At 34.4% G+C, this 72,089-nt stretch overlaps 1 protein-coding gene across 1 annotated transcript; it reads left to right on the top strand.

Moving 5' to 3' along the window:
* Nucleotides 1–17,896: 17,896 nt before the first annotated feature.
* CAND1 (cullin associated and neddylation dissociated 1) lies at nucleotides 17,897–61,766 on the top strand. Its single transcript, XM_074269699.1, has 15 exons — nucleotides 17,897–18,028; nucleotides 31,680–31,823; nucleotides 37,335–37,489; nucleotides 39,337–39,460; nucleotides 42,340–42,596; nucleotides 42,679–42,784; nucleotides 43,168–43,313; nucleotides 50,833–51,125; nucleotides 52,680–52,821; nucleotides 53,248–54,741; nucleotides 55,705–55,800; nucleotides 57,188–57,357; nucleotides 57,449–57,613; nucleotides 60,274–60,381; nucleotides 60,897–61,766. Exons 1-15 carry the CDS (start codon nucleotides 17,961–17,963, stop codon nucleotides 61,119–61,121), a joined length of 3,693 nt encoding a protein of 1,230 aa, XP_074125800.1. The 5' UTR covers nucleotides 17,897–17,960; the 3' UTR covers nucleotides 61,122–61,766.
* Nucleotides 61,767–72,089: the final 10,323 nt, after the last annotated feature.

The raw sequence follows: 72,089 nt of genomic DNA, 5'->3' as shown, positions 1-72,089 counted from the left end.
GGGGTAAAGCAATTGTCCTCCTAATACAATTTCGAGAAGACCCCGGGGAAAGACCTGACCTCCAGGGGAAGAGGTTTGACCTATTTCTCATTTTATATTTAAGCTTAAAATTTAAAAAAAAGCATTTACACATACAAAAAAAAGATAAATACATACAAAATAATTTGGTCAAAGAAATACCAATATGACATAGAGGATTCAGGAAATCTGCATTTAGGAGTAGCCCCTAAGCTGAGCCTTGAACTATATTCCAAGAGATGGAGATGAAAAGGGATAGCAATCAAGTGTGGGGCATAGCTTGGGCAAAGGCACAGAGACAGGAGCCGAGGAATAATAAGATCGGTTTGAATAGAATAAGGATAATAATGTGAAATCAGAGTGAAAATATTAGTTGGGGCCAGATTATGAAGACTTTCAAGGCCGAAACAGAGGTATATATATATATATATATATATATATATATATATATATATATATATATATATATATATATATATATGAATTTTATCCAAGAGGCAACATATAGGAATCAAAGATTTATAAGTAAGAGAATGACATGGTCAGACTTGTGCTTTAGGAATATCATCTTGGAGGATGAATAGATTAGAGAAAAAAAAGAGACTAAATGTATGGAGGCCATTTAGGAAGCTCTTCCAATAATCCAGGCAAGAAGTGCTTCAGATGGTGGCCATGTCTCTAGAAAGAGAGGGAAGTGAGTCTGTCAATAAATATTCACTAAGCACTCATGTGTCACACATTTGGCTAAGCATTAGGGATACAAATAAGAAAAAAGTTGCTGCCCTCAAAGAGTTTACAATCTAATGGGGGAAGATAACAAAACAAAGTTGAAAAGAAAAGGGGGAAAGGATATTCAGCAAAGGACCATAATGGGGAACAGTCCAAGGAAGGCAGCTGGTGGGAAATAGGAAATTGGGAAGGGATGCAGACACACAAAAAAAGATAGCAAAGTTATGAAGAGGGCTTAGTGTAGAAGAGAAATAATGACCTCTGTTATAGACATGTTGAATGCATAGTGAATAGAAAGCTGCTCTCAGAACCAAATTAACACAGCTGGTTGCATGACACTTGGACAGTCCCTTAATACTTTAGTGCTCTAGAAAATTTTGTAAGACAAAGTTTCAGAGAAGATGCAGACTTGCATTGTTAGATTGAGTTTACTTTATTGGAGAGTTCCCTATACTAAAGTAATCATAAGTTAAGTCCCTATCCCTATCTCTGTTCTTGGGATAAACAGATGGTGTTGTCTATCAGATAATTGGAGCTATAAGATTGAAATTCAAGAATGAGATACAGACTGGATATGTAGTTTTAGGAGTCATATTATAGAGAGATTATGAGAGATGGTGTGATCATCTAGATAATTTAGAAAGATTCAAGAAGAGGAACCAGGGCAAAGTCCTGGAATATACTTGCAGATGGGAGCAGGACTTGAATTATGATCCACCAAAGGAGACTGAGAAAAAAAATGGTCAAACAGTTAAGAATAAAATATATATAAAATATTGCCACAAACAAAGAAATGAGTATTGAAGATAAGAAGTGGTGTCAAAAGCATTAATTGTGTCAAAAGCTATGGAGAGAGCAAGAATAATGAGCACTGAGAAAAGAAAAATTGGAGTTAGTAATTAATTGATAATTAGTAAACTTGGAGAGATCATTTGCAATTGAGTGGGAAGTGAGAAAGTTAAGATAATATAGATAGCTTTTCTTAAGAGTTTGTGAAATGGAGAGGAGTTACATCTTAATAGCTTGAGGGGATGTTATAGTTATGTGAAGTTTTTAAGAATTGGTGAGATTAGGACTTATTTATAAATTACAGGAAAGGAGCCAGAGGATAAAGAGAAAATTAAAATTAAAAAAGAAAAGAAAAGGCAGTATGGGGTGGTATGAAAGGAATAACCTTATGTAACAGATAGGAGGAGGAGAATAGAATCAAGGACAGGAGTAAAGTTTGACCTTGGTAAAGAAAGGGACCCTCATCCATCCAGAGGAACATGTCCAAAAAAGTAGTTGAGACTGAGGCTTAAAAGAGATTAGAATTGTATTAGCACTCATTTCTTATAGGATGATGGTAACATACTGCTAAGGTACTGGGTTGTTGTGGAGACAGTAATTTTTTTGGTAGTATTTCTTTTTTTTTCTCAACAATATTCTATCTTTTCAAATACATCCCAAGATAGCCTCCTAACATCCATTCTTGCAAGATTTTGTGCTTCAAACGCTTTCTTCCTCCTTTCCCTCCCTCCCTTCCAAAATAAAGATAGCAAGCAGTCTGATATAGGCTATATATGATGTTGTTGTTTATCCTTCATACTTGAAGAGGACCAAAACATCAGGCAGGCAGGTGATGCCATGACATGCAAGTGAATTGGAGTGAGGGAGGGCTGTGCAAGGTCCTCTGCCTCACTTTCCCCTCTAGAGTCATCTGGGTCCAGCGGCCAGATGTAGATCAGGACAACGGAAATGTCCTTGGTTGCAATGGGAGACCTTGGCTTTTTTAAACTAAGGTCTTCAACGTCTTAGTTTGATTTTGGCCACACCATTCAGTGATTAAAGTTAAATAGAAATTGAGGCAAAGAATGACTTCTTTCATCTAGTCGAAAAATAAAATAAAATAAGGAAAAAATAAATAATCCTTCCAAACACATCTCCACCACATCCACCATGATGGGCAAGAAAAATCAGAACAAAAGGGAAAAATATGAGAAAGAAAAAGCAAACAAAAAATTAAAAAAGGTAAAAATACCATATTTTGATTCATATCCAGTCTATTTTTCTCTCTGATTGTGGATGGCATTTTCTGTCTGAAGTCTATTAGAATTGTAAGACAGTAATTTATAATTATAATTGTTATTATTGATATTTTAGAAAATTTGTTCACAACTTATTTTTTGGAGTTCAAATATAAATGCTCCTATGACAATTAGATATCCTGCCATTATTCTTTTATATTTAATTTTCTGCATACTATTGCACCGGTAAATAAAAGAACCATTCTTTATAATTGAATAAAAATATTTAGATACAAGTTTATGTTTTGTAGGCTCAATGAAAGCACCTTTTGGACATTTCCAGTTATAGGCTGGATGATGGGAAGGATATGAACCATATCTTATTCCTTCCTGATGTTATTTCTTCTGATAGGCATCTGTATTTTGAAAACTTTTCATTCCATGAAACTTGCAGATTATAAGTACTTGGTATTGTGACATCTACTAAATACCATTTAAAATTTTTAACAGATCAATATTATGTCCAGTCAATTGTAGGCAACAGTTTGGTCTGTGAGAGTTCTGTTTCTCTTAATATTTATTAGTTAAGTTCTCAAGGGCATCTTGAGGTCTGTATTTGTAGTTTAAGAATTTTTTTTTTGTTTGTTTATCAGTTCATGAAAAGTGGTCTGATTTCTCTTATACCACATGGCATATGTGGTGATGTATTTGGAAGCATTATTTATTTAATTTTTTTTCTTTTCTTTCTTTCTCTCTCTCTTTTTCTCTCCTTCCCTCTTTCCCTCTATCTCTTCCTCCCTCCTTTCCCCCTTCTTTCCTTCCTTCTCTCTTCCTCCTTCTTCTCTCTGTCTCTCTCTCTCAACCTCTCTCTTGGTCCCTCTCTGTGTCTCTTTGTCTCCTTCTCTCTCTCTCTCTCTCTCTCTCTCTCTCTCTCTCTCTCTCTCTCTCTCTCTCTCTCTCTCTCTCTCTCTCTCTCTCTCTCTCTCTCTCTCTCTCTCTCTCAGTGAAAAAGGCCATTCATATCTAGCCTTAATCACTGAATGGGTGTGGTTCACGCAAACTAAGACCTGTAGAAGACCTTAGTTTACAAAAGACCAAGGTTTTCCCCCTGCATCCAAGGACATCTCCATTTGTCCTGATCTATATCTGGCCACTGGACCCCCTATGGCTTTGGAGGAGAAAGTGAGACAGGTGATCTTGCCCAGCTCCCCCCTACTTAAATCCAACTCACCTGCAAACCATGGCATTCCCTGTCTGATGCCATGGTCCTCTTCCAGACCAAGGGACAAACAGCAATAACAACAACAGCAGGCTATCATAATCCTTCTATGGCAGGAGAAGCATCTGCTTTACCTAGACTGCACAAGATTTAATTGATTTGAGGAACTGAGTTGAAGCTCCTCAGGTTTGGCAGAATTTCTATTGCCTTTGGGGTCTGTATGTCTTTCTGATTTTGTGTTGCCGGCATGGAAGACAGACAAGAAAAGGAGAACTTTATTCACCTGAATTATATATCATATCTTTATTGTCAATCAGTAGTTTTTCAGCTGTGTCCGACACTTCATGACCCCATTTGGGATTTTCTTGGCAAAGAAACTGAAATGGTTTGCCATTTCCTCTCCAGCTCATTTTACAGTTGAACAAACAGAGGCAAAAGGATTAAATGAGTCGCCTGGGTTCCCACAGTTAGTGTCCATGGACAGATTTGAACTCAGGAAGACCCATTCCCCCTTCCTCCAAGCTGACTCTTCTATCTACTGGCCCCACCTAGCTGTCCTATTATCCTTAGTCAGGACTTAGGCCTAACCCAGCAAACCTTTAATTTCTGATTGTGATGATATGGTTTGAATTGGACCTCATCAATTTCTATTTCCATGAACAAGTTCATGTGATTAAGCCATTTATTTGGCATGTTTTTGTGAGCAATTGATGACTGAGTTCATGTGGATGATACTAATGGAAAGCCTTTTGATTCCCCTCTTGGACTTTAGCCATTCCATAGATTCTATCTGGAGATAAACTGCTTCTAAAACTTTTCTGTGATCTAAGTGAGGGTGAATAAATGTAAGAAATTCTGGATAATGCAGTAGAAGGACTAAGGGAATTGAAATTGGATAGCCTCAATACAAATTATGCCAGACACTAGATAATCTGCTTTAGGGTAGGTATTGGGGTAGGATTAGGAGGAGAAAAGAGAAGTAAAAATTTGGAATAAATTCAAAGTCCTAGAATCTCAGAGAAGGAAAGGATCTTGGAGGCCAGCTAGTTCAAAGAATCCTTTCCTACATACTTGAAAAGTGGTTATCTGGCTTGACAGTTTCCAAGAAGGAAGAATTATGGGTGTGTTGGAGCCAGTTTGTACCAGCTTGCTAGAACTCAACTATTATATTTTTAGTGTGATGTGATTTTCCCCCCGAGGCAATTGGAGTTAAGTGACTTGCCCAGGGTCACACAGCTAGGAAATATTAAGTGTCTGAGGTCACGTTTGAACTCAAGTCCTCCTGACTTTAGGGCCAGTCCTCTATTCACTAGGCCACCTAGCAGCCCCAAGATGTGATTTCTTGATGGGGGTTGGGGTGGGGATAAGAAAGAGAATCTGGAACTAAAAAGTTTTAAAAACAAATGTTAAAAAAGTTGTTTTAAGAGTAACTGGGGGGAAATATTAAGTAAATTAAATTTAAAAAAAATTTAGTGTGAGCATTTATGCTTAAGAAATTGACCTACTACAAATCAGGGCTTGATTTAATTGTTTTGTGGATTGTTTAGGCTTAATAGAATGATGGAGAATATGATCACAATGCAGATTAAACTTAGAAGTATGTCAAGCATTTTTCTCCTCTGAGAAGCAGTTGTTAAACATTTATGAGCATAGCACTGGGGAAAACGTATTATTGACAGTGATAGACAACACTTAAATTAAAAATAATTGCAATGACATATTTTGTTTTTATCTTACCTATATTTCCTAAAATATCTTCCTCCCCTCTAGAAAGCCATCCCTTATGACAAAGAATAAAAAATGAAGAAAAAATAGTTCAATAACACTAATCAACATGTTGAAAAGGTCTAATATTAAATGCAGCGTTATATTCTTATGGCACGTCATTGTGAAATTTATATATAATTAGTACATATATATATGTATATATATATGTGTGTGTATACACACACACACACATACACACACACACACACACACACACACACACACACACACACACACACACACACATATATATATATATGCACACACACATAAGCCTTTCTGGGCAATCAAATTTTGACATAATTTCCATAAACCTTCACAATGGACAGTAGCAAAGGTGTTGGTCAGGTCTACAGATGTTTTATTCAGACTTCTGTTTGCTCCCAGCATTTCTCTTGAAGTTGTCAGACAGCAAACACCTTATCAACTGTTCCTCAGTCCCTTCTGAAATCACACTGGCTCTCAGGTAGATGACTGTTTTCCAGGTGAAGATAAACCTATTAAGGAGGACTCTGGCAAGAGTCTTGCCAGCAATGACTAAGAGAGAGAGAGAGAGAGAGAGAGACCCTTGTGATTGTTACAGTTTAGTCTATTCCCTTTACCTTCATAGAGATGGACAAGGGAGGCAATTTTGAACTTTTGGGACATAACCTCCTCTTGCCATATAATCCTGAAAATTTCAATCAGCTTTTATATGAGCAATGAACCCCTCACCTTGTAAATCTCAGCTGGAATGGAATTAATATCAGGTCCTTGGCCATATGAAAGGAATCTAACAGCATTCAAAACTTCTTCAGAATTGACATGTTTAACATATATTGAATTACTTGCCATTTAGGGGAATGGGTGGGAGGAAGGGAGGGAAAAATTTGGAATACAAGGTTTTTCAAGGGTGAGTGTTGAAAATTATCCATACATATATTTTGAAAATAAGAAAAGCTTTAATTTAAAAAAGGAAAAACTGCTGTAAAAAATAAATTTAGTTTTATGCTAACATGCCAAAAAAAAAACAAAAAACCCAAAAACCCAAACCTTTGGTTGGGATTTCAGCTAGGGAAGAATTGACTTCAACCCAGTCACTGATGGAAAGAAACAAGGTTCTGTCCTAGCTTCCATGATGTTTTCAGCCATGTTATCAAAAGCCTCCAATAAGAACGGACGTGGCATCAAGGTTAGCTGCTGCCCCACGGTAAATTCTTCACCTTGCAAAGACTACAAGTTAGAATCAAAGCTGAGAGAGTGTTGGTGCATGATTTTTTGTTTGCAGATGATCGTGCACTCAATGCAGCCTCTGAAGCTGAAATGCAACAAAGTATGGATCGATGCTCCTAAATGCGCTGGTGCTAATTTTGGCCAAACTATCCAAACTATCTAAACTGCCAAGCCCTCAGCTCTACTGCAGGGAGTGTAATTCCATTGGTCTAGCCATGTTGTTCAAATGCCAAATGTGCACTTACCAAAAAAAAACTATTTTCTGGAGAACTGATAGAGGACAAGGTGGTCAGAAAACATGATACAAGGACGCTCTTCAAGGCTCTCGTAAGAACTTTGGAATTGATTAGAGGATGGGAAACAATGGTATGGCGTGCCCTCATTAAAGAGAAGATGTTGTGTTCTATGAGCAAAGCAGAATTGAATTAGCTCAGAAGAAATTAGAGGGAGCACCCCAGATGTTCACATGGACTATTTGTGTCTGATCTGTGGCACACTCATATTGGTTTGATCAGTCACAGTAGGATGCAATTGATTCTAACATAATGATGTCATTTTGGATCTCCTTGAGAATGAAGAATGGCAGAAATCTCTAAAAGTGACTTGGAAATAAAGAGGCACAGGTCTCTTTGTATGGAGAATGAAGTCTAGACTAAAATGTTCAATAAAAGATACTTCAGTGACCAGATGATTATATGAGACATCTGGGACTCAAGACAAAATGTGATGATAAATGGATATTGGGAGTTGATATTATTTGATATTATTTAATATTAGTGATCATCATTATATTGCTTTGACCTTTTGTTTTCTGGTGTTTGCTGAGTTTTCTTGGTTACCTGGTGCTGTGTAAATCTCTTCTTTTAAAATGAGTCCATTGTGAGCTCTCTAAGTAGTACTTAATTTACCTCTAGAATGTAACCAAGATTTAGTTATCATCATGATTAGTCTGAGTCTCTGTATTAGCTATTATGCTAAGCTATTTGAAAAGATACTCCCCAGTGGTCTTTTCTTGGTATGTAATGTTGATGGTGAGCATGAGCACATTAAAATTTTATAAATTTGGCTTATAGAGAAGTGATCCATGGGGGAATGAGCTGTTTCCTTAAGGCCCTATGAATCAAAGGATGAAACCAGGAATTGTGAGAATTGAGTGAACCATACTGACTCCATCTTGCTACTCAATTCTGGTTCTGCCTCAGTTCTCTTTCTAATTATGGGTGTAGTCCAATTTCTGTCTTGTGAGAAAACTTTCTTCATTTATGGAAATTAGGAGAAAACTTTATTGCATTGTTTGATTCTAGGCTTGTGTGACTGGGAATCTAGACCACCTACCTCTACTTGTTACTTTGAGACTCCTAACTAAGTATCTAGTTTATGCTTATCAGAAACTCGGTCAGATCTGAAGACCTGATGCAAGGAGTTTTCTCACAGTTATATATCTCAAGCAACTTATATATCTTATCTGAAAACTGGCTCTGTTTTAAAGTTATTGTTTACATGTTCCCTTGATTGAGTACAAATACGCAGGAATAATAAAACATTTCTTTTTCAAATTTCAGGGAATTACAGCTATTCACTCTCTCCCTTGCAACTTGGAAAGTCCATAATCTTTTCTCTAATTAGAAATTAGATTAGTTGATTTTATATCCTGGTTTATATTTTGTTGTCTTCTTTTGATACATAAAAATCTGTCTCCTTCTATTCAGAGTCCAGTGCAAGCCGAGGAGACCTAGTCCTGATTTGTTAAGGATTTGGCATGCATTGCTTAATAAATTGATAATGCTTGGAAGCTTGGACTTTGTTTCTTCAGTTATTTCAGATTTCACCCATTTCAGAAATTTGATCTTCCCATGATTCTAGTGTAATTGTCATGATCATTATTTTTTTTTTACAACAGAGTAGTATTCCATCAGTTTCATATATCACAATTTATTTAGCTACTCCTCTTCAATGGACTTATTCAACTGTAACTATAACTGTATGCATATGTATATGTTACTAAATATTGCTATTTATGTCTCTAAAATAGTTCTTATATACCAAATCTTATTCTGATACACATAGTGGCCATTTAGTTCATAATCTCTTCTCTACTTGTCCGGATAATTTCAGTGGTCTCTTAAGTACCCTTCCTGTCTTTGGCCTCTCTGTTCTCCATGCAAGTGATTTTCCTAAAGTGCAAATTCCAACATGTTATTTCTCTGCTTAATATACTCCATATACTTTGCATTGCTTTTAGGATCAAATAAAAACTTCTTTGTTTAATTTTTAAAGTCCTTTACAACCTGCCATTAACCTATCTTTCCAGATTCATTGTAGATTATTTTCCTTTCTTTACTTTGCAGTCAATCCAAGTGACCTTCATTCTGACTCCAAACATAATACTCATTTTATGTAACGTATATATGTAATATGGGGATAATAATAACAAATATTTTTCAGTATTATTGTAAGGATCAAATAAGCTGAAAATTTGCAGTGTTTAGCATAGTGTCTGGCACCTAATAAGCACTATTGTTATTATTATTTTGTTTTTCCATTATGGATAATCCCTGAATCGATAACATATGGTGCTTTTTTTAGATATATTGCTATGCTTTTACTGACCAGATTAATTTTTTTAAAAATAATTATTATCCGTTATATTATTAGCTCATGATATTGGTCTACAGTTCTCTATCTTTAGTTTAATCTTCCCTGGTTTAAGCATTAGAACTTTATCTCATAAAAGCAGTTTGGTAGAGTGCTTTATTTCTCGGATATTTAGAATAATTTGTGTAATACAGATATTGTTTTTTGAAAGTTTGATAGAATTGTTCTATAAACTTATTTGGACCTTTTTTAAAAGTTCCTTTATAGCTAGTTCAATTTCTTTTTCTTAAAGTGGACTGTTTACGTTCTATATTTGGTGTTCTGTTCAATTAAATCTTTTATATTTTTATAAATAATTGTCTATTAGTTTTGAGTATCTTGGTATAGTAAGCCAATCCTCATTTTAAAAACTCTAATTGCCAGGATGATTTTCCTTACAGAAAACTTAAATGTGCCTCTTTGTAATTTCCACACAGTTCTCCTCATTTTGGCCCTTGAGGCAAAATAGAACAAGTTTAATCCCTCCTATATATAATAAACCTTCAATTACTTAAAGATTGCTATACTATCATTGCTATTATTGCTTTTCCAATTTAAATATCCTTACTTCCTGCTGTTTAGATTACTACTTACTTACTTTCCTAAAATATTAATATTCAGAATTGAATGCAGTGCTTCATATATGATATAATAACCAGGGAACAGGACAATAGAACTATCATGCCCTTAGTCTCATCACTATGTACTTCTTCATTCAGGCTTAGATCAGATTAAAAATATTATTTTGAGGGAGCTTCTATATTAAATTTTGGACTCATATTTTAATGCAGTTGAGTAAAACTCTGAAATTGTTTTTCCTTTGTATATGCTGTTTGGTCATGCCTTTCCCATCTTGTACTTGTGACAACTTTTTAAACCAAGTAGAACACTACATTTATCCCTCTTAAATTTCAGATATTCAAATTTGGTCCTTGATTGAGCCCATCCAACTCTTTATGGGTCCTGATCATCATATGTATTATCTATCTCTTATGCAAATTGGATAAAGTAATCATCTATGCCTTTCTCCAATGTAAATAATTAATTAAATAGCAGAGGGTGAAGTACAGATTGCTTAGAAGAGATCATCCTCAAGTTGACTCAAACCATTAAGGACTACTTTTTAAGTCTAACCAGTTAGCAAATTCCTGAGTCTAAATATGTTAGAATTCTTACAAGGTGCTAAGTCAGTGGAATTGATATGGAATGGTTGTTTAGCAGGATGCTTAACAGTTCTCTAGAGGTACTTAGTACTTATTAGAATTTACACCTTTAAGAGAACATATATAAGCTGGGAGCCTCAACCAAGATGCACTTCAGGAGATTCAGAGCCAGGATTCAGTGGAGGAGATTCACTAGTCAGGCAGAACAAAGGAAGACAGAGAAGTGGTGGCAGGCTGTCCTGTGGAGAACACTGAAAGTAAGATCTGGAAGGCCTCCAGAAAAGCTAGCCGAGTCCCAAGTGAAGAAGATAAGATTTTGGAAGAGATAATAAAGGATTTGGACTTTTAATTCCTGGCTGCATTCGGGGTGATTATTACAGTGAACTGAAAGGAAGTCTGCTCCCAGAAGCCCTCCCAAGAAACCTGCTCTAAGAGAACATTATATTTTAGAGAAGAACATTACATAAATACATTTAGGTCATTCCCTTTTATTTCCAGTCTAGTAGTATTTTCCAATCTAGTATGCTCGGCAGAAAAGTGAAGTGAGTTTAACAAAGACATGATTGCTCTTTGTGATCTCCAACTCATTTCCCAAATGTCTACTAACTATGTATTCAGGTTTTTGAAAGACATCAATAAATTGGAGAGTGTCCAGTGGAGGGCAACAAGAATGATAAAAGGCCTTGAGTCATAAGAATACCGGTAGAAGGAACTGAAGATGTTTAGCTTGGGGAAAAGAAAGACGCAGGAGATTCATGATAACTGTATTCAAGTGTTTAGAGGGCTGGTATTTGAAGAAGGAATTAGTTTTGACCTGTTTGCCTTAAGAGATCAAAAACAGGAACAATAATGAAAGTTAAGGGAAATTTAGGCTTTATATCAGGAAAAGCTTTCTAATCATTACAGCTATTTAAAACTGGAATGGACTTCCTGATGAAGTGGTGACTTTCCCATTCTTGGTTCTCTTCGAGCAGAGACAGGACAATTACCTGTCAATTATGTTATAGTGAGGGTTTGTTTCATGTGTGGATTGATTAGATAATCTCTGAGGTCTCTTATATTCTGTGATTTTTAAATTCTGGAATTTAAGTCCCACTATTCCCATGGAATTTAAGAGTCCCAGCATGTAGTTCTCTCAGGCAATGAATTAAAGTATTTTCTCAAGAATTATCTTAAAGTTTCTTTACAAGATAAAGATTAATTTCAGTCATCTTGGGAAACAAGTTATCTTATTCTAGTCTTTATAGGGCAGGCTATTGATGTATTAGAAAATCATACAGTATGAGATAAGGGACCCAAAAACACAGAGGATGATTGTGGAGTAACAATAAGGTCATTTAATACTTTTCGATTATACTTTTCTTTTAAATAAAGTATTTGTAAGTAATTTGTAAAGTAATATTTGTAAGTAATTTGTGAGTAATATGTAAAATATCTTCAATCTGTATTTATATTTTTCAAAGTTATGAAATTCTATGCTTAAGAACCCCCATGAAAATAATAAATAAATATTTTCAAAGGCTTTCTGTAAAATGCCTCAAGTAAAGTCAAATTATTAGATCTCTTCATGGCTTGGAGATGACCCTAGTTTTTTGAATGCTATGCCAGAGCAAGGCAAGCTGTGGCAGGTACCAGTAAATTGAAAGCCTTCAGCTTAACTGTTAGTGATCTTTAGTGCAGGAGCTGAGAAACAGGTCATGGCAGTTGAAGTTTTATGAATTCAGATCAATGGAACGTCACTGGGGACAAGAGATTTAACAGTAGTACATATGTAGTTAAAGCTTCTACATGTTTAATTAAGGACTTGACAAATTTATTTTGAATCGAGAAACCAGTCTCAAAAGTTTGAAGCCAGATGAATTTTATAGCTTTTAAGAAAAACATAAAGAAAGGAAGCAAGCCACTATAGAAAATTATTTCCCACATCAGGTAGACATTCAAATTAGTTTGCCAAATATTTACTATAGTAAGCTCTGAAAGTATCTTTGGAAAGATTCAGAAGAGAGTTAAGGATAATATGGTACTTCCTGAGCCATATATGAAGTAGACAGAGTATTGTTCATTAGTGACCATCTTTCCTACCTATCTGTTCTCATCAGGACTTGCGGCAAAGGGTTAAAAAGTTATATTTTACTTCATGTAAGAAACATTGCTTCAGGAACTAGGTGGTTCCCCTTCCTAGAGGTCTTTAAGCAAAATTTGGATGCTTATCTGTCAGGTGTATTATAGAGAATTCTTCATCAGATAGGACCTTTCTAAGCCTCTGATTTTGGGATTATAGCTTGAGCCTGAGCCATTTTTTTTTTAAGTAGTGGAAGATCAGAAACTCAATGGTCCACCAGATATATATATTCACCAGTGCCTATGAATATTTGGTTTTGTGGATTCCTATTCAAATTATTGTGATATTAAATGAGCAAGAAGAACAAAGTGTACTTTTATAATGCAGTATTGCGTTACACTTTGTTGACAATGTTAGGGGCCATGATGAAATTGTTACCATGGTGATCTGATTCCTGAAATTTGTCAACTATCCATCAACTAAAATGTATTTATTGTGTACCTGCTAATGATTAACAGTGTAGTAACTGTTTGGAATATAAGTATAGGATCTGGTTCCTCCCTACAATCAACTTAAGAAACAGTTGAAGAGACAAGGCTAACACATGTAACATTATAGTAAATGGCATGACATCAATCAACAAATATGTATTTGGTGCCTATCTGTGTAATCATAATGAAAGAGTACAGAGGCATTTCAAAATAGTTGATAATCTGTAATGTTCTAATAGGGACCTGTCTTTGAAAATACTCTTTTTTAATAATTAAATAAAGTATTGGTTGTAAATAATAAGTAAAATATTTTTAGATTGGATTTATATTTTCCAAAGTCATATGTTTTTATGGTTAAGAACTCCCCAAAATAATCAATAAATATTTTCAAAGGCATTTTGTAAAATGCCTCCAGTGTAGTCATATTATTAGATGTGTACTCAATGCAGACTCTGAGGTGAGATGCGGCAAAGGATGGATTGATTCTCTGCTGCTTGTGTTAGTTTTGGCCTAACAATGAATACTAAGAAAACAGAGGTTCTTTTCCACAGGGCATCTTAAATTTTTCTACTTATAATCTCCTTTCTCCTGAAAAATTTTTATGTGACCCCGGGTATATAAAATAGGTATGCAAATCAAACATTTACTGATAATAAATCATAAATTTGTACCCCCACATTCAGTTACGTGACCCCCACAAGGGGTTGCCAGTTTAAGAAGCTTTGCTCTACCTGCTGGCCCCATATCATCCATATAAACCATTGGTTACAGAAAATGGAGGAATTTTGAATACTGTGTTTAAGTTCACTTACTTTGGCAGTATACTTTCCAGGTATGTACATATAGATAATGAAGTTGATACACACATTTTGAATCAATTCAATGGTTGTGAGGCTCTGAAAGAAAGTATAGGAGACAAGAGGCAGTCTACCAAACTGAAGCTCTACAACTTGTACTGATCTCATTGTTATATACCAGTAAAACCTGGACAGTCAACTGGTGCCATGTTACGATTGTTCCCATTTGAGTTGTCTTGGGGTTAGATTATTTCAGGAAGATTCTGAAAGATCAGACTCTGAGGGCAAGTATAAAAGCTTTACCCCAGAGAGTGCAGCTTCCAAGGGTCAGCCACATTGTTTGAATACCAAATATCTGCCTATAAGACTATTTTATGGAAAACTCACCCAAAATAAGCACTCATAAGGAGGTCCAAAGAAGCCATACAAGGGCACTTTAATTCAAGGTCTCTCTGAACAACTTTGGAATTGATTTTGAAAAAACAAGCACAAAGAGTAACCAGCATGGAGTGCCCTAATCAAAAATGGTGTGCCCTATGCAGGAGCTCAAAAAAAATATGAAATGCTAAACTTTAAAGATATCCACTACTGCTGTCTATAGGGACTACATGTGCCTGAATTGTAGTCCAGGCTTTTGAGTTCATATTCCTCAGCTATAGTCAGGCAACTGTATTTTGACCCCAACACAGTGAAGTCATTTTGGTTCTCTTTGAAACACGAAGAACAATAAGCAATGATTCTTAGATCTCATCATAGCATAGAGATGATCCTGGTTTTTTGAAGGCAATGGCAATGTACAGCAAGCTGTGGCAGGTACCAGCATGTTGGAAAGCCTTTACTTACTGGCCTGGTGATAGACTATATTACTATTGCTTAACAACCAGTTTCTCTAAATTTGAAGAGATTCAACATCAGTTACTTCATAAGGCTCATATGAGGTTTTTGGCCATAAGAATTTTCAAAAGCTATATAATGAACTTTGACAGTGGTGGAATCACCTACACTGTTAAAACCACAAATGTTTGAAATCTTAAAGTTAGTAGTGTAAATTAAATTTAACTAGATGAATTATCTAGTCCTTTCAAACTCTTATGTGATATGATTATATACTCTTGTGCAATCTCTTCCCAAGAACACTTCAGTCTCCTGGGAAGATTAATTCATATATTGATAATGACACAGAGATCATATCAATTGCACATACTAAATGAATGCTACAACAAATAATACTGAAGTTTCAATGGAGAGTTTATTGTGACTTTGGTCTAGTTGTTGATAGAAAAATCTTCCCAGCAAAAGCCACATTGAGCTAAGCCTGGAAGGATGCTAGGATTTAGATAAATGGAAAGGAAAGAGAGCATAGTATGGTAGATAGGATTCTGTACTTGAAGTCAGGAAAACTTTTGTTCAAGTTCTGCCTCCATACTTTTGTGACCACAATTCTCTTTCTCTCATTTATAAAATGAGAAGATCAAATGAGATGGTCTTTAAAGTCCTTTCTGGCTTTAAACTTATGATACTATATCATCAGGAGGTTTTCAAGAAAGAGGAACATTATGTAAAAAGGCCCAGAGGAGAAAATGCTTAGGCAAGTTCATAGTAAAAGCTAGCTAAAACAATGAATTTAAGTAAGGAGAAAAAAAATGAAAAGGGAAATCCTTTGTTTGGCATTTAAAGCTTTCCATATTGTAATTACAGGAAAAATATGGTTTTAATTCTTGAACAATGGGAGAATCACTAAAAGTTCTGAATAACAGTAATATAATGAAAGTTTTATTTTAGATAACAGAATGGTACAAGGGAGAGACTGAAAATGGACAATCCAGTTTGTAGGTTTCCGTTCAGGCATGAAGTAAAAATAGGGGCTGAACTTGAGTGGTGGTAGAAAAGGTCATATACAAAAATAAGCATCTGTCCCTTATCCTCATTTCCTTGAGAACAGGGATTTCTAGAATTCTAGAATTTAGAGCTGGAAGGGACCTACGGATTATCTGTTCTGCCGGGATGGGAAAACTGAGGTCCAGGAGAATTAACTGATTTTTCCAAGGTCATTCAGGCAGTCTTTTCAAACCCAGCTCTTGTAAACTTTAGCATCCAACCCTTTTTCCTCAGTTTATCATATCACACTACCTTCCTTTTCATAAGGATGTTTATAAGATGTTTATCATCTTTCCATCCCCAGCTACAAGCACGATGCCTCTCGCTTAGTAAGCCTAAAAATAATCATCCTACAGTTGAAAAATAGATATTAAATAGAATTTTTTAAAATCTAGCATTCATTAAATTACTGGTTTATTTGACAAGCACAAGAGCCAGGAAAGGCAGGAACAGCAAAAAGAACAGGGCTCAAAATGTGAGCACTTATTTCATTGAGCTCCTTTTCCTACAGTTTAGTTAACACCTCTGTAGTATTCTCTGCAGGGTCAACTCAGTATTCCTCCGATGTTGGTACAGGAAAGTTGATGGTGCTTTTAATTTAGAAATACGGGGCAGGATGGGGTTTGCAGGAGGGGGGAGGGGGGCGGGAATCAACCAAATAACATGGGATGTTCCTAGAGTCCATAAAATACTGGACAGGAAAAGGTTTTATTTTATTTTTCAGCACATATCATCTCCAGTAGATATGTAAGCTCTTCGAGGCCAGGAATATTATACCGATGTATGTAGGTTTGAGTTGGACAGTACAAAAGTCCAGTCTCTACAAGAGGGGAAAAAGCATGGCTGCCCTGCCTGGGCACGTGTACAGAAGGCTGAGGGCGACCCTGGCAGAATCAATATTCGTGCACGACCAAAAGTGATTCGTCAGAACTTCACCAGCTCCAAGACCCAGAGATCCCCGCGGCCGCTGTCCGCTTTATCCAACCTACGAATCCCAGCATTCATTTCTCTCTCTCCGAGAAGGAAAGGGACGATTTGGGGGTTGGGGAGATGAGTAGAGATAGAAGCTGACAGTGACAGCAGCCAATCAGATTGTGTCTGCATATGACGTCTACGGTGCATGATGGGATTCGTAGTCTTCGTGCGGCTATACTTAAGGTGCCGCAGGCCACGCGTCTCATACGAAAGACAGGCAAGCTCTTACTCTCAACTTCGGCTAGATTTCTTCATTAACACAGCGCTGGGGCTTTATCTTTTTCTTCCCGCCCAAATCTCGTACTTTTACACCCCAAATTATGCGCATGACGCTCAAGCCCATCCATTACCGTTTCCTAACTCATTCCTCCCTAACCTGCATCCCCGCGCCCTTTAACCGTCGCTTGGAAGTCTCGAGAGAACACCCCTCTCTCCGTCCCAGTCACGCCTTACGCACGGTCGTCCCCACGCAGACTGACACGCCCCTGGGCCAATTGGATAGCCACCCATCCGGGCCGCTGCGGGGGCGCGCTCGCCGGAGCCTCCGTGACCCTTGACCCCGGGTTTCCGTACTCCTTTGGTACTTAAGTACGCAGCGGGAGCCGCGGTTGCCGTCGCCCCCGGAGTGCAGGAGGCGGGATTTGGCCGCTTGCCTCAGGGAGGAAGGGAGCGAGCGAGAGGCCAGAGCAGGACCGTCTGGCTCCCGAGAAAGGCCCTCTCCGGACTTCCCGCCCCCCCTACCCCCTCCCCGCCGCCCATGAGACCGGCCCCTCGCGAGCCGCGCTGTCGTTAGGCGGGCCGCGCCGCTTTCTCTGCTCCTCCCGGGACAGGCCCGCGCTCCGCCGGGGAGGGGGCAGCCCTTGGAGGCGCCTCCCTCGTCACCGCCGCCGCAGCCCCGGGAGCGGGAGCGGGCCGGGCCGCGAGCCCCGGAGCTAGGGGGGGGAGGAGGAAGAGGAGGAGGAGGAAGGAGTCTCGGCATCGGCGGGCCGCGCGGACCGAGGCCGTCAACATGGCGAGCGCCTCGTACCACATCTCCAATCTGCTGGAGAAGATGACATCCAGCGACAAGGACTTCAGGTGAGGCCTCGAGAGCCGTGCGGTGCCCCACCCCTGCAGCGCCGCCGCCCTCCCGCCGCGAGGGCCCGGGCGCACCCCGGAACCCCGATCGATCTCCGGGGCCGGCGTGAGGGGGGGGCGGGGTGGGGGAAGGTCTAGCCGCTCTCCCGCTCGGGGCAGTCACTGGAGGCCCGGTCTCTTCCGAGGCTCTAGGCCGCCCCTCGAGGGAGGCGCTGTGCTCCCAAACTGGCTTTCCTTGGGAAGGGGGGAAGGAGCGAGGTGGGGCACGGGGAACGGTTGGATTCATTGGAGGGTTAGGGGCGCCGGGGGCGGGGGTGCGGGGGTGCGGGAAACTTGGCCAGGAAGAAGCCTGTTGGTGCCTATTTTCTTTCCCGCCAGCATCCTTTCCCCCTCCCCCTCTCTTGTTAAATTAAATAGGTGGTTGAGATTTGGATTCCTCAATTGCTCTAGAGCTTGGTCCTAATCTCGAGCCGGTGCCCTCCTGAGTCTGAGGCCCGGCGAGAAAGGGGGAGCACTTGGGAGGCCGATCTCTTTGGCCCTGCGCGAGTTTGTTCTGCAAGGGCCTATCTGCATGTGCTCTCGGCCACTCCATGAGGAGGGATCGCGCTTTCCATTTTAAAAACACTTTGCTCCTTGTCCTAGCTCAAGCTGGAATAACCTAGCCTTATAAAATGCTTGTGGAACGAGGCGACACTATTAAAATGAGGGTCACCGACTTAACCTCTGTCCACCAAGGTGCTGGGAGGGTTATTTCGTGCTTCTCTTGACACCTTGTTCTGCCTTGTAGCATTTGTCTGGCCTTCGGTCCTAGTAGCAGACCCTAGAATAAAATGAAGGCAAGGAACAGTTTATTCATGGGAAAGAGATGATTCGAAAAAAAATCCCTGTGGTGCTCAAGTTTTATGATATAAAGCTTTTTGGGATGAATCGTGTGTGCGTCTGGATAGCTTGAGTTGAGTTAACGTTGTGGGTGAAGAAGCTCTTGCTCTTTGTGTATTATTTCTTCTCTCCCGCCACCTCCCATCTTCTTCCCCCTTCTCCCCCCATTAAAATATCCAAGTCCTGCCATACGCTGGAGCAGTGTTTTTTATTTCGTGAAACAAGAAGTTCCTGAGAAAAAGAAGTTTTTGTGATTCTAATTTAATTAAGCGGTTACATATAGGATCTTCAGTGATTAGAACTCTGATTCTGGGACTTTCTGACCAGATAGATTTTTGGTTTTTTAAAGTAATTTTGCTCCACCAGGAATTTTGTTACATATGCAAGATTTAACTATTGAATAATCCTGAGAGTTCGTTCTTGGATTGATCATTGTTTTCTGAAAACGTTATTTGCTTTATAATTATAGGTCAAAATAAAAACGATTTGGCTTTTAAAACTAAAATGTTATATATATTTTTTGGACTTTTTGTTTTGGTTCCCAACTTGACACTGAAACTTAAGTATTTTAATTTGGAAACTTTTTACATATTGAGCAAGTAAATGTGTGTGTGGTGTGATTAAAAACTTAACTTTCTATTGTAGCTTGCTTCTTAAAATTACCCAAAATGCACTTCTGTTGGTGTTGAGTTTCAGATTTAATATTTCTCAAGGTGGTGGTGGGGATATCTATCTTTAAACCTGAAGCATATGGTAAAACACAGTGAAAGTAATGGTTTTTACAAGTATCTTTCTATATGAAAAATAATATAAGTTATTTGCCGATTTTAAAAATGTTTTCCCTTTTAAAAGTAAGCAATGAAGACTTATAGAGGAAAGTAAACAGAAGATACTTGTTATGGTATTCCCTAGTCCCTTATACCTAATATGTGCTTAGTAATCATTTGTTGAAATTCCAGTGTCTTGAAATCAATTGGAGAAAGCTATTTTTGGGTAATAAGTATCTCCATGTTGCCTAAAATTTTCCAGAACATTGTTTAGAGGATTAAGTTATTCTTTAAATTAAGATTAGTGAGCATGGTCAACATATGGAAAAAGATGTTGATGAATTTCCAAGCATATTTTAGCAAATATTTTGATAATTTGGCTTAATTTAAGATTTTTACTTTTCTTCCATTTGAAATATTTTGATCTGAGTATCCAGTTATCTGATGAAACTTTTAATCTAAAATATTTTAAATGGAACATGTAATGTCTCCAGTTTTAGTATGGATAAGAGTAGTAGAATTGGATGGGATTGAAGAGGCCATTCCATCCAATATTCCCTCAGTTTACTAGAGATTTGTTAAGGTCATAGCAGGGATAAGCATCAGAAGTAGGGTTTGAATCTAGGTTCAGAACTCTGAGTCAGATTATACCTTTCTATCATTCCATGAAATGAGTTTATTGAATTTGATATTATTTTCTGACTCAAATTCTGTGAATTTTCATTCTAAATTCATGCTAGACTATAGACATCAAGCGTATAATGTGGAACCAGTTCTAAATAGCATAAACTGTTAAATTTTTAATGTGACCATTTTTACCTCAGAATTTGACAAGTGACACAAATTAAAGCTTAGTTTATTAGGAATTTGGTTTTGATTGTCTAGACTTTTTTTTTTTTTTTTTTAAGACTTTAAAAAATGGTGAAGAAAAATGTTAATAGTGGTCTCCATTTAAAAAGGTGGCCTGTAATTTTAGAACTAGATAATAAGACATTTGCCTGCACACCCCCTACTAGTAGACAAAAAATTTTCCAACAAGTACTGCAAGGTGTGCAGCCTATTATTATAAATACGGAAAAAAAGAAAAACAAGTAAGTGGGGTGCATATAGTTTTTAAAACAATATTTTTAAAGAAAAAATCTGACATGAAAATTTAGTCCAGGTTGCCTTTTTTTTTTTTTTTTTAAGCTAGGCAATTTAATTTGATGTTACTTTTTCATTTCTAAAGAAGATAAAGATACTGTGTGTTTTTTATATATTTTATTGTCTTAATGAAATCTATCCTTTTAAAGTTCTTAAAAGTGGTTTAAAAATAAATTTCATATAGATATGTCTGTGTATGGAAATGAACAAGTTTGTCCCTGGTTTTTGCCTATCATAATCTTGCATATTGGAATGCTCCGGAACTTTCTAAATGAGTGAGGCAATGAATATGTTGTATGTAAATTAGTCTTTTTTCCCCCCTTGTCTCCTTTGTAAATTGAGGAAATATTTAGTTCACTAATTAATGTATCAGAGAACACCACTGGGTGAAGACAGTTGAGACCTGTTTGGTGACTGTGTTTCTCAGACTTCTTTGTATTTAGACTTTTGCTAAGGGGATAGGAGAAGGGACTTTTGATGGGGTAATTGAAGTAAGCAAGTAAACTAGAGCTGCTTGTTCATGTGTGGTCTAAGTGGTCCAAGAAATATATTAATAATCAATGTGCTTTGCTTCCCTAAGATTTTTTTCAGGACAGATTGATACCTTTCTATAGCTTCTTGGTGACTTGATCTGGAATTGCTTTATGGCAACACTGGACTTTGTCTTCCCCATCTCCTTTGTTTATATTTTCGGCTAAAAAATTTAACTAACTTTATAAAACTTTTGTGCTGCATTTATGATCCACAGTAAATATTACTGCAAACTACCTGCATCAAAGAGCACAGGAGCGAGTCCAACAGCAGTCATTTATACTTGGTGGTGGCATATGACTATGAAGTACTCTAAGAATGTAATTCTTAAAAGTGTGATTTTAGTATGCTTTCTTCACAAATTAATTTAAGAAAGAGTTGAAAAGTCGTCCAATTTACTTCTTTGACACCTCCTTTTCATCACCATATAGTTCTTCAGTTTAACAAATTTTGAAGTAACTACTGTTTTTAATGCACTAGAAATAACAAGATGGAAAAAACTCCAACCTTCATGAAATTTAAAATCTGAAAGGAAATATAAGATAAGTAGTCTTGGTTTTTATCTTTTTCCTCTCATATTTCTCCAGTTATCCCATGCTGGCCTTATAATGTTGAATGCATAATAAGTGCTAAATAAATTTTACCTATAGAACATCACTTGAAGGCATTGTCTTTTATAGCATCTTTGGACTCTGCTGCTAGACTGAATATTCCTTACAAAAATAAGATTAAACAGAAATAGTGACAGTGTTCACAAATTCTGGGTAATTTTTTTTTTTTTTTTTTTAGTAAGATTAAAACAAAATTTATTTTGAAAAAGCTACATTATGGATAATCTACAGGATGAAGGATTTTTTTTTTTTTTTTCCCCTTAAGGCAAATGAAGAAGGTGTGCATAGTGTTTAGCCACGCTGAAATTTTAATTTACTAAAGAAATTCTGGACTTGAATAAATTTCATAGTATTTTAAATAAGATTGGTTTTTAGGCACACAATTCCCCACCCCCCCTTCCCTGCCTAGTTAGTTACTGGTAGCATTTTGACTTTGTTGAATTCTCATTTTAAGTAAAGGAATTAAATTTCAAATTATTCCCCAACATTTTCCTGCTGTATGTAAAGCTGTCCTAGGTACTGAGGGGCATATTCATCAATAACATCTAGGTATAGACTTTTTAGAGAAAAATCAGTTATTGTTATATGTTTTATCTATTACTGCATGCTTGGCATGAGTGAAACAAACAAAAAAAAAAGATTCTGCCCTCAAGGACCATTGTTTTTTAAATCAAAGATGCATGTAATCTAGTTTAGGGAAATAAAGCATATCTGAAAATTTAAATAACGAGGTAATATAAATTAAGTGCCAAATGAGTTAGTAAAAAAAAAAAAAATGAGTTCTCTATAGGTTGATAAGAAGAGATCATTCTGGGCTCAGGAAGTCAGGAAAGACAGATGAGACTTAACTCAGACCAGAAGATAGATTGGTCAATTTGTAAAAGAGCAAAGAATTCCAGGTGGAAGAAATATATAGTAAATAAATTGGAGATTGAGAAATAGAACTTTCAAGGAATAATAAAAGGAAATGACTGACATTAGTATAGAACTTTGTATCTCGTAGACATTCTACAGAGAGGGAAACTGAAATGTGGAGAAAGTGATTTATTTGTCCAAGAGCAGATATCAGCTTAGCTTGTATGATATCTAGTCCATTGTAATTATATATTAGATATTTGTAAGAGCAGCTATTCTTAATTTTTTTTTTTTATGGTAATGACCCCTACAAAGGAAGCCAGTTATATTGAAAGAGTTCTCAAAACATTAACACCCCCCCCCCAAAAAAAAAAGAAAAAAACAACAGCAACAACAAAAAACAACCTGTTTCTGGATCTTATGTTAATACCTGATGGGGAAGAATAGTAGTAAAAAAGAAAAGAAAAAAAGAAAAGTTATAGTCATATATAATAGTTCTTTAAATTCTAGGCGTAGTTTTAGACTTTATTCTTTAATCAGTAGGGAACCACTGAATGCTTTTTTTTGGTTTGTTTTTAAACATAATAGTGGCATGATGAAACCTGTTTTAGAAAGATTAATTTAGGAGCATTGTACAGGATGGTTCACAGTGGGGTAAAGGATTGTGTTAGGCCATTTGAATCTACTTCAGTTCAGGTCAAGGTTTCTGTCTATTTTAAATTTTACATTTGTGCACAAATAACCATTCTTAGGAGCATACAGTCATATATTAAATAAACAACAAAGCTTAGCATATAAGTCTTGATAACATCAAAATAATATTTAAATTCATCCAATCATTTTTTATTTGTTTGTTACCAAATTGTGGTAATTTGGCATAAATATAAGTAGTTAATATAAAAAGCAATTTTTAGTTTCATAATTAATTTTTCCCCTTTTTTGATCAGTGGATGTGTAATCACCTTAAATTTTAAGAGTTTTCTTTGATTCCATGAATAATTTAGTCATTATCCTTTCTCTGACTTTGTAATAGTTTTGGATTTTCTTTGAGAGGTTAAAATGCTTTTCCCATTTGCCTTCTGTCTTTGTCTTTGTCTTAATTATTCCCATAAAAATGCTTTTTATCATTTGTGAATACCTTTGGAGTCCAGACATTGAACTGAAAAATTATTCCAATTTTTCTGCTTTTTTTCTTGTGTGGTCTCTTTGAAGAACAACCTTTGGGGTTTGGTGGCAGAAAGCTACTCCAGTCTTCCAAAGATATTTTTCATCATGCTATCCCTTTCACCATCTTTAAAAATCTCTTTTCCTGCCCTCTGTCCTTAAATAGCCTATTTTAGAATTTTCCTTTTTTCTATCTGAAATTCATGATTTTTCAAGGTGCTGAAAGGCTCCAAAGCAAGAGAACTTCCTAGATTTTTGGATTCTTTTGTTGGTTAGGAGGATGTGAATAGCTTTTGAATGCACAAGATTCTTAGGGTGTGTAAGACTAGGAAGATTGATGTTAGAGTTAAGTGAATGGGAAAATGGACAGTATAGAGAAGTTGTGTTCAGGTGGTATCCTGCCCACTCATCTCCTATAAGGCTGGGTTGGGGAGGGAGGTAGGTAGGTAATGTAGATAAGAGGAAATTGATTGTAGCACTTTTGGCCTAGCTACTTGTAGTCACCCTAAAATGATTGTTGTGTTCTTGAATAAGTCACTTAACCATTCTGCGCCTTGGTTTAGTTATCTATAAAATTTTATTTAATTAATTGATTGGTTTAGTTATTTATAAAATGAGAGTATTGGATTAGATGTTGAGTCAACTATATTTTAACTCTAATTCATATCACCTAAGCACTTTAACAGTTAGGGGGTTAGCCTAAGGTAATGAATAATTTCATTGACTAAGGAAACCCTACTGTACAACCTGTCAAAGCCAATAGCAAACTCTTTCCTACTTGCTCTTGATGCTCCCTTTCCTTTCAAAGCAATTACAACTTTTTCATTCCAAAATTGGTTTAAAAATACAAATTTTCCAGATATAGCTAATGCTTTAGTATAAATAAATTTGTTAAAATCAAACCAAATTTCATGCTAAAGGTATGTGACTTCAAGTTCCTTCTGCTTTATGCCATAAAAAATTTCATCTTTTACTGGCCAGCTTTATGATGATGAGACTATCCAAATTTTACTGGACTAATCCTTGGAAGACAGATACAGCAGTTCGTTGCTAGACCTGTACTTTTAAAAAGCCTTTTCTATCTTGCTATAAGCTCCACCAGAGATTGAAATCCATTTGTTTAGCCTTAACAAGCTATGGAGAGATTTCTATGCTATGAGTCAGTTTAATGAGGGTTAAAATCTAAATAAATAATAGTTCATTTATATTTTGTATAACACATGTTAGAGAAGGGCTGATTTGAGTTGGTAGAGTTGGATTGAATAATATTAATAGAAACAAGAAGCAGAAGTATTCAGTGAGGTACCTAGGGATAGGGTGAAAGTGATAGACTGGGGAAACTGAGCTTTTGAGCATATGGGTATATTAAGCAATTGCCTACTAAATCTGAACCAAACCATTTCAACTTGGGCTGCATCTATATAGAGGAGAAGACGGACTTTTATACATCATAAATAATCAAGTAAATTAATTAAAAGGAAATAATATAACATTGAATAATGTGGATGAAAGATTGGGGACCTTCCAAGTCAGTAGGGGAAGTGTGAGCAGGCACAATGTTCCTGCAATCAGAAAAACAGGTCTCATTTCCTCCAAGTGTCTGTAAATAATGAAAAGAACATGAATCAATAACTGATTAATCAGTTTGGGGGCTAGTATAAAACATGTGTGTTCCCTTGAGATCACTAATAGTGAGAAAACTTGCATCAATCTGAGTTTCTGTGGTCAGTGTAACCTAGGTCCTTGTTTAAGAATCTCTAAGCAGCAGAAGTGGTTGGGTTTCCTAACCACACAAGGCTAGTACAAACAATGAATATGCTTTCTCCCAATTACCATAATTGAATAAAGTTTTCTTACAGGGCAGAAATTAGACTTAGACCCTTAATTGAATAGAAGGGAACTGAGCTAGCTCCAGAATTGAGTCACAAGTGGGGTCTATATGGTTTACTCAATTAAAACCAGCACTTGTTGCTCCAATTCGATAGTTGTAGGCTAGGCATGATTGATGATTGACCACTGGTTGCAACGAAGCTGACATTTGGTAGATGGCTGAACAGTTAATTTAGGAATTTTACTTAGCTATAGCATGAAAAGGATTTTTTATAGAGGATACAATATTGATTCAGTTGGGCTTGATTTTCTAGTCTCTGTTGGTTGGCTACTATCATCAGAATCCTAAATGTAGGTAGCTTGAGGAAGACACTCCCAATTCTTTATGGCCTGCTTTTTGTCCATAGAACAGTAAGCAGGCGCCCTCAGTAGTTTGAGCCTTAAGTCCCTGGACTATCTAAGTCCTCAGGATTGTTTTGGTATGTTTTTAAGAAGTAGATATAGGGGCAACTAGGTGGTGCAGTTGATAGAGCACCAACCTTGAAGTCAGAAGGACCTGAGTTCAAATCTAGCCTCAGACGCTTAACACTGCCTAGCTTGTGTAATTCTGGGCAAGTCGCTTAACCCCAATTTCTTCAGCCAAAAAAAGAAAGAAAAAAGAAATAGCTATAGTCTAGCCTGATGGTGTTAGCTGTTGCTTGTGCAGCAGTTAAATCAATTTGGAATAAATTTCAAATGTTATCTATTTCAATGGGTATCTGGGGGGGGGTGATCCTACTTAACATAACCAGCAAATAATCATCCAGTTTTTGCTTAAAGATTTTTGCTGAGGTGGAAGCTGGTATTGCTTTGAAGGCTTTTTATATAACTAAATGTAAAATCTTTGTTTAATAAATACTTAAATAAACTAAAGAGTAACTAGGAAGGGACAAGGATGAAAAATAGAAATGATGATTTTAGGAAATTTCTTGGTATAATACATGTTAACATTTGTTATATAATTGGTGATATATCTGTATTTGAATAGCAAATATCAAATGAGGTAATAACTCTGCTTTGCAAACCTTAAAGCAATAACTGCTAACTTACTGTTACTAAAATAGTATGAACAGTCCTTAATTTCTTTGTAAGAATATTGTAAGGTATTAAGTGAACTATGATATTAAGTGTATATTATATTGCCTATATTGCTAGATGCTGGAAATATAAATTCAGAAATGAGAATAGTACCTGGGATCAAGGTGTGTAAAGGGATTGGAAAGGCAGATGGGGGCTAACAACATTGGGAATCATGAAGAGCTTCTTGACTGATACAGCACTTGGTCTAAGTGTTGAAAATATGCTAGAGGTTCCAAGAGAGGCCAAGGAGAAATACAAACTTGGGCAATAGTCTGTGCAAAGGCCAGAGGGATAGGTAATAATAGGATGATATCTGATTAAAAAATGATTTAGGTTCCTGGAGAGATCCTTTCATGAACAGCAAGAAGGGAGAAGTATTCATGAGAGCTTTCTTTGCAGTCAATTCCTTATATAGTGCCTCCAAAAATCTTAGTGTAGTTTTAATTTAACTCAAAACTTTTTGGGACTGCTTATATTGTACCCAATAGATTGTACCAAAAGTACATCTGCAAATTGGTTCTATTGGATAATTTACAATCTCTTCTGCACCTGCCTCTTTTTAAATAAGTAAAAGTAAAGTAAGTAAATAAAATTTAAAATTATTTTTAAAGAGTTATATTATTCTGTAGTAGGATTGCAATGGACTGAATCCATCCATTAGGTAGCTGAAATGAGAATGAATAGACATGCAATAAATAGAAAATGGGAAAACAGGATTTAGGCAATATTGTTTGTACAGGATGGAAAAATAATTCAGTAATATTTTACCTTGAATATTGATACTTGAGGGAAGGTACAGTAATTAGAAAGGAAATCCCTTCCTATTTTTTCAAACATTTAAACAATTAGTTCCCTCTAAATAGCTCTAACCAGACTTTCCTGCTTGTTATTTCTTAGGCACGATGCTTCATTTATGGTTCCTTATCTTTGTATTAATGCTCTCCTGTTTTTACCTGTAACTTTCAGAATCTCTTGCTCTTTTCTTAAGCCTCTGTTCTCAAGCACTACCTCTTGCAGGAATCCCTTTGCTTTTTAGCTAATAGTGCCTGCTCTTATCAAAAGTTGTCTTCCTTATATTATCTAGTATATTTGTATTTTTTCCTCCTTTGTTAAAATATAAACTCTTTGAAAGCAGGGGCTTTAAAAGGAGTTTCCTAGTGCTTTGCAGAGTATACTGTTAGTAAGATCTTAAATGCTTTTTGTTTGATTTGATAAATGAAATTTGTGGTGATTTATGACTTTCTTTTTTTCCTTCCTATCACTAGCAATACTGTTCTTAAGGCTTACAACCATAATTAGGATTATGTTTCACCTCACAGATTAAGTAGAGGGAAGAAGAGTGTTTCCTGAGGTAATTGGATAAATGTTAGAAGAGATAGAGATTGAAAAAAGATTAGTGTATATTTTTTGATTGTAGCTGGAACTGAAATTTTTTTTTTGAGAGGGAAAAATGAGGACTTTTAAGGTTTATGCATAAGTTATTGGGGGGGGAAGGAGCACAAAATAATAGGAAAACATAATTGATAGTTCATATCTATCCCTGTTTCAAGAGTACTTTTGTTCAACTGGCATTTCAATCTGCCTCTAGGGTAGCTTTTGTACTGTGGTGTAACTTTCTTAAGAGAAGTTAATAGTTCTGAGTATATTACTGGTTTGTCATGGGAAAAGTGTTCTTGAGCCTTCTGATTACAAGGACATTAAAAAAAGCTTGAAATTTTTTTTTAAGTTACATGTAAAACCAGTTTTTTAAACATTCATTTTTTTAAAATTTTGAGTTGTATATTATCTCTTCCCTCCTTGAAGGCAAACATGTTTACATGTGTAGTCATGCAAAGGCTATTCCTATATTAGCTAGGTTGAGAGAAACCCCCCCAAAATAAAAAGAAAAATAAAGTTTTAAAAAAGTATGCTTCAATCTGCAATATTTCCTTTCTATAGAGGATGGAGAGCATTTTTCATTATGAATGGAAAATTTGGAATTGCCTTATTGTATTGCTAAAAATAGATAAGTCATTCATAGTTGATAATTGTATGATTTTTCTATTATTGTGTACAATGTTCTGGTTCTGCTCACTTCACTTTTTATGAGTTCATATAAGTCTTTCCGGGTTTTTTCTGAAACCATCCTGCTTGTCATTTATTATATGGTGTAATAATATTACATCACAATTTATATAGCACAACTTGTTCCTCCATATCCCAATTGATAGGTATGCCAGGACATTCTTAATAACTATAGCAGTAATGCACATGTAGATTCCTTTAAGAGCGAGCAACTTGAGCTTATTTTGTGTTGCTATATTATGTTTTGACTTTATAATAAAGCTTTTTTAAAAAAAGCTAAATATTGAACACATAGAAATTTATTAGTAACCAAGTGTATGTTACTGTTAGCATGTCTCATGACATTGTTAATGTTGGACAGTTTGATAACTAGAATAACTCACTATATTTCTCCTCTTCCCAACTTTCTGGTTATTGTTGAGTAGCACCATCCTCCCAGTTACCTAGTCTTAAATAACCTTACTATTATACCTTTGCTCCTTATTCTTCAAATGCATAGTAGCCAACATATTATCAAATTTAGTGGTTTATTTGCCACATTTCTTGAAATTGTCTCTTTACTCACACACCTAATACTGGTGTAAACTTCAGCCATTCTTTCCCTCTGAACAGATAAATTGAACTCCCTTAAATCATCCAATCAAAATATGTTAATATGTTGGCAAATATAACAGGCTGATTAAAGAAAAAACTCAAATACCAAATACTTCAAGTTAAAAAAAAATTAAAATGCAGTGGTTATAGATAATTTTGTAAACCTCAAGTTATAAATTTATTGTTTTAAATTTCTTATAAACAAAACTGTTTGTAATGGATGAATTAATGTATAACCAATTTGAAGAAATCCAGTTGATGCAAACAAAGACAATAGAAAGTTAAGTAGCAGTATTACAGTATCAGAAAATAAGTCTTAATCTAGAAAATATCAATCACTCTTTGCATGATTGGGTTTCACAAGTACTGCTATTGATAGAGGAAAGATCACTGAGTGCTTTAGCGCCAGTTCATATAAACCCTTAATTTAAAATGACATATTTGAAATATTTGTTCAGAATATTTAACATGAGAATTTATCCAGAAAAAAATTATTTTCACAAATTTTTTTCAGAAATCCTGTCAGTACCAAAAACATTGCTTTTACTTATATGGACTTAATTTTAAAAATTGTTTAGTACAAAAAGCTTCATTTAATAGGAGAAACTTTGGCTCTAACTATTGATCTTATAGAAATGATACTTGAAGACATGCAAAACAGCATTCCATTTGCATATGATATGTGGGGCTCATGTGTGTAGACCTGTGTTCAGTTGAGAAACTAAAATCTTTGGGGAAAATACTATTTGATTATATATGTGCAATATGTTGAAATCAGTGTTAGGAAAATCATTACTTTTCAGTACTAATTCAGGAGAAAATGTAGGAAAATTGTATGTTTACCAATGGCTCAATTGATGGCAGGGCAAAATGCAAATTTGTAAGCACTAGTTAAAAAATGTATACCCCCTCATACTTCATAAGTCATACGTAGGAGAAATATGAGAAAGCAGGTAGTTTTTTCTCCCAGCCTTTTGAAGTAAATCACCTTTATTTTTTAAGAGGAAGGTTTTTAGCAAAAAATTGTGTGATGGAGGCACATCAGAGAGCACATAAATTATTTTAACACTTACAGATCTTGCTTATGTCAGAGCTTCCTGAAGGACGTTTGAGTTAAAATAAGCAATTGCCAATTTTCTTGAAATTAAAATGAGTTTGTTTCAATTTAGCTCAAATTTGCTACTGAAAATAGAATATTTGGTGGACATTTTAAAAATATACTTAAAATTAAGATCCTCAGATTTTATGGTTTGATTCAGAAGAATATAAGGCTACATTTTCGTTATGAATTATTTGCAAAATAGTATTTTTGATATGTTTCCATTGTTTAAAAATCTGCCCGCCAAAGGGAAAGCCCTGTTCATTTATCACTTAATGGTAGCAATTTACATTTAGACCTAGCTGTTTCTAAATGTGAATAAATAAGGAACATAAATGCCATGAACAAATGCCACTAACATATTTGATCTTTCTTGATGTAAACAAGAAGAATGGCTAAAATAGATTTATTATCATAACTTGAAAATACTATGCCTTGAGGGTGAATAAGGACTTGATTTTTTGATAAACCATATAAATTTATCATTTGTAACATCTTGTATGAAAGAGTTGTTTTTCCATTTTTTGTTTTATTTTTTGCTTTTTAGAATGACAAAATATTTTTCTCTAATTGTAAAATTATGAGAAGTAGTAGTATTGCTGTGTTTTGAGAAATTGTTATGATTTTATAAAGTTATGTGAAAGATGTTAAAAATTATATTTAGCAAGTGTCATATTTTTATTTTATGTTTAAGATTTGTGTGTGTTTTTGAGTCTGTAGACCACAAAACATGTAATTAAATAGAAGCTTATATAGGTTTTGGCAGTGACTTGAAGGGGAAGATTCATTTTGCTTAATTAATAGAGATTGCCTTGGTAAGAGAAGTAGATGGATGCAAAAAATATGAGATTTTAGTGATCTGTTCAAAAATGACAATGGGCTTGGTTAAAAGCTATCTTTTTAAACAAAATAGAATTTGCAGACTTTTTTTTGCTAGATTAAATTATTATATTTGTTATATGCATATTATTACAGTTTGATTTACTTTTTGATAGGTTTATGGCAACAAATGATTTGATGACAGAACTGCAGAAAGATTCCATTAAGTTGGATGATGATAGTGAAAGAAAAGTAGTGAAAATGATTTTAAAATTGCTGGAAGATAAAAATGGAGAGGTACAAAACTTAGCTGTCAAATGGTAAGTTTATTTACTTTCTCTCCCCGTTCATCCCTAAACAGGTACTTTGTAATTACTGACAAATAATTTATATTACAGAAAAATACTATCCTAGTATTTTATTTGCTAAGCAAATTTCCTACTAAGGATATCTGACAATAATTTTTAATTTTGATTTTATTGTATGTGGTAATTTGGTTCTATGTCAATAGTTTTCAATGAACATCTATTGAATCATGTTTCTTTGAGTAGGGAGGAGACTCACTAGAAATAACTAAATGGGGCATACTACTTGAAAAAGTCAATAGATGAGGTTAGATCTAAATTTTAATCAGAGTTCATTATTAAAGTGTGTAACCTCAGGCAAAATCACCTTATTCATTTATCTATCTATCTATCTATCTATCTATTTATTTATTGATGCAATTTTTGAGGATATTGAAAATATGGGAAACTTTTTTTTTTTTTGAGAAGACTAGAATACATATTAGTTGCGTAATAAATTTAAAGTACAGTTTATTCCAATGACTATATTATTCCCTTATACTTTTGTCTTTGAAATACTGAAAACTAGTTTATCTGGTGGTTCAATTTGGGAGGCAGGCAAAAAACTTGAAACCATTGGAGTTTTTTAGTCAAATGCATACCAAAATATTTTCTGGAGAGAGTGTTAAGCATAGGATGAAGTAATATGAACTTGAACTAATTTTTTTCACATAGAAGTCTAAAGAATCCAATTTTGGGGTTACCATTATCGATTTCTTTTTTATTCATTTTTGAAGACTTCTCAACAGTTTTGCCTAATTAAAAAAAAAACCCTCCTTTTTCTGATTTCTGAGACTGGCATATTTCCAAATATTCTTTTTTTTTAATATTCTGTGGAAGATGGGAGTGAAGTAGAGAGGAAAAGAGAAAGCATGCTTTGCTATGCAAAAGTTTTCTTTCTTTTCAACCTGCTGGGTAGTACTTGATAGAATCTCAGACTGTAATTCTAGGCTGTCTAATATGATGTTTGAAAATTCATTTTTAGCATTGTATATTTGTTTTTTGCTCTACTCTAGTGTAGTATTAACTGTGCTGCCATTAATCATGTTTCTGTCTTGATTGGCTTACTACACAATTCATTTTTTACATTAAGATTTTCATTTTATTTATTTGTAGAAAATATACTTCTCTCCCTAGGAGCATATCTTGATCTTTTAAGTTTGACTTGGCTATTTAACTTACTAAAAATTTTGCTATAGCTACTGAAAATAATTTCCATCAATCTTTTATTGCTTGATTTTTAGAAATCATTTTGGAATGATATAAATACCTTTCTTAAACATTTTTAGTGATGAAATAGAAGCATCTCTACCCTACAGGCCTATTTTCTTAACTCCAAATTCTTAATTTCTGAATTATATGTATTTTCTTTCAGTATTTGTCAGAGATCTGTCATCTCTAATTTTTCTAAAGTTCTAGTCATTTCCTTAACTTTATTTTTTGTATAGATTTGTAATCAAATCAATTAGGACAAAAGAAGATACATTAAAATAGCCCTTATTAACACTTCTCCCCTTTCCAGTGCACCACAGGAAGACCCCTTCCCTTCTGATCCCTCATTTTGGAGCTTGGGTGAGGGAAGGATACGGCACAGATAGTAGGACTGTGACTTTATTAGTCCAATAAGGCTGGGCACCTCAGGTGCTCGTGGGGGTGGGGTAGGCCTGCTTATTCACCGCCCCATCAGCTTGTTGGGAGATGATTGAATTTCACAAGGTTATATGGATACTGTTGGTACAAAAATTATTTTTATCCCTGCTTTTCTGTACTTATGAAGACATTGACATCTTTTACAGAAACCCTTATTCTTTAGGTCTAGTTTCAAGTAAATTATAGGGGGATTGAATTTTTGAAATCATACCAGTTTCTATAATTTAGTACATTAGGAGCATAAAATTTAACTGTGTGTGTGGGAAAAAATGATACTTGTTTTTGAAAGGAAGTCTTATGCTGCAATACATTGTATACCAAACTACCTGCTTTTTTAGTGGAGGAGATGGGGAGAGAGAGAGAATTTGAAACTCAGAATTTTTATAAAATGAAGGTTAAAAATTGTTTTTACATGTAATTGGGAAAATTTATAATTTTTATTTTTCAAAATACATATAAAGATGTTTTCCAACACTCATCCTTATAAAACCATGTAGTCCAAATTTTTCTCCCTCCCTCCCTCTTCTGCCCCTTCCCTTAGACAGCAAGTAATCCAATATAGGTTAAACATGTGTAATTCTTTTATACATATTTCCATATTTGTCATGCTGCATAAGAAAAAATCAGATGATTTTGAAAAAAAGAAAAAAGCAAGCAAATACCAACAACAAAGGTGAAAATACTATGTTGTGATCCACACTCAGTTCCCACAGTCCTCTCTCTGGGTACAGATGTCTCTCTCCATCACAAGTTTATTGGAATTGGCCTGAATTACTTCATTGTTGAAAAGAGCCATATCCATCATAGTTGATTATCACATAATCTTGTTCTTGCTGTGTACAATGTTATCTTGACATCAGTTCACATAAGTCTCTCCAGGCCTCTGAAATCATCCTGCTGATCTTTCCTTACAGAACAATAATATTTCATAACATTCATATACCATAACTTCTTCAGCCATTCTCCAACTTATGGGTATATACTCAATTTCCAGTTCCTTGCTACTACAATAAAGGCTGCTACAAACATTTTTGCACACATGGGTACTTTTCCCTTTTTAATGATCTCTTTGGGATACAGACCAAAGGGTATGCATAGTTGTACCTTTTGGGTACAAATTGCAAATTGCTCTCCAGAATGATTAGATCAGTTCACAATTCCACCAGCAATGCATTTATGCCCCAGTTTTCCCACATCCCCTCCAACATTTATCATATCTTTTCCTGTCATTTTATCCAATCTGAAAGGTATGAAATAGTACCTCAGAGTTGTCTTAATTTGCAGGAAAAAGAAAATATTAAATAAAAATAAAAAGATGTCTTATGAAATGAATAGAATAATTTTTATGCTTCTAATATAAAATGATGATGTTATATTTGCCTCAGATATTGAATAGCTTACATACTAGTCTATCCCATTCCATGGTATCACACAGGTAGTAGAATAAGTTAAATCTGACAGTACATTTTTGTTGATTTTAGCATGCATTTCAGTTAATAGCTTTCTATGCTGCTTCTAAAGTGCTTTTAACCTTTCAAGAAAAAAAAATGACCTTTTTAAGTAGTTTCATCTTAAGTTCTTAATTTTTAAATCAAAGGTTTTGGATAAAATACTGTTTTTCTGTTTGTGTAAATTTAAAAACAATTAAATTGCATTTTGTCTTTATAGCTTTGGTTATTGATGTTATGTATACAGTAGCCTGCCTTTCAGATTTTAGACAAATTTTTATAGAATCTAATCTTTAATAAGATTACTGACAAGCATTCATTTTGTTATAAATAATATGGGTGATCATTATATTGAAGTTTCTTGAAAGTTCAGTATCTATGCTAAATTATAGATTCACTTAGATTTTTAAGACTTCATTGTAGACTTAAAAAAGAATTTGACTTGGGTCAGACCCTAGAGACCCTCTAATCTCTGGAAGGGATTCCTGTGAAAACAGCCAATAAACACAGCCAGTAAAGTGACCTTTCCATTGTGTACTTGTCATAGATTTTCCTATTCATATTTAAGTAGCTTATTTTTTGACTGCCAATATTTGCAATATTAACTCGCTGAATTGGCTGCTGAAACTGCTATATCCTTATTTATTTATTTATTTTTGATGAGCACTGTCTGTATTTATTAATAGGTTCACATTTATTCCTACAAACCTTCATCTTTAGGTTCATTCTTTGTTTCTTTAATATTTTTTGGGTCTTATCTAATATGCAGCTTAGTAGCTATTATTTTTAGATTTGTGTCTAATGCAAAATTGACAGGCATGCCTTTATTTTTGTTGAAAATGTTGAGTATTGGATGACCATGATTGGATGTCAATGATGTTTTAAATTCTATTCTCATCCAGCTCCTATCTTTGTAAACTGCTTTGCGACCTTATATGGGGTCTTATAATTGAATGTGGGAGATCATGAGATTATGATTTATTAGTAAATATTTGGTTCGTATACCTGTATATACTTATTTACCTGGAGTCAAGTAAAAATTTCACTGGTGAAAAAGGGTCACAAATGGGAAAAAGTATAAGAAGTTATTGATCTAATCTATAATTATCCACAAGGATATTCTGGGAGATTTTACTTAACCTGAAATTTAAGTATAATCTTTGGGTCTGATAGCATCAAAACTGACTTTTCTAATTAATCAGGTCTTGATAATTTTCTTCTTTTAAAAACTTTATGATAATCATACACTATATTAATAGTTTAGTATTATTCAGTCTTTCTCTTGCTTTATATACGCATCTAATGTCATGTTCTCTTTGAAGTCAAGAGGACTAAGTCTGATACTTTATATACTCTAAAGTTGCTAGCACTGTTTGAGTTTGTGAGATATTCATTGAATTTAGTTTTATCAGTTTTTGTAAAACCCAAAGTTCTGGTGACTATAGGAATCAAAACAGAAATTTTCCAAGTGTATTCGAAATTTAGTGAGAATACCGTTATGTGATGGTATTGGGAAGTTAAGTTTGTGTTACGGCAAAATCATCTTAGTATTTTTTGAAATTTTTTTTTTCCTCCCTCTGTGAGAAGATGTCTTGAATAATCTACTTGAAAAGTAGAATTTGCTTCACAAAATTAACTTTGCTGGAACATATCCCACTGTTAAAATTATACCTGTAGACACTTAGAAAATAGGTTTTTGTTAGATCTTTCCATCATCATACACTGATAATTTGCTTTACAAATGGATTAGTACTAGTAGCATAACATTTAAAATATATGATTACGTGGGAATTAACATGAAATATAACAGTCCATTAAACTGTTTGGCCCAAAAAGTGTATTGGTTTCAAAGTCAATTTTGCCAAGAAAATGTGTGTGATTATGTGTAGCATGTGATTAAGTGTATTTGCATATAGTGGACGTGTTTTTCTATATCTGTATGCAGAAATACACATGCATATATTGGCTGATTACATATTTTGGTCTGGGTGCATAATTTCATCTGGGTGGAGCCTTTCCAAATGAAGAACTTCTCTATTATTACATTTTTGCAACTTAACTCTTAGAGCACTCATCTGGAGCACTAATAGATTAAAGTGATTGCTCATTGTCACATAACCAGTGTGTTAGATTTGAACCCAGGTCTTTGTGACTATCTTAACTCTATTCTCTTGTCATCCTACCTCTTTTTTTTTTTTTTTTTTTAAATCAATAATGATTTATTTTATATTATTGCTGTAATATTTTACTTATATAGGCAAGATTTATTTTTAGGAAAGGAAAAAGTCATAAATGTATTGATATTTAATTTAAAGTTCCACATATTTTTTTCTGTTTTGTTTACTAGAACTTTTTTTTAAACCCTTTTCCTCCCCTCCCAACATTACAGTCTTGGCCCTTTGGTGAGTAAAGTGAAAGAATACCAAGTGGAGACAATTGTAGATACTCTGTGTACTAATATGCTCTCAGATAAAGAACAACTACGAGATATATCAAGCATTGGCCTTAAAACAGTAATTGGAGAACTTCCTCCTGCTTCCAGTGGTAAGAAAGATACTTTTTTTCCCTTTCTAATTATTTTTATTCTTAATTATACTCCTTAGCATCTCTTTGAATAGATAAAATGTGTAAATATGTGCTTTTAAAGCAATCAGGGTTTTTTTCTTTTGGAGACATAATTCTTACTGAATATAATCCTTAAATATTAGTTTTATAAGATTTGCTTTATAGGATTTGTGATCTTTTTTGTGCATTTAACAAGGATTTAATTTTAGTAAGACTAAACTCAAGCTGACTTCAATATTAATGAAAGAAAATTTTAATAAACAGGAATGTTATTTAGTTTTATATTACCAATGTTAATTATCTAAGGGGAGGCTTCTGCCTTGCTTAGAACTGGTAATTTATTAGTGGTAGGATGTTAAACTGTTTTTATATAGCTTTGTTTACTCACCTGAAATGTTAGATTTTTAAAATTTAAGTGTGCCTGAGAAAAACCAATCATTGTTTAATTTACTAATGACTAATTAAAGTCAAGCCTTTGCTAAAAATAATAAAGGTAATTGATTTCTAGTCTTTTGAATAACATTAGTTTAAAAGCATTACAAATTGTAGAACCTGTTTTTTTTTTTTTTTTTTTTTTTTGGCAAAAATATTTTTGCAAATAGCTCTTTTTTGCAAAAATCAATATGGTAAAGGTTAGTATCTCAGTTTACTGAATCTGTTTGGATTTTGAGAAATTTGAATTAATGGTGTAATTTTTGAGGAAATAAATTTCTGTTTGTAGCCAGAAATAACTTGTCCAGCCTCAAGTCTTATTCATGTTAGATATATTTTTCCTCCTAATTTTTCTCCCTTTAAAACTTTTTTTTGGGTTCCTAGTTCTGTGTAGATTTTTAACATGAAAAAATATCCAGTTTGACTAGTCAGATGTTATTTCTGCTTGTCTATGGAAAAAAAAAATCTGCTTGTTAATTATAGTGACACTTCAAGTAGATAATAATTAATTTTCTTACAGTAAAGTTAAGCCAATTTAAAAAATCTTTTAAAAGTCAGGTGACACCATGTTGACAGTGGATCACTGCTACTTTCTTTTAAAGAACAAGTTGGAATGGATGAAAAGACATCTATTATGTGCTAACTGCATGCCTAATGTAGAGGAGATGAATACTAAAAGTTAGGCAGGATTTGTTTGTAAGGAGTTTATATTGCAGTCCAGAGAAACAACACATATAAGGGAAGAGCAGTTAGATTGTCCAGAAATCACAAGAAAGGTGAAGGGAATGTTAGGGAGTCCATTGAATTGTCATTTGCATAGGCAATGGTAGTCTTGATGTCGTTCATTTTTAGTGCAAGAAGTGGGATACTGTGAGATAAATGGGGCCAGATCATATATGCAGAGTGTTCAGAGAAGAGAGGCAGAGTTCTTATAATCTATGGAAGCCTCTAAAATTTTTGGCACTTTGTTAGGGTCAGTTGTTACTTTAGCAGTTTGATAGAAGTCCAGGAACTTTTGGGAGGTCTAAGGAGTCAAGTAGAAGATAATTCTGTTTGCTGTCATTGGCTAATAGTTATTACGAATCTATAGGATGGTTTTTGAATCTTCATCTTCTATGATATATGGAAACCTATTTCTGTGTTTGCTTCTTCCTACTCAGAATATGTTAGTGACATTTGCCTCTTTCATAAAAAATATTACTGTAATTGCTCATTGATCATTTTTCCTTCTTGGAATGGGTTCACTCAGTTTTTAAAATCAAGCCAAGAGTTGTAGTGTTTTTATTGGGTATAATAAAATATTGTAAATAACTCTTAAGTAATTGAAACGTGGGTTGAATTTAGCATACATGAATTTTCATTTTAATATGGCTACTTTTTCTTCTCTTTACAAGGCTCTGCATTAGCAGCTAATGTTTGTAAAAAGATCACAGGACGTCTTACAAGTGCTATAGCGAAGCAGGAAGATGTCTCTGTTCAATTAGAGGCCTTGGATATTATGGCTGATATGTTGAGCAGGTAATTATGGCTCGTCATGTTTATATACCTTCATATACTTTTAACTATAATTTATATTTTTACTGTTTATTGTTCTTTAAAATTTTGTGAATTATGGGAATAAACTGTAGAAAACTTTTCATAGTAGTTCTTTGGATTTAAATCTCTTAAGTGCATCATAAATCTCTTTTCTTGACCAAAGTGGTTTTTGTATATAAATATTTTCATTTGATGATGATTGCTTTTGCATTGATAAGCTTTTTCCCCTGATGCCTCTGCCATTTCTCACTTTAGAGAAGTCTGAAGATAAAGAAGAGGCTCTTAGGAAAAAGTACTAGGGAATTTAATTAGCAGATCAGGCTTGATCAATAGGAAAATGTCACCCTGGCTGGCAAAAGGTCTTTCCAGGAGTGCCAAAGGGCTTGGGTCTGTTTTTTCATCATTGTCTTTAGTTAGTAACTTGGACAAAGATGCAGGTAATGTTGTTAGCTCTATACATGTCCCAAGTTAGGAACAATAAGATCATAATTCTAAAACTAGAAGTGACTGGCCTAACATATAGGTAGTGATCAATAGAGATACAATTTGAACTCATTTTCTTCTGTTGTTGCATTATATGATGGTCTTGAGAGGATGAACCTATGACCTTATCATGTTTAACAAGATGAAATATAATAAGGGTAAATATATTTGCACATTTGAATAAAGAATTGAAAAAAAAACCAATTCAAATTTGAATTTGAAAAAAAAAAAGCAGTCAAGGAAATATGGCAGGAAACAAAATTTGTATGAAGAGTGAAGCATTTTTACCCAACTCTTCAAGGTCATAGCATCCAAAACAACTAAAACTTTTTAAAGTTACACAAGTAGGAAGTTAATGCTCAGAACTAGTGAAGTGATCACACATCTGTTTCTATCCAGTTTCTGGATACAGCAGTTTAAAAGGACCTTGACAAGATAAGAGTGACAGTAGTGGTCAGGAAAATTACAACCATATGAGGATCAGTTCAATTAAACAGAGAGCTAATTGTGTTCAGGGCATTGAGAATACAAAAGATGAAATGAGAGATTGTGCCTCACGAAGCTTTTATAGTCTAGTAAGAGAGATGTGACAAATATAAAAATAACTGACAAAAGACAATACAGATAGTTTAGAAAGAAGAGATCAAAGTGCTATGAAAAAATGAAGGAACGAGCACTTTTATTTATGAAGGTAAAGAAGGAGATGAGGGAAGGTTTCTGTTTAATAAATATTGGTTAAGCTCTTATGGGGAAGTTGGTAGATTCCAGAAATGACAATGAAAAGGAGTCCATTCCAGTTATTGGAAATGAAGTAAGCAAAAATATGAGAGAGATTAAGAGAAATCTTGATAATAAACAGTTTAATTTGACTTGATCTTTGAGTGTATGAGAGTCATATGACTAGAGAAAGTAGGTTGAAGCCAGATTTATAAAGGAGAGGATGGCATTGAATGCAAGAATAAAGACAGCAAGGGACTAATGGAAGGCTTTTTGAATAGAAGATTGACTTGATTAAGAGTATCTGAAATAATATATAAGTAGCATTATTAAGGTTGATTTGGACCAGAGGTTAAACTGGAAGAAAGTTCAGCTAGACTTAATTACAGTAGTTCAGGTAAGAGGGAATGAGAATTTGAGCTAAAATATTTGAAGTTTGAATGGAAAGAAGAGAATGAATGTAGAGTAGTAATATTTTGTAATAATATTTTGTAAAATATTAGTAATATTTTGTAGCTTATTATTTGGAGGACAGTCAGTAATGATGTTGTAGTTTTAAGCTTAGTTGATAGAGGTGAGATTAGAAGGAAAGTTGCCAAGTTTAGTTTGTACATATATTGAAATGGAAGTACTTATGGGGTAACCAGGCAATTAGGAATGTAGGGCTGGACTCCCATGGAGAGATTGAAGAGGAAATAAAGATTAGGGAATTAGCCTCAGAGATTTTGTTATAATTTAATTTTCTTTTAGTTAGAGATTCAATAATAATGTATACATTTAACATTTTAATGATAATCAAAGCTATGGGAGTAGACGAGACTACTAAGAAGGGGGGGAGGGGAAGGGAGCTAAGGGCAGCACCTTAGAAGGATGCTCTTTGGCGGCCTCATTCATATTTCTTATTTTTGAAATAGAAAGATCAGAGGAAATAAGCATGTCAAGATAGTTGAAGTAAATTTAGAACTTGGATAGGAAGACAAATGAGTGTTCCTTTTAAATATTGGAAAGGTTGTTAGGAAGAAAACTGGTTCTACTTGGCTTTGGGGAAGTGTCCTAGGTTTAAATTGGAAGGATCTTTAGTGGTTATCTATAGTCAGTCCCATTTTACACCTGGAAACATACACCTTGAAAAACTGACTGATGCTCAATATCACATAGACTGATGGAGAATCAGAGGTCTGACCCAGCTTTTACACAATCCCATGAACAAAAATAAGGACAAAACTTAAAAAGGCAGCTTTTACTTTATCACAAGGAAAAGCTTCCTACTTAGAATTGTTAAAAAGTACAATGTACAAGATTTGGGAGGTAATGAAATTCTACCATGGAGGCTACATGGGTGGTTTGGAGTGTCAGAGATTCTTCTTGGGTTAGAGAGGGTGTTAGATTAGAGGCCTATACCATTTTTTATGTTTTTAATTATAAAAGTAGTGTGTTCTCCAGTTTGTATTTCATAGTGGAAGAGAATGAGACAGTGAGTGATTTCCTTCCTCTACAGCTGGTTCTTTTTCCTTTGTGTTATTATGCTAAGTTGGCAACTCACTTTTAGGCTCTGATTTGGTTGGGGTAAAACTGAAGAAGTTCCAAACATTTTTCATTGATTGATTCATAAACTGTTAATTGTTATAAATTCATTTCTTATCTTTTCATTTTGTTTTAAGGCAAGGAGGACTTCTTGTTAATTTCCATCCATCAATTTTGACCTGTCTGCTCCCCCAGTTGACCAGCCCCAGGCTTGCAGTGAGAAAAAGAACTATTATTGCTCTTGGCCACCTGGTTATGAGCTGTGGAAATATAGTTTTTGTTGATCTCATTGAACATCTGTTATCAGAATTGTCAAAAAATGATTCCATGTCAACAACAAGGACCTACATACAATGTATTGCTGCTATTAGTAGGCAAGCAGGTCATAGAATAGGTAAGGAATTTGATGTTAAGATTTTATATATTTTAAAATCTATTTTTACATGCTAATGAATAAATTAAAATTTCTTTGTTAGGTGAATACCTTGAGAAGATAATTCCGTTGGTAGTAAAGTTTTGTAATGTAGATGACGATGAATTAAGAGAGTATTGCATTCAAGCCTTTGAATCGTTTGTGAGAAGGTAAGTATTTTGGATATACTTGTTTTTGTCATTTTTTAATATTAACATTAAATTCAGTAATATATTACTTAGATTAGAATCTTCTGATATGGAGATGGGTTATGATAAAGAACGTATAATTCAATAATCAGCTTCAGAGCCAAATCCTTTGCAGTTATTATTACATCTTGCTCAGCACAATAATATACAATTTGTTTCTAAAAAGAGCAAGCAAGTTACTACTTGAGCATTGTTAATACTTGTCTACAAGGAAATTGATTTGAGAATTTTTGGGGAAAAAAATATGTATTCTGTTTTGCTTGGAGAAAATGTTCTGTTTGAATTGAATATTTACTTCTAATACAATGCAATTCTAATGCAATCATGGTAAATTTTATTTATAGATGTCCTAAGGAAGTTTATCCCCATGTTTCAACAATTATAAATATTTGTCTTAAATATCTTACCTATGATCCCAATTATAATTATGATGATGAAGATGAAGATGAAAATGCTATGGATGCAGATGGCTGTGATGATGATGATCAAGGTATTCTCAAATAGTTTTAGGTTACTGTTTGAAATTGAACTGCTTTTATACTCAAATTAGTCTTCAAAAGTTAAGTCTTAAAATAAATCAGCCTTTGATTTGATTTTTTTGTTTTGAAAGAACATTGTTTCACTTAATCTTGGTAACCTGGTTTAGTTAATGAATGGATTACCCAATTTTTGATCTCTTTAAACAGGTATTTTTCCTCCATAGATTTTAACATAGTTTTGACTTTGTTCTTCTGTTTCCATGTCATCCATTGACAAGAGCTACTGCTTTTGCTGATAAAGGAATGGTAGAAATGACTATTTGAACACATTATGAAATAACATGGATTGGCATGGATTTTATTTTGCCCCAGATAGTGACATTTCAGTTCTTTTTTTTTTTTTTTTTTTTTTTTTTTTTTTAGATTCAAAGTATATCTAGGAGAATAAGCAATTTGTTGAAAGAGAATGTTTATGACCTCCTTGGGTCTTGAATGTAGGCCACAATGCTGAATGAGACTTGAGGCTGGACCTCAAAAAATAAAGCTCTTATTTCTGGCCCTGTACTACTCGGTTCAGCAGGTACATATTAGCCATGAGAAGAGTTTTTAAAAAGAGATAAATAAAGCACTCCCTATACTCATATAATCATTCCTTAGTGTGGGGAGTATTCAGAGTATGCCTAAATCTTAGTATAGTTTGAAGCTATTAGAGCAATTAGAAGTGGTTGTCTTGAAATTATTAGTACTTTGAACTACATTAAGACTTTTGAAACGCTCTACATATAAACCAGTATAAATGTATGATCAGTGTGATTTTTGAATGACATATTAGTGCTTAACATTACAAAAACTTTATTTTTCAATACTATTAAATAAGTTTAGCTATTATTGAGAATAAACAGGCCAACTTTTGTATCCCTTTTCAAGCCAGTCAGTATATTATTTAATTTTTAATTTCATTTTTGAATGTAGATACCTTTTCTAGGGGTTTTCTTATGAAAAGGAAGAAATAAATATAGGAAAGTAATTTGTGGGGATAGTAGGAACAAATAAAAGTTTTCTTAAGGATATAGGTGAGCCAGGTGTGTTTGTAGCTTAAGATATTTGCAGAAAGAGTTAGGAACAAAGAAAGATGGAAGGATGTGCAATTATTTTTAGATTGAACAAATTCAATGGGTACTGCTTGTGGAATACTTGTGAGTGATAAAAATCAAAGTTATGTTCACCCCAGTATGCAGCTGAGATAAATTGAAAGTTCGTCTCTCCTTAGCATGATATTGACTTGTAAGAGCAAAGATTTAATAGGAGCCAAGTTTTGAATTAAATAAAAGGAGAGGCTGACCTAGGGGCACAGGTTGATAACTGCTGATTAGAGTAGACCTCTATAGAAGAGATACCACTGAGGTATAATGACAGAATTTCCATCATTAAGTACTAGAAAAAAATAGTATCTTGAGGAGAACCATATTTCCTGAATTGCAGAGAAACAAATGAATAACTGCTTCCTAATAATAGAATTTAGAATTGGGGTTTCTGTAGGCACAAGTGGAACTGGGTGAGGGCAGAAGTAGATGGACTAACAGGGACATGGTGAAGGAATAGGGAGAATTAGCAGGCAAGGCTTTTTTTTGTTTGTTTGTTTGTTTGTCTAGAGAAACTTCTTTTTCACATTACACAGACTGGAGGAGAAAGTTTACTAGATATAGGACAGAAGAATGTTCCATTCTTCCCTGCAGCAATGTTATATGTGCTCAAGGCCTTAGTTTAGGGTTGATTTTATTAACATTCTAGACGACGGTCGTGTGCTAGGCCACCCAGGGTTGGAGGGTAGGACCAGTGGCATGTGGCCAGATAACTTAAGGATCAGTATCCAGTTGTGCCCTGACCTGGACCAGATTTGGTATGGGGTTGGTATAGAGGGCCAGAATTGGCTCTGACATGTAAACAGTATTGACTGGAAGTAATGCCCTTGGAGTTGTATTTCATTCTTTTGGGCACCCAGGACTCCAAAGTTGCATGGTGGTTGTGGGACAGAAGGACATGATAAGTAAAGCTGAGAGAAATATGCTGCTTCTCAGCTAATATGATTTGGAGTTTCTCCTATCCATGTTGTTACCAACTTAGAATGACAAGTAAAAATCTGGCATTATACTTTGTGATTCTTGAGAAACAATTTGTCTTGCTTATGGTTGCTACTCTAACTCCTAAAATCATTAGACAGAAGATGGCAGAGGATACATTTGAAACTTTTAGTGTATTGGTCATCTACGGGCAGTTGAAGCTTTATTGCCTCAGTACCACTGGCATCATTCACACTGGGCCCATTTTTGAGGATTTTGTGCTTTCCTGTGCCTTCTTTTATCTGGATTTGACTGGCTATGACTAACAGCTTGGCCACAGTATCACCAGCACAACTCCATAGGACATTATGAGGCTTATGAGAAGCACTTTGACTGGATTTAAAGCTGTTGTTGCTTCATCTTTGAAGAATTTTTATAAGATTTTGATTTTCATTTTTTTCTCCTCCCTTCTTCTGCTCCCTCCTCCCCAAGATGGCAAGCAGTCTGATATAGGTTATACTTGTACAATATTATTAAACATATTTCCACATTAGCTGTGTTGTGAAAGAAGAATAGAACAGAAGGGGAAAACCACGAGGAAGAAAACAAAACAAAAATGTGAAAATAGGATGCTTCAGTCTACATTCATACTCTGGATGTGGATAGCATTGTCCATCATGAGTTCTTTGGAGTCACCTTAGATCATTGTATAGCTGAGAAGAGCTAAGTTTGTCATAGTTGATCATCACACAATGTTGCTGTTACTGTGTACAATGTTCTCCTGGTTCTGCTCACTTTACTCAGCGTCAGTTCATGTAAGTTTAGGTTTTTCTAAAATCAGCCTGCTTATCATTTCTTATAGCACAATAGTATTCCATTACAGTCATATACTACAACTTGTTCAGACATTCCCCAATTGATGGGCATCCCTTCAATTTCCAATTCTTTGCCACCACAAAAAAGAGCTACTATAAATATTTTTGGGTCCTTTTCTCTTTTTATGATTTCTTAGAGAGACAGACCCAGTAGTAGTATTGCTGAATCCAAGAATATGCACAGTTTTATAGCCCTTTGGGCAGAGTTCCAATTCTGGCTCCTCTTTTTTGAATGTAGCTTTTATGTGACCACTTAGAATTTTTGTCAGGAAATGTAATGTTATTTTTGAAAGGATCTATATTGAAAGCAGCCAGGATTTCCTAGTAGGACTACCATGTGTGCTGGTACTGCTAATGGGCTAAAAGAGACCATGGCTCTTATACTCAAAAAGATAATTGAAGTCTGATCTTTTAATACAGATATACATATATGATCAAGACTCAGAACTAAATTGCATAGCTCAAAATTAAGTGTCAGCCAGTTGCTCCAAAATCTTAATTTAACAAGATCAATGTTTTATAGACAAGTTAAACGTACTTACAACTTGAGTGACAAACTTCCTAGATCAGACTTCAGATCAAAGTGATAAGTATAGGTATTATGCTAATAATTAGGTCAAGGCATGTTATCTTCACTTATTTACTATCTTCATTCTTAAAAATTAGGTTGAGTCTTGTTCTACATGTTTTTAGAAAGCTGGCCTGGTTGTAGACATAACCAGTCATCTCCTGCTCCTTCAGAATTGAACCGTCCTTTTCTAAGTGAGAAATAAAATATTGGGTTCATCTAAACATGCACAAAATACATTAAGCTAGAGGTATTATTTATTTTAGAAAGTAAGACAATCCTAATTTAGCAAATAATAGTAGACATCTACTTACTTTTTGCATCTTGAAACTTAATTTATTTTGTCTACTATGCTCCAGTATCTAGGTAATTAGGTAATTGTGGTCAATTTTATGTTAAAATGAATATAAAGCTTTCTAAAGCAAAGATGAGGCTGATGTTTTGCTCATGTGAACAATGTTGAAAATAGCTAAAGTCCTAGAGATTATGCATCATTTCATGAATTTGATCCGTTTTTCACTAGACAGGTAAAAAAAAAAAGTCAATACTGATTATAAAATGAAAAAGCATCAAGAATGATAGATAAATAATGGCAGTTGCATTTCTGTATATAAAAAATTTAAGTTTTCTGCAAAGACTTTACACATCTAAAAGAAAATTGGCATTATTTGCAAAGAACAAACAGAGACTTTTCAGTAATTGACAATTTTTCCCCTACATTTTTGTTGGGCATGAATTGCAGAAACTAGCCATAGCAAGAAAGAGAAGTTAAAGGCATTACATTGTTTATTTAGAAAAAACAAAACAGTAGCTTCTATAATATAATAAAAAAAATTTTTTTTAAAATCTAAAATAAACCTGCTAACCTATCAGCTTTTCAAAAAACATTAATAAAAATCAACAGGAAACCACAGAAAAACTCAATGATGGAAATAGAAAATGCATTAGAGTGTTTGAGAATTATCTTAGCAGGAAGTATAACACTTTTTGTATCATGCCACATATGTGAATAATTAAAGTGAGAGAAATTTCTTAGGAAGGTTGTGCCAATGTAATAATCCTTTACAAAGTGATTTATAGATCACATTCTATCAGTTTCTTTTACCAAATTGGGGGATGGAGGGGAAGATGTGGAGTTTTGGATAAATCTCAAGCTGTTAAAAACCAGTAATCATTAAAATAAATATTGTCTATTCCGTACCAGGCACTTGATATTAAGTATAAAGAATGAATTGACTCCTACTTTCAATGAGCTTACCTTCTAACAATATTGGTAGCAGAATAAAAAATGTGGAACAGCTTAGATAAGTAAGACTTAGAAGCAGTGTAGTGTAGTGTTGCACTATGGAAGTGCAAATGGAAGAACTATTAGGGATGAACCACTACTAGATTGTGATCAGATTACTGGAAGATGAACTCTTTATTTATTAGGAACTAATGCCGGTTTGAAACATTGTCAGATTTTTAAAAACATACCAAGAAAAGTTCTATACATGAGACTGTTAATGAAGTCCATGACACTAAACAAGCAGATCACACATTATATTCGTAGTATTTTTTGTGGGAGAAAAACATGGATAGAAGCTTGTTTCAGAACAACTGGATAAACTGTATTGTATAAATTGTTTTGCATTATGAGAGAGCTAATATAAAGAATATAAACAAACATAGGAAGACTTAAGTGAAGTATTATTATAGTATGAAAAAAGGCAGAACTAAACACAGTACACAGAGAATGCTATGACATTAGCAAGAACACCAAGAAACAACTGAATCCTGAATTGTTAGTCACACAATAGTCCTGGAGAGTGGCTGAAGAAACACATCTTCCCAAGAGGTGGGGGGACTACATTCAGTACTGTCACTGGAGACTTTTGCCAGCATGGTAGTTTTTCATTACAAAGGAAGGTTTAGTAGTAGTGAGAATAGTAAAAGAAAAGACAACAGTAAAATTTAAAGGGAGGAAAAAGATTTAAATAAAAGATTGAGGTTGAGAAGTAAAGACATGCAAGACAAGCAATGAACAATAAAGGAAAAGATCTTTAAAATAAACATCACATTACACACACACACACTTTCTCTTTCTCTCTCTCTCTCTCTCTCTCTCTCTCTCTCTCTCTCTCTCTCTCTCTCTCTCTCTCTCTCTCTCTCATTTTGTAATGAGTGATTTGGAACATAATCCACCAGCCTCTGAAAATTAAATGTTGAGTCTCTACAACTTAACAGCATCTATAAGTGCTGAATTCTGTTAAAAATGATCAGAAAGGATTTTTCTTTGTTATAAAGAAGGGTTGCTTTGGGCCTGTGTTTGGCTGTGGGTAGGGGATATTTTGATCAGAAAATATATGCTTGGTGAAAAACAAAAGCACCTACTTAAAATGACAGGAGGGATTGGACTAAGTGACCTTGGATAGATGTATTTGAGACCCATATCTTGTAATTCTTTGTCGAGTTCAAGGAACAACCAGCTCTCAAGTATGTTTTAAATCTATAATTAATGAAAAAGTGATTAAAAATATTAAGTTGGAAAGGGAATCATGGGATTTTAAAGTTGAAAGGTTCCCCAGTAGCCATCTCGTCTGATCCTTTTTCTAAAGGAACCCCGATTATAGTATTAGTGAGAAGTGGTCACCCAGTTTGTCCAAATACCGTTAGGATCGGCTGTGGTTGTGGCCCATTTCCCATTGGATAAATCTCAGTGGTAGATTGTTTTTCCTGACTTCAAGACTTTTTAGTTTTCTTCCACTGAGGCCCATGAAAGGCCCAAAAACTAGTATGTTCCCAGTGAGTCTCCTTTTCTCCAGGCTAAATGTAGGATCATGGATTTAAAGCTGGAAGAGATTTTGGCGACTACTGACTTCTATGCCCTAATTTTGCAGATGGAACTAAGGTCCAGAGAGATCAAATGACTTAGAGAGCAGGGTGCATACGGATTGAAGAAAAAACAATTTTAACTCCAGCCTCAGACACTCCTTACTGTGTGACCATGATCAAGTCTCTTAAACTCTATTTGACTCAAGTTCCTCATCTGTAAAATGGGGATAATGATAGCACTTACTCTCCTAGGGTGATTGGAAGAATCAAAGGGATAAATGGAAAATACTTCATATAGTGGTTGGCACAAATCCCAGTACATTTTCATTTAATAAGTACTAGTTCCATGGGGCAGAGAGGGAGTCTAATGAATAGAGTAGCAGCTCTAGAGTCAGGAAGATTTGAGTTTGAATTTGGCATCAAACACTAGTCATATGTCCCTAAGTAACTTACAATCCAATTTCAGTTTCATCTTTGTCCCCTAAATGCTCCAAGTTCCTTCATCCATTCCTCATGACACTTGTCTTTTTTTACATTGTGGGTTCCAGATCTGAATACAATATTCCAGGGGTAGTCTGATTATAATATAGGCAGACCATAAACTAAAGGTTAGAGCCTCATGGTGAAAGCCTTAAATTGCAGACAGTGGAATGTTTTCCATTAAAAGGTTTTTAGGAGGGAAGTTGCATAGTGAAGAGGGGAGGCCTACTTAAGAAAAGGGTGTTGAGTTGTCTAGAAGGATAAAGTTGTGAATTTGGATGATGGCAGTATTTATTGTGGGGAATCTGTTGATTCTGTGTGAGAGGCAAATGACCATAAAGTGAGCTGGTGCTAAGGTGATCATATATTTTGCTTAATAGGACTGTGAAGTAAGAATGTGATCTTAGGATGATATCCATACAAACTAAATGATACCATAAAACATTAGGGGAATGAATATTAATACACTGGAAACTCTCTAAAATTCAGACTGTCAGAAAAAAAAAGATTTCTGTGCATGTAAACACAGGTTTTGTAAAAGCAGATTTAAAAAGTAGATTTATTTAGATATTGCATTGTATATCTTTTAGGTATTGGTTATTTAATTGTTTGTTATGTAAATGCTGAACAAATTTATGGCAACTAACAATACCTGTTTTCCATCGTGAAGATCTCAGTTCATTTTCTTACTAAAACTTGTGTATTTTTCTTAATCTATTTTTTAAAAAAACAGGGAGTGATGATGAATACAGTGATGATGATGACATGAGTTGGAAAGTGAGACGTGCAGGAGCTAAATGCTTAGATGCTGTAGTTAGCACACGGCATGAAATGCTTCCAGAATTCTACAAGACTGTGTCTCCAGCTTTAATAGCCAGATTTAAAGAACGTGAAGAGAATGTAAAAGCAGATGTGTTCCATGCATATCTTTCCCTTTTGAAGCAAACACGTCCTGTGCAGAGTTGGCTTTGTGATCCTGATGCAATGGAACAAGGAGAGACACCTTTGACAATGCTTCAGAGTCAGGTTGGTTAAAAAATTAAGCTTTATAGAAAGGTTTTCTGATTGTCATTTAATGTTCTTTTAGTTATCACATTTATATACATACAAATTCATATTGTCCAGAAAAACTGGTTTACTAATGAATGCTATAGAAAATCTTAATTGGATTGTGAATCAAGTCATCTATTTCTGTCATAATATGAATGTATTCTGCCCATTGGCCATGTCAGAAATATTTTACAGAAAATTTTATGTTGTTTTAGAACATGTTGGCTTTTCACCTACTTATTAGTTTGATGCAGAAGAATAAAGCTTAAGTGGTCAATGATAGTTTTAATTTTTCTATTTAAATTTCAGTTGGCTATTAGAATATATTAGGAGTTCCTAGCATTATCCATATAATTAAAATATTATAATTTTTTTAGTGTGCATAAATGTTCTAACATTCAACTCATTGAAAAATACATCAGGGAAACAAACAATTTTAAATTAAAGTGATGTCATACATTTGATAGTACAAATAAAATTGGGATTTGAAAACTTTCACCTTCAATGTTGTACTCTTAAATGGTTTACTAGTTAAGTCCCAGAGAATGCCTGGACAAAGTAATTCTGATGGTTCTGATCTCTCTGGGGAGAGATGCCTTGTTCATACCCTTGTCTTGCTATTGTGCATTTGCCTGATGGTTGTATTATTGTTTTTAAGGAGTTTTAAAAAACATAGTTACCTAGCTGTTCACAGTGAACATTTGCTGATGGATCCTATTTTAGACCACTATCTGGCATCTATAAACTGAGAAGAAAAATGACAAATATTCTTGGGCTGGGTTTCATCTGTCAGCATTTAGGGTTGGAGGAGGGGATTTGGTTGTTTGAATAAGTGGTTTTTATTTCATTGGCACAGTACCTACAGGCTGAGCCAAAAGTAAAGATTTGTGTGTTATCTTTAGAAAACTAGGTGACCAGAAATAGTCTTTTCTTCACCTATATTTGTCAGTGCCACTATTATTCACAATATCTGCCAGAGCATTCTCCAGTTAAAATTATGAACTCCAAATGTAAGGTTATTATTCTTTTAACCATATTTCTTTTGTTTTTTTGAGTTGTTTAAAAATGATGTTTAAGTGGCAGCTAGGTAGCTCAGTGCATAGAGCACCAGCCCTGAAATCAGGAGGACCTGAGTTCAAATGTGGTCTCAGACATTTAAACACTTCCTGTGTGACCCTGGACAAGTCACTTAACCCCAATTACCTCAGCAAAAAAAAAAAAAAAAAAAAAAAAAAAGTTTAAAAATGATTATCAGCTTTGAGAATCTTGAGATTTTAGATTTCTAAGTTGATTAGTTTTTGTTCTTGTATAGAAATCAATTAGTCAATAATTTTAACAAGAAAAATTTAGCTTTCCTATAAAACGAGCCAATACTAGATAAATAGTTTTAGCTGAAGAAACAAATTAAAAAATGTATTTTGGCTTGCATGTTTCTCTTTTCCCTAGTAATTTGTGGTAATTAACTGAGGAAATCTCAGAGACTAAACTAGCTAATGGTGGGGGTTTTTTGGTTTTTTTTAATAATTACAGGTTCCCAACATTGTTAAAGCTCTTCACAAACAGATGAAGGAGAAAAGTGTGAAGACTCGACAGTGTTGTTTTAACATGTTAACTGAGCTGGTAAATGTATTACCTGGGGCCCTCACACAGCACATTCCTGTACTTGTACCAGGTAGGAAAAATAACAAAGAATTGATATTGGAAGTTATGGTTTTTATTACAAATGTAATGTCTTTCTTTAGTTTTAAAATATTTTCTCCAAAATGAAAAGTTTAAAAAAAAAACCACACAAATTCAGTTGTAACTATTAAATTACTTTCATAACTTCAGTTTCTTAACTGACTGTTCTGATATAGTAATTAGTTTTTAAGAAAAATTGGATTGGCATATAGCTGAAATGGGAAAAGCTTAGTTTTTATTTTTATGTTTGTTTATAGGTATTTTGTACAAAATATAATTAGGAAATAATTTAGGAAGAAATTTGAACAATTCACTCCAACAATTTGAACAATTCAGATCTCTCTTAGGGTATTCCCCCTTTCCCTGCAACCCCCAATTGCATTATAATGATTCTGGATTTCCTTTGTTAATGTTTTAGGGATCATTTTCTCGCTGAATGACAAATCCAGCTCATCTAATCTGAAGATAGATGCGTTATCATGCCTGTATGTAATCCTCTGTAACCATTCTCCTCAAGTCTTCCATCCTCATGTTCAGGCATTGGTTCCTCCAGTGGTGGCTTGTGTTGGTGATCCATTCTACAAGATCACATCTGAAGCACTTCTTGTTACCCAGCAGCTTGTCAAAGTTATTCGTCCTTTAGATCAACCTTCTTCATTTGATGCAACTCCCTACATTAAAGATTTATTTACCTGTACCATCAAACGGTTAAAAGCAGCTGACATTGATCAGGAAGTCAAAGAAAGGGCTATCTCCTGTATGGGACAAATCATTTGCAGTCTTGGAGACAATCTAGGTAGTGATCTGCCTAGTACACTTCAGATTTTCTTGGAGAGACTAAAGAATGAAATTACCCGGTTAACAACAGTGAAAGCTTTGACACTGATTGCTGGGTCCCCCTTGAAGATAGATTTAAGACCTGTGCTTGGAGAAGGGGTACCTATTCTTGCCTCTTTTCTTAGGAAAAACCAGCGAGCTTTGAAATTGGGTACCCTTTCAGCTTTAGACATCCTAATTAAAAACTATAGTGACAGCTTGACAGCTGCCATGATTGATGCTGTTCTGGATGAGCTTCCACCTCTTATCAGTGAAAGTGATATGCATGTATCACAGATGGCTATCAGCTTTCTGACTACACTTGCTAAAGTGTACCCCTCTTCCCTTTCAAAGATAAGCGGGTCTATACTTAATGAACTTATCGGGCTTGTGAGATCACCTTTGCTGCAGGGAGGAGCACTAAGCGCCATGTTAGAATTTTTCCAAGCTTTGGTTGTAACTGGAACAAATAATTTAGGGTACATGGATTTGTTACGCATGTTGACAGGCCCAGTTTATGCTCAAAGCACAGCACTTACTCACAAGCAGTCTTATTATTCCATTGCCAAATGTGTAGCTGCCCTTACTCGAGCATGTCCTAAAGAGGGGCCAGCTGTGGTAGGTCAGTTTATTCAAGACGTCAAGAACTCAAGATCAACTGATTCCATTCGTCTCTTAGCTCTACTTTCTCTTGGAGAAGTTGGACATCACATTGACTTAAGTGGGCAACTTGAACTTAAATCTGTAATATTAGAAGCCTTCTCATCTCCTAGTGAAGAAGTCAAATCAGCAGCATCCTATGCATTAGGTAGCATTAGTGTTGGCAATCTTCCTGAATATCTACCATTTGTCTTACAAGAAATAACCAGTCAGCCTAAGAGGCAGTATCTTCTACTTCATTCCTTGAAGGAAATTATTAGCTCTGCATCAGTGGTGGGCCTTAAGCCTTATGTTGAGAACATCTGGACCTTACTCCTGAAACACTGTGAGTGTGCAGAAGAAGGAACCAGAAATGTTGTTGCTGAATGCTTGGGTAAACTCACTTTAATTGATCCAGAAACTCTGCTTCCACGGCTTAAAGGGTACTTGGTATCAGGTATGTACATAAACTTTCTGAGTAAAAAAAACCATAGCTTTTGCTATGGATAATTGTTAATTATTCTCATGTGAAATATTGTAATTAAATATTAAAGATTTTGGCATATATGAGAACTAGATACTGAGAAGTAGTAAGAGACATTTGACTAAATAAAATTTTAATTTATGAAGTTAACTAAATTTCTGATTTCTGTTATTTATCAGTGAGAAAGATATCTAGTATTTAGCCAGATGATTGCTAAATTTGTTTATATTTAACCTATATTATTTAGCATTGAATATTCCACTTTAATGTAATTTTCTCCACTTTCAAATAATATAGGTGTAGACAATATTAATCATCCATTGGAAGTAATATTTATTAGGCATCCTTTTACTATTATTAAATATATATGGTTATAAAAGTTTTAACAACCCAAAATAAAGTATTCATCCCTGAAATGAGTATTATTTACTGTGATTGCTCAGATTTACTTGAGTTCTTAACCCATTTAGTCAAATAAAGATTGACATAGGTGAAAATGGTCTTGGCTATTTAAAAATCTTTAGGTAAGAGAAAATACTTACAATGTGTCTGACCAATCATACAAATATTATCATTGATTTTCTTCTTTTAAAAGAAGCTTAAAGGTTTACTAGCCAAGCCAAGGATATTTTTCCTGATTCATTCCCTTCCCTCCCTGCCCCAGTTTAGTTTTGTTTAATAAAGTTGGAAATAGTTACTTTTAAATTTTTTTTAGTTGTCTTGTTGTATACTGTAAAGTCATAGGACATTTTCCATGTTATAAATTAATAAACTAGTCTTCATTGTTCTAAGACCTCACCTCTCCAAATGTCATTATATACCAGATAACAACAAGTTTGTTAACTATATCAAATTGGAAATAGTATGATAACAATTTTTAGTGTTTTTGTAACAATAAACAATTTATTTTTTTTTATTAATTTTTTTTTAAATCAGGCTCATCTTATGCCCGAAGTTCAGTGGTTACGGCTGTGAAGTTTACTATTTCTGACCATCCACAACCCATAGATCCATTACTAAAGAATTGCATAGGTAAGTGTAGGGCAGAGATTATCTCTTCCATTAACTTAGTTTTTGGAACTTTTTTGGAACTACTTGATAACTTGTTCCAGTCACATAAGTAGTATCATGGTTAAGATTTCAACCTGGTCTAATCTTCCAATATCCAGTTTCAGAGTTCATGCTTTATACAGTGTAGTGGGTCTAAAATTAAATTAATAAACTTGAAATTTTCTTCTTTCTATGCACCACCAAACTGTCCAGTTTTTAATTGAAGAGGAAACAAGAGAAAATAGGATTCTTCCATTGTTTAATTTATGGGAGAGCATCTACTCTCTTGGTAAAGGAGTATGAACTATAGGTATAGAATTGCATTGTTGGTCAGTTTTCTGTCAATATTCATTAATCCAAAGAGTAACTCCACATTTCTGGAATTCCATTTCCCAATTGATTGGATTTGTCTAAAAGACTAAGATCCTTCAACTCTAAAATAATGTTTCTTTAAATGGTTGTTTTAGTTGTATAAAAGACTGACATACTGTGTTGTTGTTTCTTTTTTTGTTAAAAGAGGAGAATATTATGTGGAAACAATTCAAGAACCTAATTAATGTCTTTTCTAGATTTCATGCTTTTAGTGGTTGATCTAGTTAATTTACCATCCATTACCATCCTGTCTTTTTAAAATTGATGCTGTTTATTTTAGTTTTGTTATTGTTATAATTATTTAAAAAAAAAAAAATGAAGCAAAATTGACCAGTAATGCAGTTCTGTTCCTATACCTCAAACTTCCTTTACCAAGAGAGGGGAGAGAACATCCTCTCATAGGCTCTTCTAGAGCCTTTTTTCTTCTAAATGCTGGTGGGAAGGTTATTTTCAAGTTCATATAGCTTGTGCTTTTTGACTTAACATTCATTTGTTGGTACAACTGTTAAGAGAGCTATAGAGAAGTGAAGTTAAATCTCCCTAGAGGGTGATTTCTATGGGAGAGTATTAAGGGAATCCACTGTACTTTTTTTTTTTTTATATATAGCTTTTGATTGACAGAACATATACATGGGTAGTTTTTCAACATTGACCCTTGCAAATACTTATGTTCCAACTTTTTCCTTCCCTCCACCCCCTCCCCTAGATGGCAGTCTCTTACATGTTAAACATGTTAAAGTATAAAATACAATATATGCGTACATATTTATAAAGTTCTCTTGTTGCACAAGAAAAATCGGAATCCACTGTACATTTGTGGAGTGAAGTTCTTGCATAGGAAATCTCTCAGCTTTCCATCTCCCCTCTAAACAGTCTCTTGGATATAAAGTGTAATAAAGGAAGAGTAATAAAATGGAAACACATTAGCAAAAAGGAAGTAATTGTGAAGTTTTTTAGACTTTATTGGTTTTTACATGGCTTCTTTCATTAATTATAGGTGACTTCCTAAAAACCTTAGAAGACCCTGACTTGAATGTAAGACGGGTAGCCCTGGTAACATTTAATTCAGCAGCACATAATAAACCATCCTTAATAAGGGATCTTTTAGATACTGTTCTTCCACATCTTTACAATGAGACAAAAGTTAGAAAGGAACTTATAAGAGAGGTAAGTTAAGTTAAATTATATTTAAATAAACTTGTTTAATTTTACTGTTTTGAGCATTCATACATGTATTTAAATCTGTCTTAATTAACAGGTAGAAATGGGACCATTTAAGCATACCGTTGATGATGGCCTGGATATAAGAAAGGCAGCTTTTGAGTGTATGTATACACTTCTAGACAGTTGTCTTGATAGATTAGATATCTTTGAATTCTTAAACCACGTTGAAGATGGTTTGAAGGACCATTATGATATTAAGGTAAGATATTTATATATTCTTATAAAATGTCTTATAGGAAATCTTTGAGAATTAGTAAAATGACTTAATAAAATATATGCTAGTAATTTAATGGAAAATTAGAATTATTGGTGTCAATTGCTATATAAGCGTTAATACTATGGCTTATGTAGTCATAGCATGCTGTTTATAGGTAGTGTTTGATAATAAGACAGATATGTGACTAGTAGTTGTGTTTTAGAGAATGCAGACTATTGTTTTCATTATAGAAGAGATTAATTGGGGTAGGGCAATAGGGTCTCTAGAATTTGCACTGGACCAGAAATAACACTGTGCTAAAGTATCACAGTGTTACTGATGACATTTCCTTTCTCGGTCTGGACATATCACTGCAGTTTATAGTGATCTTCCCCTGTTTGAATTAGTATAATAGTATATGTTGGGGTGTACAGATGTTCAGGGAATACTAGTATGTTTGGTGTAAGGGTTGCTTTCCACCTCTTTTGTTTACTCAATTTACACTCATCCCTGACTCCAAGAAACTATAGCATGTGAAGTGGCCATATCCTGGCAAACCATTTCAGCAGATGAACTAAGCAGGTTAGGGGTAACTGGGGGGACAAGAGACTCATCGGTGAGTTAGTGGGTATCTAACCCAAGTGTGTGAAGACTTCCTGTGATGGAATGGGTAAAAAAGAATAATTTATCTAATCGCCATCAAGGTGGCAGAAGCAATGGCTATAGAGTGCTTATAGCTTGGTCATTGAAGATTATCCACTGCATCCCAGGCCATTACTGGTTATCTTGACTTTTATCTTGCCATTTGGACTTGAGTAACTAGGGTGGGGAAGGGGAGAAAGGGAGGGGAGGAAAAAATTGATGATTTCTGTAATTCTGCTTCATTTAAATCCAATTTGTACATGAGTCAAAAGACATCCATATCATTGTTACCTACCTCAAAGACCTGTGGTGACAAACAAGTGACAGTATGCCAGGTGTGAATATCCTAAGAAATGTAGATACAACCCTGCGTGCAAGTGGCTCAGATTATTATTGATCATTATTGAACTGAAGCAGCAGTGGATTTGGCAGTTCTGAATGGCTTTTTAAAGAACCACACTGCTCACCTCCTAGTGTGAAGAAGGGGCTAGGAAAGGACTCTAAAGTTATTTATTTCACCCAGGCTTGGGTTGTTTACTGCAGCAGGCCAGTATCTCACTCTGCAGTTAAAACACATAAAAAAAAATTACAAAACCTTTTTCATGTTCCCATGCTTTTTATAATTAATATTTTCAGTGAAGATGGAAATGGCATCAAGTAGCTTACAGCACTGACAGTAAATTATTTAACTTGAGAGAGCTACAAGCCAAGACTAAAGGAGAGGGAAAGTTGATGTGTTTTGATGATTGTGAGCTTTGGAATTGATTGGGAAACATGGGAGATATTGGAATGGGACCACCCGGAGTGATGTGCCAGCATCAAAGAAGGCTATGCTCTAAGCAAAGTAGAATTGAAGTAGCTTATAAGAGACATGAGATACATAAATTTAGAGACATATCCATTCCAAATGTTCTTAGGGACTATTTGTGGCTGACCTGTGATAGTCTTTTGACTTTGTATTAGTCTGATCAATCAGTCAGACAAACTGTTCCATGACTCTAATATAGCGATGTCATTTTGTGTCTATTCGAGCATGAAGGACAACCAACCAATTAGTATTGACTGTATCATTCCATTCATTTGGCATTTTACATTATATCTTGTGTTAATTGTCTGTGTCCTAAGTTGTATCTAAAACTTAACTAATCTTTAAGGGCACAGATTTATTTCTCTGGTGCCTTAACATAGATTCCATGAACATAATAGATATTCTTTAAATGTAGATATCAGAAATGTTGACTATTTTCATTAGATGTGATTTTGAAGATGCTAAGTTCATTTCTGTTACTGATAATACTATATATGTGAAAGAGGTAAATAGTTTTGCACATATCTCTAATTAGTATTAAAAATTATCAAAATTTGTCTCTGATTAACTTTTATATGACAAAGTTTTGGCAATGATTAAGAAACCTAATTTAAAAGTATTTAGGAAAAGAAAAAAAGAATGTCTTTGATCCATAATTAAGGTGCTTAGTTTAAGAGCATACTTTTAGTCACTTTAATACAAACCCCTAGAAAAAAAAATGGCTAATTTTAATGGTAACGGTTCCCAACCCAAATGGACAGTGGTTAAAGAAAACGAGGTGATCTTTCCAATATTTAGCAATGCTTACATAATTGATTGAGAAATTAGGTTCTAGGATCAAATTATTAGTAGAGTAGGGATGTATGTTTCTTATTTGTTATATTCAATTAGGGTTGTAGGCTGGGCAAGAAGCTACAAATTATTTATCTTTCACTGTGTATTTAGTAGAAAAGGGAAAGCCTCTTCCTAGGCCTGATAGATCACTGTTTACAAATTGAGACCCTCAGAAAAAAAGGAAAAGGTTTTGGACAACTATGGCCTGCATATTTTTCTATTCCTATATCAACTAGAAACCCAAGAAGAATGGTTGTAGTATTTACTAAGGATTGTACTTAATATCTAGTCACTTATAAGTTCAGCCCTGGGATAGTATGATTTTATATTCAGAAAATTATACTGAACTCAACTTTTATCAATTTTTTGTTTCTAACAGATGCTTACATTTTTAATGTTGGTAAGATTGTCTACCCTTTGTCCAAGTGCAGTATTGCAGAGATTGGACCGACTTGTTGAGCCATTACGTGCCACATGTACAACTAAGGTAAATGTGGAAGAGAGCTGACTTCAGTTAAACTTGGTGTTGGTTTTAGGCTTTCTAAATTTTTCAAATTTATTCAAGATAGGAATATCTAATTATTAGAACAAACTTCAGATTTCCTTATCAAGTTGAGTCTTAAAATGTCATTCACTGAATGAGTGAATGAATGAATTTATTCAGCATTCATTTTGTGCCATGTACTATACTAACTATTGGGCTCAGAAAAAAAGAAAGAAAAAAAAGGCAAGCTCCTTACTCTCAGGAAACTCATACTCTAATTGAGGGAGACAGTATATGAAAGCAAGTTCATCTGCAGGGAGCACAGGAAGGCCCTGAGCCCTTGGGTGGCAACATTAAGTAGGATGTCAGATGAAAGGACTGAAGCAGGGCAGAGGAGGATGGCAAATGGTAAGGCCTGGAGTTGGAGGATGAATATATTGTAAGCTAGATTATTGTCTGGAATTTTATAAACCATCCAAAAAATTGAAGGAATTGATTGTGTATAATTTCTTTTTTAGGTAAAGGCAAACTCAGTGAAACAGGAATTTGAAAAACAAGATGAGCTAAAGCGATCTGCCATGAGGGCGGTAGCAGCGCTTCTAACCATTCCAGAAGCGGAGAAGAGTCCGCTAATGAGTGAATTCCAGTCACAAATCAGCTCTAACCCAGAGCTGGCAGCCATCTTTGAAAGTATCCAGAAAGATTCATCATCTACTAACTTGGAATCAATGGACACTAGTTAAATGTTTGTTCAATATGGGGACCATTACATTGAACGATGCACTGAATTGACAGGTTAATCATAAGAAATGGAAAGAGAAGTATCTAAAACTTCACAATGTTCCACTTTTATTTTCTTTCATGGAGACAGTTTGGCTTTCTTCCATTGTTGCTTTTGTAGCTTTTATTTCAAAAATATGTATTTCCATAATCCAAAGGTTGTACAACTACTAATGTTTTAGTGGTTTGAGCCACATTTAAAATGGAAATAAAGTTAGAATTTATGGAATATGGAATTAGGTTCCAGTATCCATTTGCCCTGTAATGTTTAGGATTAAAATGTTAAAATTTTGTGACCATGAATTTTCTTTCTTTTATAACTCCTTCTTTTACTGTTTTAAAACAAAATCAGAAAAGCCTCAAGACAAATACCATGTTTTTTTGTATAACTTTTATTGTTTTTGTTTCAACAATATAAATTTATTTCTTTTGGCTGGCAGATAAGAATTTCTGTGTAAGATTTATTATACCGCAGAAGGTTTTGGCATTTTAGGGTGGGGAAAATAAGACAAAAGAATCTTTTTTTTTTTTTTTTTTTAAAGTATGGGGATCAACAAATAACACTAATTTTGCATGAGCAAGTTTACAAATATATATTGTCTGTAAAACAGCATGTGCAGTTTATTCATAATACAAGTTAAATAAGTATTGTATCAGTGCAATTTTCAGATATTTATTTTTGCACAGACAATTCTGGAGAGAGGATTAAATTGGTTTTCTTAATGTCATTTTGAGAGAAATTTCAGATTTTTCAACAAATTAAGTTCTTATTCCCTTAATCTTTTGCCACTTTCCTCCCCTCAATACTGTTTACTTTCTTATTTTAAATTTAAATATTTAAGTATTCAGTTTTTCTAATAATCTATTTTGTTTTCCCACCTAGAAATTCTTGAGCCATATTCATCTTTTTGGGTCTCTCTGTTAAGAAATTTATGGCATGAACTTAAAGAGATTTTATTTTAAGGTAATTTTGTATCAGGTTACCAGGGCTTGTTAGCTAATAGTTTGTTGTTTTTTTTTTTTTTTCCCCTCCTTTATGGAGTGTAAACTGTTTTTGGTAAGCATTAATTGCTTTTCCTCAATATGGGATTTGTGCTGGGGAAGAAAAAATTCTTGTGTAGCAACTCCTTAGTTGACTAATTTTAAACACATACTTAAGCAATCTTCATTTCACACTGTAGCCTCTTCCCTACAACTTGTGGTGCTTGTATAACATAAAACTGACTTCTGAAAATAAATGGCATCTCTCAATGCTCTTCAAATATAGGCGTTTACATCTACTGAAAGAGGCAACCATTAGATTCACCAAACGACCAGTTTTAATGGGAAGCAAAGATATTTGAAAACTGCACCCTTTGTTTTTGAAACTGTGAATTAGGATTATTTTTCCCTGCTGTGTAATTTAACTGCTTTAAACATCTGCATATGCGGTAGTATTAATTAACAGCACATTGTAGTCATTATTAGCTTGATGCTCTGATTTGGGATTTTCAGATAATGCACAACACACTGCTATTAATAAGGATGCAGACTAATACATTGAAGTGGAATTTTATGAAGTTGCTGCTATTTCTATACATGGCAGTTGATATTCTTATAATTTGCATAGATGTGTAATTAGAAATTTATTTAGAGATGTTAGTATATTATGTACTATGCATTATCAAGGTATAGATGTTGTGGATATATTTAAATATTTGGTTTTCTGGTTTCACAATAAATTATAATATCGCAGACTCTAGGGCTGAATAGGAGATTGACATGCATGGATTTTTGTGGATGTCGTTGTTAATTACCTAAAGTTAAATCCAAGCATTTTCATGTTAGATTTTTCTTTATTCTATAGGATTTCTTTTTTTAAACTTTTGGAACACATGTTCTATTTTCTTGTGAGTCTTGCAGCCTGCTTTTTTTCTGATATATCTGGAATTCTATTTTTTATTACCAGGGGGAATGGTTAATGTTGCACTGAAATGAGAAACAAGACACCCTTCTTTTCCCTACTCTTGCTTCCAAATTTAAGTGCTATATCAGACTTCTGATTTAACTTAGTAACTGGAGATCTAATGTTATATGGAAAAAACATTAGAGATTCTAGGGTTGACTCTGCCACTATTATTCATGTAACCAGGGGCACATCACTTTATTCTTACTGCCCTTTGATTTCCTCATTATTAAAGTAAATGGGAGTCTGGAAGAGTCTGCCAGATCATTGTTAGGTACAGTCAGTTCTGCATTCCATTTTTTATTTCAGACATCTGTGATTCTGCCCTTGTAAGTAGTTTTCCTGACATTGATTATGACCTTTCTATGACTCAAAAATATTTGTTTTCTTAGTAGTGTCTTGCAGTGAAAAAAGCTATCAGTTTGCTAGCCAACCTGATGATGAGCCTCTTGGATTTAGCAATGCTAGTCTTTGGTCACATAGCAAATATATATATATAGCCCATCACTGATCCTGTACTTGAAGCCTTTCCATATTGGTATAATGGTTGCTAGAATCTGTGCTCTCTGTTGAAATAGATAGCCTCTGAAAAGGCTGCAGTCACCCTTAGACCACAATGAGATATTGAATTACAACTTAGAACAGTTCACGTTTTCAGAGTATTTTGGCAAACTTACACATTTTAATGAATCCCGGGGCATATTCAGTTTTCATCATTGAGAAATTTTGTTGTAATTACAAGTCATAGTTCATAATGATTAACTTGTTGTTGCTTAGCTCCTCAAAGCAGGTAATGATTTGAATGAAGAACCTATAAAAGAGGGAGATATTCCTATCTCTTTCTTCCTTGAAATTACTGAAATTACTGATACTTGTTGGTTATTGTTGGTTGTTTAAAAAGTTGTTAATGCTGGTAGAGTTTTCAAGAGCTGACAAGCTTATCCTAGCTTAACTTTTATAATAAAATGATAATTATAATTACATGAATTTAATGCTTGGGAACTTGGAAATTCTAGCCCTTATCCTTTATTTATATATGTGTATAAAAAAGACCCAAAGAGCATGTGACTTATCTATAGAGACTTCTATTTTCATCTCTGTAGTCAGCTCAACAATCTTTTCCCCTAAGTTGACGATAAACTCATCAAGACATATAATTGTAAGAGTTGAAAATGACCATTTCATTTAGTTAACCCTCTTTCCTAATGCAGTGGTCTATCTAATTAATGCGTGCTTAAACATTTGTCAAGGAGATTTTTGTGCTTAAGAAAGCCATTTATTTCCAAGTTTTGACTACTTTGCTTTTTTTAGAGAATCATACCTCATATTGAACTAAAATTTTGGAGCTAAAACCCTTTGTTCCTAGTGATTTTTGGAGACATACAGAACAGTCCGAGTCTTTTGGTGACAGTCCTCAAAAATATATTAAGACATCTATCTTGTGGCCTATATACAATGTCGTGTTTCTATCTTCTTATCACTTCCCTTATCTCCACTTTTTTTTTTTAAAGGTTCAGCTGCCCCCCAATTCCTTGAATTATTTCTGTGATGTGGTTTCAAGTCCTGGTTGCTGTCTTTTGGTCATGCTGTAGTTTGTTAATGTTAGCCTTTCATACTCAAAATTCCAAATATGGCCTAATCAGCACAAGATAAAATATTGGTCTTATTACTCTGTCTCTTTATGTATTCTAAAATGGCATTAGTTTATTTAACTCATTAAGTTTGTTGTGAAGTAAAAAAAAAAAAAAAAAAAAAAAAAAAAACTTAAAAATTAGTTTCTGTTGAGCTTGGCCTTTTCCTATTCTATGCTTATTTTCTTAATAGAAGTATAAGACTTGATATTTATCCATAGTCTTTGTTAGATTTGGCTTATCTTTACAGTTTCTCCGGAAATAAGATGTTGATTTTGTTCTTTAATTAACATTAACTCTTGCTTCTAGTTTCACATTATCTGTTTAATAAGCATGCCTTCGATATTATAATCTTCATCTGATTTATTGAGAAGAACATTGAGGAGATGAGCCAGTGATAAATCTAAGCAACTCAGAATTATTCTGTAAATATTATATACTTTATTTTAAAAAAGATGAACTAGAATGAAGAAAGCTTTTGCAGTACCACTTAATAGCAAAGTTAGCCAGTTACTCATAAGCAGTTTATAAGATCATAGGTTTTGAGCTGGAAGGGAGCAACTGTGAATCTACCTTCTCATTTTTACAGACCGGGAAAGAATCATACCGGAGGTTAAGTGACTTGCCTTTGATTCTGTGACTAATTATTTTGAGACAGGATTTGAATTCAGGTCAATTAATTCTTAAGGCTTTCTTTCATGTTATATGTTCCACTATGTGCTTGGTTGTAGAAGTAGATTTGTTATGTGAACTCCAATTCAATAATTGTGTGAATTTTGCTTATAAGTTCTGCTTTACAGTAACTGTTCACTTGTTCCCTGTGAGCAATAAAAATGGGACTATGTGAATAATGTCCTAATTTAGAATAGACATGCATATATTTACACACAGTCTTCATCGAGCCCCCACAATTAGTATCCAAAGCTGAAGTGGGCTGACTTGCTGTCATGATTTTCTCATCACTAGAAACATTGAAGCTGAGGCTAGAAGACCATTTATCTGGATGGTATGGATTATATTCATGAGACAGATAGTAGAATTGAAATAGATGTTCTCTGTGTCTTATTTCAGCTTGGGGATTTGGGATTCTATGCTACTTTCCCTTTTGGGCATCCCTATCTAGACTTAATTCTGGGCAATGTTACTTAGTGAGTTTATATCTAGATTGGCTTATAAAAGCCAAAAGAAAACAGGAAATTCAAAGGATATTCTTCTAATTATCTTTGTAGGATCTTTCACTGGGGTGGACATGTAGTTTATTTTTTTCTAACTAGTTTAAGGAAGGAATTATGATATGGCAAATTCTATACTAAGAACTCAGGCATAATTTAGACCTGTTAAATTTAGACTTAATACATATTTATACTCTTCTGACCCAAGAATAGCTATAAAATAGTTGTCTTTGTACATAGTATTAACTCAGAGATTGAAAGTTTTCAAAATAGTTCAGCAGTAAGTTTGTTATTTAAAGACATTTCCCCCTTCCATTTGCCTTCACCTAAAGGCAAATGATAAGCAAATGTGACATTGGACATCTCTTCAAGCCACCAACAGCTAAGAAATATCAGGAGTATGTACAGATTCATCCCAGTGAAATACCTTAGTTTGTTATGCTATATTTAACTTAAAAGGAAACTGAACTATTTTAACTGAACATTTTAAAAGCACTTTTAATAATGGTTTGAAATGAATGGGATCTTTTAAATTTTAGTCAAATAGAAAAATTTAATTGACTACCCCAACTCGCAAATGTTCTGTTTAATCAAGGTTTTGCTCAATATTAAATTCTTAAAAGTTAATAGGAAATTTAAATGAATACCTCAAGTTTCAGACATTTTGTTTAATCAGGGTTTTGCTCAATATTTAAAGTTCTCAAGTTGCCCTGTAGCAAATCAAATACTATAACTTTATCTTTGATAGTATTGTAATATTAAATTTTATTTTGACATCTGCTCTTACTCTTCAGTGATGGCAATGATAAAAAAGCATATTGAATAGCTAATGGATTGATTCTTGGTCAATTGGCAAAAATCTCTTATATTAGAGATTGCAAAAATTCAACACGGTGCAAGTGGACTTTAAAAACAATCTTTTAGAAATGTTTTATTAATACTTTTTTTACATCGCTGTCAATTTTCAGTAACTCTTTTCTCCTTTAGAACTTTCTTACAAGTTCAAACAAAACAAATCAGTTCTTCAGCCTCTGAAAATATTTGCCTCATCCCTCACCTGTTCTTCACTACTTCTGTGCCTAGAGGCTTGAGGCCTATATTATTGTCAATTCCACTGTAAACATTCTTGAGCAATGCATTAAGGCAAGTTGCCTGCTCAAACTGACAAAATGAGGCAATTTTCCCCTCAATCTATTAAGTGCAAGTTTACATTCCCTGTCCTTTTCAAAATAGGAAACAGTACTTTGTCACATTAGGATTTCTTAAGCATGTTTGGCTTTATCACCTTAAAAGATTTAATACCAAACAATGTTTTCCCATATTTTATAATATCTAGCTAGTATTTTCCTCCAAAGAAACTATCAGTAGCTCATTGAACAGCTTTAAGGATTGTAATGGAATAGCTTATATTCTTGAATACAGAAAATAACTTTAGCCTTGAAAAATAATTTGGGGGCAGCTAGATTAGGTGGTGCAGTAGTAGAGCACCAGTCCTGACATCAGCATATTTGGCATAGTTTTGTGAAAGGTTTTGAACTTTGATTCACTCCACTATTAGGTCAGAAGGTCTCAGGTCAATTTCTTAAACTGAATTCCCGTATTTCCAGCTAAAAAATGGGGGATGGTAATTTCCCTTTGAAGTTCTCACAAAGATGTGAAGATAAAAGGCACATGGGAACAGTTTGAATTTCTTGGAATAGAGATTTCACAAAATAATTAGCAATCCTCAGTGGAAGGAATAGGAACCCTTTGAGGAAGAGTGAAATAAACTTGTTAACAATCTCCCTTCTCAATAAAAACAGTTCCTTTGCTTTCTAAAATTTACAAGTAATATTTTTTGTTTTTTTACCAGGAGTAAGTCATCAGTGATACTGTTTTAAGGCATACATAACACTGATTCCTACACCAATGAATTTGAACTTTGATCTTTTTCTCAAGGGCTATTGCAAATTCATTACAGGAAAGAATTTACCATGGTAGGGATGTAAAAATACTTAAATCTGTTGATCTTATTCATGTCTTATGGTCTCTCAATAATAGAAAAAAGCCCATCAACTTTTAAAGGTTTTTTATCCAAGGGTCTATTGAAGCTTTCAGCACTCACTATCAAACATCCTTTTGAAGCTTGGTGTTAGGCACAAAGAGACATTCTGGGAAACTTTTTACAATTCTGTAATAAGTGACATATTAGGTTGGGAAGTGTGAAGCTTGGGTAAGCCCATTGATGTTGAGCTTTTGAGAAATCAAATGCTTTATTTACTAAATGTTTTAAAGTCAGCTTAGTAGGAGTTGTTTCATTCTTTGTATTTGTGCCTGGCAGAGTGGTTTGCATGTAATAGATAATAAATAATTGATTAAAAAATTACAGTCATTGGGATGTAGATTGGAAGATACTATTTCAACTCCCTTGTAAATAGTTAAGAAAAATATTGAATCAAACTATATTGGATATTTGTTTCTTCAGAATTGAGGGGCTTAAACTATTAAGACCCCTGGTGTATTAACATTTCAAGTTCAAATTTCTTAGCTACAGTGGGCTTAATGGTCTCAAGTTGAAGTACTAACTCCCCTGCCAATTGTTTCCAAGTCATGGTTAAACATATATACTTTGTGTAAACCATTGTAATGTGGGGTTGAGAGGAAAGGTCCAATACAAACCTGACTTTAAAAAAATCTATTATATCCCTCATGTAATTAAAGCCTAGGGTGGAAAATATTTCTAGTAGTGTAGTAAAATATTCTCCTTATAAACTTGTTGGCTTTTCTTCCTACTATTCTACTTAAGAAGCAGTGTTATAAAACGAGTGTGTTGGGAGTACTCCCCCTCAAGATATCAGTTCTTTACATAAGAACTAATATACATATCTAAATGTTTTAAAGTTTTCACAAAACAGGATTTTATCACTCTTGTTGCTTTAATAAGAGAGGAAATTTAATATCCCATAGGAAGAAAGTTTATTTAAAGGACTGATATGATCTGACTTTGTACTCATTATTTTTCAGGGTTATTAAATTTCCTCATTAATTTTCACACTCTGAACCCTATCACACTTGATGTATTAGGACTGGCTTTGATCAAGTGAGACATGTTAAAACAGTTGCTTTGAGCAGATTGTCTTTTAAAAGAACTGTAAGGAAAGTCTCTGGTATTGTAAGTACAGCTGCAAAATTAGGTAATATTTTAGTGTTGGAAAGCTGAATTCTGAAGATGCTATCCCATTCTCTTGTATGTTTGGTTATGGTACTGCTTTCTTTTTCTCCAAGTTTCCATATTGTCTTAATTCTAAGCCAATCATTTCTAGCTGGAGAAGCTTCATAATGGAGGTTGTGCCTTGAAGAAGAAACTCAGTTTAAGAAGACTTCAGGCATGAAGAATGGTGTGAACAAAACGAATGAGAAGTCAGGAGGAGGTTGGCAGGTATAGAGGTTTGTATATTAGAGGATATTATGAACTAATACTGGAAAGCTCATCTGACCATACATTTAGAGCTAGAAGGGAAATCAGAAATCAAACCTAATTTTTGAAGAATAAACCCCAAGAGTTTGTGACTTCCCAAGGTCACATATTATGTACCAAGCCTAGATCTTACAACCTGTTAGTCCAATAATTTGGAATCCTGTGGCCCAAATTTTAATTTTACTTCTGCTACTTAACTAGTGATAAGACTTTAGATAAGTAACTTCATTCCAGTTGTATTACAAATTTGTAGATGGAAATCAAAAGATTCTTCTAATCTTAAATATACTGTGATCTATGATTCTATATATTGGCAAACCTTAATACTTGACTAAGGAGTTTATACTGTATTTGACCTTGAATAAACTCTTAGTCCATAACATTTTAAGTTTATAAATTTTTTTTTTAATTTTTTCCCCAACAAATATTTGAGATTGCCATCCTCTTTTTATAGATAAGAAATCTAAGATCCAGATTGTTACTTGCCCAACTGGGGTCAAGTAATGAGTAGATTCAGAGCAGGAGTTCGAAAATCAGAATTCTTACCTCCTAGTCCACTGTTTTCTAGTATATTGTGGTAGGTACTTTAGAATAATTTCACATGGTCAGACCTGTGCATGGGAAAACTTGAGAAATTTGCATATACTTAGAGGAATAGCAAATCACTCCTAATCAGTCGTAGTAAATGTTGTTCACATTCAGAAACTTAGTAGTAACTGGTAATAGTGGGTAGGAGGAGAAGGGGGAGAGAATCTATAAATTGATTAAGAACCTGTGAAAATAAAAATTTAGATGCTCAAAACTACTTTTGCCTGATACAGGTCTGGTTATTAACCCTAAAATTTATACCTTGTCACCAACCAAGCATTCATAAATAGATCATGTAAAGTGAAAATTGGTTTATCAAATTGTGCCCTCTTATAGCTTGTATTAAGTTTATGACTACATTTTGATAACTTCAGTAATGAGATAAAACATGTAAGGAAAAAACCAGCATGATTGCAATTCATGTCTAGCTCCTTAACAGAATGTCTTATTCTCATCCATGGTTCCTCTTGTGTAACCTCTTATTAATCTTCCATCAGAGGTCTGCTCGACAGCCTGGGGACTTTTATCTAGATTTCTAGATATTACATGAATAATCGGGGAGCATATAAACTGTTCATCTGTCAATCCTCACTTTTGCCATTTGACCAGGATACTTACCTTCCTAGATGTGCATCTATTATCTCTTATGTAACTTGTTCTTCATAGTTAATATGCTCCAGCTACTAAAGAAACATTTCTCCATTGCCCTTTGGTTGATAAACTTCTTTAATTCTTCAGAAGTTGTGATGTTAAGAAGATGGACTTTGTTTCAGGGATAAGTTCAGCACTGCAATTTCCCAAATGCAATGTGGCTTGCTTTCTGGACCTATTTTATTGTCTACTTGCAAGATAGTGTCTTGTTTAGGAATACATTCTGATAAGATTGATTCTTTAGACTAAGTACTTTTTTCCTGGATTTTTCAATATATTAGGCCCTTAACATCTATAAGGAATCTTCTTTACTTGGCCTCTGTTCTGTACTTCCTCCATGACAATGTTAAAAAATTAATAATTTCCCCAACATCTTGTTGGAGCAAAGCCTTTAAAACAAAGCTTTCCTCTGCTGAATCAAATGCTTTATAATTCATAAACAATAAGCACAATTGTATATTATATTTCTCTGTACCTTTACATTATGCGACTGTAAAAATGTGGCTGGCTAAAGATTATTGATGCAAGAATGTGCCCATTGGAATATCCTTGTTCTTCTATGTAACTCATTCTTCTAAATATTTTGTAAAAATTGCAGAGTAGGCCATGGGTTAGTAGAAGTTATCTTTTTCATCATCCTTTTTTCAATAGTAATAGTATTTAGGATTCCCCTCCCCCCCAACTTTTGCTATCTTCCTCTGAATTAATCTTGAGTATCAATCCCAAAGTGCTCTTAAAATTACATCCTTCCCAAAACTGAGGTTCAATTCAGCTGCTCTTTCCATCTTTATTTTCCTTGGTGCCATTTCTACTTCTCATATTGTATATCCTATATCTTTCTTTCTGTTAGTGTCCAAGCATAGGGTCTTCATTCACATTGATTAAAAGAATAGATTCCTTTAGAAATAATAACAGATCTTTTTCTTTTGTTTCTTATGTCACTCGTGTACTCAGAATGACTATAGGTCATCACACTGTAATTTGCTTTTTTACCCCTTTTCCTTTTAGTAAGCTTATATTGTTGATGATCATCTTCAATGAGATTCTACAGATGAATTGTTTTTCTAAATTGCTGTTGCTTTGGCCTACCGCCTCTTTATACTTGGCAAAGAGAACAAACATTTGTTGGCGGAGGCTGCTTCTGCTTCTAGGCTTTTGTGGCAATTGGTTCAGAGAAGTTACACTTCCTTAAAAAATGCTGATGTTCATTTTAATGGCTTTTCACCATTTGAGGGGCATTGAAAACTGTTTAGGTCAGGCAAGAGCCAATTTAATTTTACCCTTTGTGCTCTTATCATTTGGAGTTGATTTTTACATTTATTCTAACAGTTAATAACTATGTTCCACATAGACAGCAGTTTTGGAAGCCACCCTCGTTGGGAAGTCATTTCCCGAGAGAGAGTTTCCTCTCTGGTGGTATTATTTTGCTCTTGCCACAGTCAGTGCCTCTCAGCTTTCGAAGAAAATGTTCATGATATGTAGGCACG

Source organism: Sminthopsis crassicaudata, chromosome 5 (assembly GCF_048593235.1).
Source record: "Sminthopsis crassicaudata isolate SCR6 chromosome 5, ASM4859323v1, whole genome shotgun sequence".
NCBI lineage: Eukaryota > Metazoa > Chordata > Mammalia > Dasyuromorphia > Dasyuridae > Sminthopsis > Sminthopsis crassicaudata.
The sequence above is the reverse complement of the archived record's forward strand: the minus strand, read 5'-3'. Positions and strand labels throughout refer to the sequence as shown.

Coding starts and splice junctions, on each gene's coding strand:
- CAND1 (XM_074269699.1), top strand. CDS start 17,961: ATGGCGAGCGCCTCGTACCACATCTCCAATCTGCTGGAGAAGATGACA. Junction 18,029..31,679: donor TCCAGCGACAAGGACTTCAG/GTGAGGCCTCGA, acceptor ACTTTTTGATAG/GTTTATGGCAACAAATGATT. Junction 42,785..43,167: donor TTTGAATCGTTTGTGAGAAG/GTAAGTATTTTG, acceptor TTTTATTTATAG/ATGTCCTAAGGAAGTTTATC.